Below are 72,089 nucleotides of genomic sequence, written 5' to 3'. Positions count from 1 at the left end.
TATATCAGTATAGCATTATGTGTTGCATTAACTATAATAATATTTCATTTTTAATGGTAATAATGTCATCAACCATTCTTAAGTTTTGTAGTTCTGAACCCATTATACTCCAGTGTTCTAATTAGAGGAGAGTAGCTAATTTACTTTTTTTTAGCAAACACAATATCTTAATTATGTTAATTGTGTGTGTTATGTTACAAACTGAACTGTTTTGATGTACAAAATAATATTTTGGACTTGGTTTCTATTACAATTTTATTTTATTTTATATTTTTTCTTCACCCTACACAATTGTACTTGATATTATAGCCTATCACTGCCAATATCATCCGAGATTTTGGTAATGTAATTATTATTTTGTGAATATATATAGCAGATAGTTTGGTGTTTCAATCTGATATATAATCGTTACCATCAACAATGCCAGCTGACTTTGACAACAATGCAAATATTGGTGTCCTCTAAATAGGACGCTGGGATGAATTGTAATATAATATAACACTCCTCTGTGCATGACGGCATTCCGTTTGTTACGAACATATGACTACCCAGTATTTAGTGATATCAGATATTATTATTGCTATTCCGTGCAGAGTGGTATCAGAGTGAGTAAGCACTGCTTCCTGCGGCTAATGTACCTTGTGTGATGCTGATTCAGATTCAAAGTCAGACTTCTCATGAAGATGATAAATACTTCATTTCAGCAGTTGGGGATTTTTTTGGGGGGGGGGGAATTTCTGTCTGAATGAAATGATTGTGAAGTACTATTGCCACCACAGTCTGAAACTGTTCATTCGTGGGAAGCCAACCAAATTATGGGCTCTTTGTGGAACCAGTGAGTACGGCTTCAATTTCGACATATATTGTGGAAAGGAAAAAGATGATTTGTTGTTGGGATCGAGAGTGATTCTGAATATGCTCGACTGTGTTGAACACTCAAATAGTTATACTGTTCACTATTTCACAAATCATGATATCCCTATTCATCTTCAAAGTCCAGGATACAGAGCAACAGGAAATGTAAGAGAGAGCCCTATTCAAGAATGTCCACTACGGAACAGCAAGGAATTGAAGAAGCAAGATCGAGGTCGAAGGCATCCTGCCTAGGACTCGCGTTACGGAATGCGCACTGGTTCGAGTCCTCATGGGAAAAGTAATTTTCTCATGAAATTTCGGCCAGGTTATGGGACCGGTGCCCACCCAGCATCGCGATGCACTTGGGGAGCTACGATAGGTAGCGAAAATCCGGTTTCGCAAACCAGCTATAACGGCTGGGGGATCATCGTGCTAAACACACGATACCTCCATTCTGGTTGGATGATCGTCCACCTCTGCTTCGGCATGTGGACGTGAGGCCAGCAGCCAGCTGTAGCGCCATGGATTTTTTTGGATGACCGAAATAGAGAAGTACTTTTCGTCCGGTGAATTGACAACAAGTATGTCACTATTTCCACAATTTATGACGCCATAAATCTCGGCGTACTGAAGAATACAATTCCCACATGGAGGTGTTGATCATCATGATTGGCTAGTAGGAAAATACGTTATTGGTGTCCCAAGAAAGAAGTATTAAAGGCCCATATTTACAACATTGATAGACATGGCATTGGTGAATGCATGCATATGGGGCAAATGCAATGGATCTTCTAAATTTCAGATGTGCAATGGCTATGTCCTATCTCAAAGTTCACACAAGCAGGAAACAACTAGGGCGACCATCTGCTTCACCATGTAAGAGTTGTCCTGATGTCAGGACATTGTCCGAAGAAAGAAAGAGAGAAGATGCGCACAAATTGGCTGTGCAGGAAAACCGAAGTCATACTGTGTGAAATGTAACGTCACACTGTGTATGCAATATTTTACATCATTTCATAAAATATGACTGCATCAGCCAAATTTAGTAATGATTTTTTTGCTATTTCATGAGATATGACTGTATCGGGCAAATTTGGTTCTTATGATTACAGTAGATCCCAGCGTCCTTTTTAGAGGACAGCTATTTTTTCTAAAACTAGGCATCTCAAAATATTATGTATGATAGGTATGTGTTCTTCTGGGCTTTCTTATGTCTTTCCAGTAAATAAAACATCAAAATGTAAAATAATAATAATAATAATAATAATAATTTGGGACTTACTGGCTTAATATCCAATACACAGCTGTACTCGGAAAACTACAGACCAGAGAATCAGACCTGTAAATTATTTTTTTACGTTATTAAAAAATTACACAAATGAAGCTCGAAATATTGGCATTATGATGGGAAAGAATCTGAGCCGTCTGAACTCTATGTCAGCAATCCTGTAGGTCATGTAGATTACAGCTCATAAGAGAAAAAGAAAAATTGTATATTTTATGTATGAAGTTGCAATTTTTGTTTAATATTAAAGCAAATCGATGCTGTTGAACAGCAACCTCGTATGTTCGTATAAGATAAAAATTCAATTTATTCAGGACAGCGAAGAAACATTTACAGTATATCTTGATAAGTAACAAGTGTCTGACATAAGAGGGCATATAAATCTCTTTTTTTGAAGTTAGTATTCATGCCTTGACTTAAGATGTGTTTGCAGAAGATTCGGGAATATTTCTTTAACTGGATTTAATTTAAAAATTATTGTTAGTTAGTGGGGTTTAAAAAGGTCGCGTCAGCACCTATGGCTATTTGCGCCCTTATCTAAAATTCTTTACAGAACAGAGACATAATACAATAATGAGAATGGTTAAAAGAACTAAAAAACGTTGTCAAGATTAAAACGAGGTACACAAATGCAGTTTCAACAGGGTGATGCGTAAAACATTATAAAAATCTCAGACCTTAACTAGTATTTAAAAAGAGACAATAAAATAACACACAAATGCTACCATAAATAAATTATCTGGCGTATTTCTAAAATACTCGGATGTAAAAGGTCCGAATGTCAAGTTTGTTAAAAAACTTATATACTAAATAACAAGTGTAACCTCCGGATGTAAAGGGTCCGGAGGATAATTAAGACTGGCGAATAAAAAAATTAAATCACCCTGTCAAGTCCAGTACTCGATAAAAATCTCAGGACTGCATTTGTACAATTAAAATCATTTCCAAGAGCGTCACGAAGAGTCGGCCGAATTCCATATTGCCGACGGACACGGTCATACTTTCTACAATGCAATAAAAAATTTTCCACCGTAAGTGGAACATGACATAGATCACACTCCGGCTGAAGCTTCGCCACGTAGCAGATGGCCATGTGTCAGGTAACAGTGGCCAATCCTCAACCGGGTGAGTAAAACTTCTTCGTGTCGTGACGCTCTTGTGGACGAATCCCAAACTCGAACAGTATTCTTTATTCTTCGTAATTTGTTTCCCTCTTGTGCAGACCATTCTCCTTCCCATTGCCACCATATTCTATATTTCAAATGATTTTGTAAGTCTTGCCACCTCTTGCGCCAATATACCGGAGTGCCATTCGTGGCACCATCTTTGGCTGCAGCATCCGCAGCCTCATTGCCAGGAATTCCGACATGGCTAGGAATCCACACTGCTCCAATCTCGCAATCAGAGCTTAGGAGTGTGTGGAACAGCTGCTGAGTTCTTAACACAAGGGGATCCTCTGAATAGAGAGACTGCAAAGAATGAATGGCACTTAAAGAGTCGGAGCAGATTAGATATCTGCCCCGAGGTTGCCTAATTAAAAACAATAAAACTCTGTAAAAAGCATATAATTCTGCAGTAAAAACACTGGTATATTCGCTCAGTTCATATTTAAATATCTGTCCATTTGCAACGAAGGAGCAACCAACACAATCATTTACTCGAGATCCGTCAGTAAAAACTAAAGAATAATTTGGAAAACATAATAAAAGTTCGCTAAAAAGAAGTCTATAAACAAAAGCTGGTGTAAAATTCTTAAAACTTTGGCTCAGGCATACATCAAACATGGGGCGTCGCATAATCCACGGTGGAGTGGTGGTGTATTCTAGTGTGCGAACGGATGGTAGATGGACGTCGAGCTCAGAGAGCAGTTCACGGAATCGCACACCTGCTGGACTTACATACGAGGTTGGTGTTCAACACCATCGAAATGTTGCATTATGTAACACTGCGTACTTGTTTGTTGCAGTATCGTAATTATGGGTCTACTCCTAGCGTGCCTGCATCACTGCAAACTTGGTGCATCAAAAGAGGTAAGCTCCTTCTGTGAAGGATTTTATACAGAATTGAGTTGTACCATATTTCCGTTCACAGACCATTTGTTGCCGCTCATTATCTAATAAAGCAACCTTCTCTACTTGTTACCTATTTCAATGAGCTGGATGGCTTTTAAGTTATTAATGGAGAAAATTTCGCTCGAATTATTGCGAATTCCGATTCAGTGAAGTTCGAAATACCGATATTTTGCTGTAAATTCGTCATTTATAGGGCTCGGAAGTTGGATGAGCTAAAAATCATAGAAAGATAACCTATTAGTACATTATGCAACGAGCCTATAATGAAGGTAATTAAGAAGTGAGTATGGATATTTGTGAAACGAGCGCAAGTGAGTTTCATAATTTTCATACGAGCTTCTTAATTACCATTATAGGCGAGTTTCATACAACTTTTTATGCTCGACCATATTTCTAACTTGATATTATTAATTTTTTAGCAATGTCCCGTATGTTGTGAGATGTGCGCAGACGCGAAAGTATTGATTTTTTTCCGAGGAACAGATGTCCACATTGACCTTGCTAGGCCATAAGAACATACAGAGATAACATTGAAATTAAATTAGACATTGAAAAACGAGATGACAAATTGAATTTATTTTAATATTATTTACAATTAACGCTAATTATTATAGTAACAGAACATAACCTTCTGCGACAGTATTGGATTTCCAGCCTCCGTGACTTTTCGCTAATTCTCTTTCGATTGCATATCCGAGAATAATCGATACTTGCGGTTTTATAACGGTAGAAAGCTGACCTGTCATTGGCTGAACAGTTGTAACCTGAGTCGTCATTGGCTGAAAGACCTGACCTTTAATGAGTAGGTGTACTTTAATGACATGCATTAAAGGTCTGCTACCAGGTGTATAATTAGTACATTTCGGCATGGTCGAGCATAAAAAATTACCTTAAATTTCTGAAAATGTGACACTGAAATTAAAAACATGACCAAGATTTTTATAATAATAATAATAATAATAATAATAATAATAATAATAATAATAATAATAATAATAATAATAATAATAATAATAACAATAATATCTCGTTATTGCTTCAACTGACGTCATTGGCACATAGGCCTACTTTAAACGATCAAGGTCTGGTGAAAAATCTTCATCAAAAGCCATGAAGTCAAAATTTTCATTTTACAGAGCTTTCTCCACTTTACACATGGACTGGTGCCCAATGTTGTTTTCCAATATCTTCCTCATTTTCTGTCTAACTTCTTGTCCAATTTTTCCTACATGTTTTCGCAAGTTATTAACTCACAATAGTTCACACACTCTATGAAGAGCAAGAGCCATGCGTGAACCATTTTTATGTAAAATGATTTAATTGCCGTGCCCGCTTTCACCATATAATTATCTGGCTGCACCTGCACTTTCTTTAATTTGACACAACTTATAAAATAGTACGGCCTACCTCCGTCTGTGGAAAAAATGTCTCCGAAGTTAGTCACTAACTGCAGAAAAAATCTTTGTCTATTTTAGTTCACTTTCGGCATTTTTGTATGTATGTATGTATGTATGTATGTATGTATGTATGTATGTATGTATGTATGTATGTATGTATGCATTTATTTATTCACACTGCAATGGGTATGTACCCGGTGGCAGTGGTAACTAATACACTCAATAATGACAATAATAAACTTATTGATTAAAAATACAATTAATAATATTAATAATTTATACTAACAATAATAATAATAATAATAATAATAATAATAATAATAATAATAATAATAATAACAGGAATATCCTAAATTAAATGAAACGATCCCTTAAAGTAACATTTGAAATAAGTCTAATTTGTATCTTAAAACTAAGATCGAACTAAAACCCACGAGTATGATATGTTCATATCTGCACAAGTATCTTTCAACATTACACTCATTTCGCTGTCAACTCACTCACTGCACTGGAACTACGACACATTTCACTGATTCTATCCTGATTTCACTAACACTTCAAAAACATTTCACTGTTCAAATACTTTGCACTGCCACTATAAACTATAAAGCTTCACTGACAGGAACACGTTTCACTTACACAACACACTTCACTGACACAACACACTTCACTGACACAACATAATTCTTCACTGATACAACACTTCAATAACAACATATCATTAACACCCTTTAAATGCTGTGTATAATTACCGTCTATTAGTAAGGTTCTTAAGCCTATTTTTAAGTACATTTTTGGTTGTTGGTAAAGCCTTAGTAATTCTGCAGGTAAAGCATTCCAGTCCCTGATAGTACGATTGAGAAAAGAAAACTTTCCAGTGTCCGTCCTCTGTCTTCTTTCCCTAAATTTATATGAATGGTCGTTCCTTGTCCAATTGTGAGGTAGAATAAAATGCTGACTGCGGGCACTGCGGCTGCAGTATTTGTTCTGTTGCGTTGAATGAGGGGAAGCACTTAACACAAATGATTAGGAGTCAAGGCTGATGCAACCACAAAGAAAATTTCTGCATGACGCAATCAATTTGCGTAAGCAATCTGCAGTAGGTTCCAGAATATGGACTACAACAACAACGTAAAAAAATCCGTTAAACACAAAAAAGGGCAAAAAATGCAAGGAAAGTACTACATTTCCTTATAAATGACCAATATACAATAAAACAGGGCTGGGCACATTACGTGATGCTGAGAAATGAGCGCCGTGTGCTTTAAAGAGCGGGTCTTGCGAGCGCTCTGACGTATGCATACTGTACGTCATTCAGTGTCGGTGCAGTGGTGACTCTGCAGCATGAAGGCGAACTTTGAAGACGGAGCTTCCGCTCATACACTAAAGCGTCCCGCTACTCCCAATGCTTTTAATGTATCATGGGAGGAGGAGTTCTTTTTGGTAGAGAGCAGTGGATTAGCAAAGTGTTTAATTTGGCATAAAACACTCCACCTGATTAAGAAGTTCAATATCCAACAATATGACAAATATGTTGGTAATGAACGCCATAAATTAATACAACTTAAAAAAAAATGTTTCTCAGGTACATTATATTAGAGTAGCTATTTGATATTTACATTGCATTATAGGTTATTATGCATTTAGTAATGTATAATTTTAAATTACACAAGTATTATGATATATCATAGTATAGTATATATCATATATCATATTATACTGTGTATCATGAACTGTAATATACTATACTATCATATATCATAATATTTGTATAATTTAAAATTATAGATTACTAAATGTACTATAATAACTTATAATGCAATATAAATATCGAATAAAGACTCTAATATAATGTACCTGAGAAACATTTTCTTTAAGTTGTATTACTTTATGGTTATATCATATCATATATCATACCATATATCACATCATATATCATATGAATCCTATAGATTATTATTATTATTTTTATTATTATTATTGTTATCTAAATATTGAAACCCTATTTTACCTTTGGTATATTAGGGTTGTAGTTTGTTACATGTGAAATACATTATGTAGTGATAATACACAATTTTAAAGAATTAATAGTAGGTGTGAATCATAGTTACAATATAAATACACTAATTAAGATACAGTAAACAATACTAACTACGTTATGCAATAATTACTTTCAGTTAAAACAAAATTAAATAAAATTAGAAATTATAATCGAAGGTGTAGAGAAATTGCAAGATTATTACATTAATTTGTGATCTTATACATAATTTTAAGCAATATTAATGAGATAATGCACAGAATTGGCGTAGTTACAAATAAAACACCTATTATCTAGTTGGTTTGCGATAGTAAAAAAAAAATAAAAACAAAATTACTTATGGTTACAAACTATATATCTGTCATCAAATACTCAACAATAGTAAAATCTACAATACAAACATAGTTATTGTTATTACTATTATTATGTCCCAAAGATAGACACCTTGTTTTACATAGTGCATTAGGATTTTATAACATCATTAATTTATATACAATTAACAGCTACAGTCTTGCGTGGATGTGGTGTATAAACTCTGTGAATTGTTTGTAACAACATTTTTTTCTAAGAAAATGGTAAAGGGGTGTGCAGTAATTTAAATTGCAGTCCGAGATATGATATCTTAAAAAGTGTCTTTTCCTTTCAAACACTGGACAGTGAAAAATCAAATGTTCAACAGTCTGATTCTCTTTGCATATGCACAGAGATTCTTCTGCACTTTTGATCCTAAATCTTTCAAAGTAGGAACCGAATTTTCCATGGCCGGTCATAAATTGAGTGTAAAAGAAGTCGGTTGAGAACTGACTGCAACATAGTCTGTCTTGTACATTGGGAAAGAATAATTTCTTGGTCACAGAGCCTTTAACACTAGAGTTCCAGTATGTATTCCACTTGAGTGTAGTTGTGTGCTTGATGTACGAAATAGGACAGGTGGAATATTTATATTCTGAGTTGGTTGAGGCTGATGTATCCGCTCTTTCGTTTCCTTCAGTACCTGTGTGGCCGCGCACCCACATTAAGCAAATACGACCTTCAAATTTAAGTATTAGGGATCTAATTTCGACGGCTATGGAATGCAAGTTGTATTTATCATCAATGGTTTGTAAGGCAGATTGAGAGTCGCTGTGAATACATGAGTCAATCCCGTTGGTAATGCTCCATTTCACTGCTTGCAAGATGGCAAAGAGTTCTGCTTGGAACACGGAGCACATGGGCGCCAGGCGGAACGTGGCAGAGTGGACTTCAGTAGTGTTGTAGTAGGTAACAAAAGCATAGCCCGCCGAGCTGACGTCGTTCTCCTTTTGCAACCGAGAGCCGTCAGTATAGATGTTGTATTCATGTCGATCTGTACATGTATTTGATGCACGGTGAAAAACTTTCGGATGACCAGTTAATTGAAAATGTGATCTTTTTTCCACCTCAAGATATGATTCTTGTTCTATAAATATCCCACATCTTTTCACGTTAGAGATTTCAGCTTTAGCCAAGGCTGTTAAAAACAATGGTGGTATACCCGCGATCACTAGGGCTGCGTCTGTCGATGTGGTTCTGTAAGCCTTCGTGATTCGTAAAATGAATCCACGCTGGATTTGTATTAATTTATTTTGAACCCATATATCCTATAGATTCAAAACCCCCTAAAGACCATTTTGTTCATAATTGATTTGTGCCCACATATTGCTTGCTAAGAATGAATTCTAATAATTTGTATAGTTTGAAATCAAAAAGCCACTAAATTTAAAGCAAAAGGTTTGTTAAAAGTCACTCTTAGGTCGAAGAATCCCTCTATTTGGAACCAGTTACTGTCAAAATCCTTCAATTTGTGAAAGTGGATATAGGGGATTTTGAATCTATAGGTTTCATATATCGTATCATATATTATATTATATTGTATTATATGGTATATTATATTATATTATATTATATTATATTATATTATATTATATTATATTATATTATATTATATTATATTATATTATGTATTAACAGAATGACAATAATGCACTTATCGGCTATGAGAATTAGCTACAAAAATTTGCCACGAAATTGCAAAGGAATTGAAAATATTCCACGAAGGTGAATTCATCAAGCGATGTTTAATTATATTGGCAGATGAACTCTGTCCACAGCAAGTAGGGGAAGTGGAAGCCATATGCCTGTCTCGTAGAACCGTGGTCAGTAGATTGCAGTATGTGCGTATGGGTTATGTAAATAAGCCTAATGATTTGTGTGTGTGCATAGAGCGAAGTTTATTTCATTAAATTAATAAGTGTGTTATAAAGTCTGTACTGTACAATGGATTGATGTAATATCCTTATAAACTGTTATGTACTGACAGACTGAATGACTAGAACAACCGTGGCTCTTGTTACATTAATGCAGGGAAGGTAGCTGTAATGCGAGTCCGCCACTGCCTGAGCGTTCTGCTCCGGCTTGGAATTGAAGTGCCTTGCGGAGCGAGAGCAGCTCTGGCCGACTAAATGGAGCCGCTATCATGCCCGGCCCTGCAATAAAAGATTGAAATATGCAGAAAAATGCAAAATAAAATTAGACTGAATTGGTTCGTGATGAAGTGAAAAGAGTTTGTATTGCATCGTGCATTGTCTGTGATGTCTTACAAAAAAGATTATATTTCATCAACTCCGAGCCCAAGTTATTTATAAGCTTATTATTATGGAAGTATAGCCAGTTTATTACCACACTCTGCTATATACAGTCACGAAGCTTGAGGTGATTTTTTGCAAATGTCGTGATAAAGCGCTTCAAGCGGTTAGAAACTAGAAACAATAGACTGTCCATGGTCGACTTTGGACTGTGTCGTATTTCCATCGAGTGCTAGCTCGTTGCGTATTTCACATTGATGCTTGTGAAATGTTCGTTATTGGTTGTAATGAAAATGTTAATGGCTAAAATACAATAATTGGCGTAATAATATTTTACTAGAGACGTAGAAAAATTAACTTTGTTTTAATGAAATTTATTGATCACGTTTTATTTTCAATTCTGGTGGGATTATTATTGCTTAGGCCTATTTATTTTAAAAGGATATGTTTTTAATTATAACTGTTAATTTTGTTATTATTTTTATTTGTTACTTTACTACAGACGTAGAAAAAGTCTGTTACAATAAAATTTATTGATCACGTTTTATTTCCAATTCTGGTGTGATTATTATTGCTTAACCTCATCCCACTTTGTTAACTACGTAAGCCTACACTACAAGTACCGGTACACGTAAGTTACTCCATTAATTCATATTTCCATTATTATTGTTGTAAAGGGAAATGAAAATTAATATTTATTGGTTTCATAGTTAATTATCGCTGTGATCTTGAATGAGTGAAACGATTATAGTAAATTTCAGTTCGTTTTGCACAAACAAAAATAATATTAACCTATTTCTTGCAGGTATCTTAGAGTTTATGGTGGAATTTAATATACTTCATTAAAATAATAAATTAACTTTATGCATTTAATATTTCAATAATGGAAGGAAGGTGTTAATTTTTCCAAAAGAACACAACGAAAGTGTAACATATTTTGTCGTCTACTATATAGGAGAGAGATCTGCGATGATGAGGCGATAGTAGCGATCCTAGTGGTGGGCAACTACCCATGTTTGCATTTTCTACATATTGAGCTTCGCGACTGTATATAGTAGACTGTGTTATTATTGTGAGTTAAGAGGCACAGAAACTACTTAGGTAGTTGTGCAAAGTTAATAATGCAAGCGAGATGCTTTCCGTTTTATTTTGCTGCCTCTATTCATTGCGAGAGTCTACTATTAATAAAAACCGGTGTGTGAAGGACACTATTGGTGTTAGTGTTAGATATCGTATCAGGTCCTTCTAGATTTACAGACATTACGCAGTAACATCTCGGTTACAACATTACAAGACTGTTGTTAGCTTGTCTTTGAAAACATGAGTACGGTCAGGATAAACGCCGGGATTGTCCCCTTCATCGTAACTGTTCAGATCGAACGGGCAAACTGTTGCCTCCTTGAAAAATCTCCACTGGTCTACAGAGTCGTTGTTCAATACTTGTATATCCTTCGGAGAACTTCTGCATCCAATATTGTATAGAGCAGTGATGTCAAAGCAAGCGCATTTTTCTGACCTTGACGTCTTGCGCGGGCAGCAAGCGCTATGTATGGAAAGAGGAAGGGTTGTGTATAGGAATAAGCAACCTGTTGGATTAAGAAAACAGTGGTGCACAAACTTCAAACGGAACGTGAAATTTTATGTCGTTGTTTTTATATGGCTTCTTTCTGTTTAATATTATCTATATTGTCTGTAAAACAAAAGTACTAACACTGATTTCTTAATATTGCACTTGTGTTTTAAATCTTAATAACATAATAGAGAGTTAAGAAGGAATATTCACTTAAATTCCATAGTAGTATAATATTATACTGTATTAAGTGGATGAAACACATCATTCATAAAGAAAGTGATATTCCAAAGAAAGAGACTGAGTATGACATGATACGTTGGAATTTGTTTTGATGGTATCTTTAGCCTTACAAAAGTAATCAATAAACTAATCAAAAGAATATTACAGTACAAAGCAAAGTTACCTAGGTACTGTATCTGTTTTAAGTGTAACTAATATTACATAACAAAACACTTATCGCATTATGCTTTTAAGGTGATATTTGTGAGCAACTTCCTATCATCAGAATATTAAATTATTTTCTCGAAAACTGCTGAAGCTATAGAGCTGACATTTTTACAACACATGTGAACGTATCTTTTGCTTATGATGTAACAGTAGTTGCTTTTTTAATTCATTTCCTTACAAACAATTTCCATGCGAATATTTTCAAAATTTTCAGTACACTATCTTCAGTAATACGTATATAGGGTATATTAGATTTACGAAAACATTCTGTAAGGCTACTAAATAAATAGGCCTATACGTGAAAATTTCACTTTTCTATACGAAAAGTTAAGAAAATATTTCTTTTGAATAAAAAAATCAAACTTGTGAAAAATGAGCATTAAAATTAAAACTTATATTCGAATAATGTACTTATACTTCTCAGGCAAATCTAAAAATTAAAATGGATACAGTTTTAATAAGTTCTCTTCCCTTTATCTCTTGAATCAGTGCTGGCCATCCCTGAATATAGCTCGATCAAGCGGCATATACCACCTCTTTCGTCTGTCTCTTTCCTTTCCTCTGTAAAGCGCTCAAATTCTCCTGGGCTCTAAAGCGCGCTTGCTCTTGTGGGCATCAATTGACATGCCTGGTATAGAGGATTCCGCTGTAAGAGAATAGCATTGCACATACATAGGCTGTTCCATCAACTATTTGTAAGTAAGTTTCTTGAGAACTGGGAATTATTTAGTTTCATTTAATTCATAGAACATAATTTCATTGAGAACTAGGTCGATTTCGTGTGCTAAAATTGTGTTACACCTCTAAAGTTAACATACATTTAATTTACGATTGACGGGGTAACAGCTAAATTGATGGAATAGTCTTCCGCTCTCTTGCCAACATCTCAGCTGAGAAACTTAACAGACAATTAGGGGTGGTACAGTAAAGGCTAAGATTTTTCACTGTTAAAACACGTACCACAACATTCTCTGAGCTTATTTGAAGAAGTACACAAAATTTAAATGTCAGCAAAACAACAAAGACATTAGGTATATATCTTAGGTTCTTGTTTGATTATACCGTGAAGTTAATAATGGAAAAAATGTGCTGTATATAATCCTAAATTTGTACTATAAGCACTTCTTAACAGCAGCACATAATATTAATTTTCTATTTTAAGCGCCCCGTAACATTTAATAACGGAAAATATGTGTTGCACATAATCTTAAGTCTGTATTATAAACACTATTTCACCCAATAAAATAACGGTTTTATTATTATTATTATCACTATTATTATTATTATTATTATCATTATTATTCAAATACTTGGGGTGTACTACAAGCGGTAACATGAGCTCCTGTCAAGAAGTCAAAAGGAGAATGGCAATGTTAAAAGAAACTCTTAATAGAAAAAGGACCTCTGGAGAAAGGCCTAAGGAAGAGACTAGTGAAGTGCTCTGTGTGGATTAAAGCATTGTATGGGGCAGAAACATGGACATTATGACGAAGTGAAGAGAAGCGAATAGAAGAATTGGAAATGTGGATATGGAGAAGGATGGAGTGTGTGAAATGGACAGAGTAAGAAACGAAGCTCTGTTGGAAAAAGTGGGTCAAGAAAGAATGATGCTGAAACTGATCAGAAAGAGGAAAAGGAATTGGCTGAGTCACAGGTTGAGAAGAAACTGCCTACTGAAGGATACACTGGAAGGAATGGCGAACTGGAGAAGAGTTCGGGCAGAAGAACATCCCAGATGATAGACAACATTAAGATATATGGATCATATGTGGAGACTAAGAGGAAGGCAGAAAATAGGAAAGACTGGAGAATGCTGGATTTGCAGTGAAATACTTGCCCTTGGGTAAAACACTATGAATGAATTATTATTATTATTATTATTATTATTATTATTATTATTATTATTATTAGTAATTGCAATAACGTTTTAGGTCCCTGAAACTGTATTTTAATACCTACTTTCGTTCATTATGGAGCCTAGTTGAGATGTCTAAAAGTTGGTTAATGGCCTAAATATCCGAAGTCTAGTTATAATGTATATATAATATATAATGTATGTTTTTGTAGGCATCATTATGGCATTAATAGTTTTTTTTATTATTTCAACGGACTCAACGTACGTATCTTGTGCGATAAACTTTCTAGAACGTTGTACCAAAGTCTAGTATATACAGACGCGAAGCTTGGGGTGATTTTTTGCATTTCTCGCGATAGTTGCTAGCCGCTTGGAGCGCTGTGTGTACTAGGAACAATAGACTGTGCCACTGCCTTCGTGATCTAATACAGGCCGTAAGGCAGACCATGTGACTCCCTTAACCCGATCACGAAGGGCGGCGTTTCAACCATATAAATTAGTTGGAATGCATAAAGAGTAACATATACTTCTCTAAGATGTAGTGTAATTGCATTAATAAAATTTAAAACAATGATTAGGAGAGACTTCAGACACAATTCCTTGCGAGTTAAGGTGTAATATTATTTTTGGTGTGAAAATTACGTTGTTCGTATGAGTAATAGGCCTACCTGCCTTTATTTCGATTAAATATTGCGAAATTATTGTACATTCATTTATGCACGATTCAATAATTTTCAGTTGCACCGCACGAATATTGAGATATGTTGAAATTATAGGTAATGTTTACCGTCCCAGTTGCCCCTTTCTGTCTAATTTTAGTGGTCTCCAATGCCTTGCCATTCATATGGAAATATTATAGGTTATGTTTACTATATCTTATATTCCTAAATTCGCAATTATGCATTATAATTAAGCATAATGTGATGTATGATACTCCGCACATTCAATTTGTCTGTATTTTAATACTAAAATTGACTATTGGATTATTGTATTTATCTACTACCTAAGACACGAAGTAACAATGGTACGTACACTAATTTTATACGAGTGGTATGGTAAATTTTCTGTCTTTATCAAGGAAGGTATGTTTGCTATATTAAAATCACAATACAAATTCTTTTTTATTAAATCTGAAAATAGCTTACATTCTAAACTTAAAATGTTGATGCGAAAAGATTATGTTAACATGTAAAATTCTCTTTACATTAAAATAACACAGTTTTGTAATTATTTCTGCAACATATTATGCAACAAGAAGTAAACGGAACTTATGGACACATTACACTAAATAAAACTTAGCAATGATACGCAATAAAGTTATAATATAATAATTCACTGAGCTCCATACACTGAAACAGAAAACCCGAACATACATTACAGCGGTCTAGATCGAAAAGGCATTGACTGTGCCGTATTTCGCATTGTTGTGAATAGTTGTGTAAACTGTGAAATGTTCGTTATCGGCTGTAATAACTGTAAATGGCTAAAATGCAATAATTTGAGTAATAATATGGGACAAGGAGGCGTTTGTTGTACTATAAATTCTAAGAAAAAGAGGTCAGAGTTATTCTTCTTCCGAAAGATCCAGGAAGGTGAGTTTATAAAATATAATATATACTGTATGAAAATAATATATAAACCTTACGTATTTCTTATTTCAGTAGTGGAAGGAAGGCGTTAATTCATTTAAAAAGAACACGATATCAAAAGTACAACACATTTTATCGTCTGCTAGGGAAAGAGTCTCTGATGAGGCGATAGTAGCGATCCTGGTGGCTAGCAACTATCTATGGATGCATATTTCAACTGTCTGTGTTTGCATATTTAGTAAGTATTGAGCTTCGCAACTGTATATACTGAACTGTGGTTGTACGTATTAGGAAGAGAGTGAGATATAGATACTATACCTCACTCGTTCTACTAACGGAGGCATCAGTGTTCTAGCCATGACTCGTAAGACCAATGCTTTTTTCTTAAGGTGGAATGTTCTATAGATAGCTCGATGCGACAGGCAATAATCAACATACTAAGGTAGCATTTCTTTACAAAACATCCTTTTCTCTCGGATATTTCACACAGAAAAGCGCAACAACATTCTGCACATGTTCCTCCATTTTGAATCTGCTGCTCTTTGCTTCGCTTGTGCCGCTTGTGAGTAAATCTACCACTCTAACGTAATCTCCATGTAGCGGTGCTAGCTTCGGACTCCTCCTCATTAAAGAATGTAAGCCGGTACTTTGATTTGCAGTTCGTCGCTACGGAGTAACGATTAGCAAATCTTACCGTGAACTAGAGGGTCCGGGTTCAAATCCTAGTAGGGACAAATTACCCGATTGAGGTGTTTTCAACGATTTTTTCTTGATCCATTAAAAGCAAATGCTGGGTAACTTTCGGCGCTTGACCCTGGACTCCTCTCGCTAGCATTATCATCTTCATATCCTTCAGACGCTCGGAAACCATAAAAGTTGATAAAGCGTCGTAAAATAACCAACTAAAGAAACTTAATTAAATATTCAAAAGGTCAAAATACAACAGTGTTCATAAGTGAAGATTAAAATAATGGAGATAATTATTACAGTTTTCTGAACACTATTTATTGATAAAATAAATAAAATAATAAAACTGGTTAGAAACCATACATGTTTCGGGGGCTATGCTCCCCCATCTTCAGTGGTTGTACCACGACTGCAACAAGAGAATGGAATGTATAAAGATCTTGAATATGCTACAAAATTATAAAATTTATAAAATACTAAGTCTGAGACAATATCGTTTAAAAGTAAAATAATCTAATGTATTGAATTGAAATTTCATTATGAACTTAATAAAAAATAAACTTGAGAATAGTTATTAAATATTGTTAAATGATATCTTATAGAAGAAATATATATAATACAATTCTGATGATACAATATATAAATCTTGAGTAATACTAATGGTGACCCAAGAATAATGTTAAAATGTCATATTATTATAGAATGTCAATGACAAGATGTGAATGTTATTCATTCCAAAATATTTGGAATTAAAAATTAACCATCAATGATGTTAAAAACTGATGTTAAGAATTTTAAAAAGTTTCGAAAATAGAACTTTTGTTCTTATACTATAAGTACAATCAAAAATACTTTGGAAGAATGGACACTACTACAATTTAGATGCTGAACTCACCTACGGTGCAGATGTTCTATCGCGTGTCGTACCTTAAAGAGGACTGACTATGCTAAAGAGCAAGACAAAGAATACGTAACCAATACTAAGTTGATCTTTTTTTGTTCGAATCGGAAGTGATGTAGAGGTCAAATAGGATATTATTATCAATTTAATTTAATTTAATTTCTTCCTGTAACCACTACAGGTTGCCGTCGACAAAGAGTACCATAATACAATAGAGTAAAAGCCTTGAGGCTTAGCGATAAATTATTGTTAGAGTGAAAAAGAAAGAATTTGAATTATATTGAAACACATGATGTTAAACGAAGTGACGTCAAGGAGGTGCGAATTAGTCATGGTCCATATGTATGATGCCTGAAAATAGCTATTGAGCCTTTGAGTGCTGCAATTGTTAGATCTCTTAAAATACTTTTATGCAGGCCAAAAGATTTACAGAAGTCGACTAGGAACCGGGGTATGGTCCCACGGGCTCCTATCATTAGTCCCGCAATGACGATGGATTCCAGATGGTATTTGTCCTTATAAAAACTGATGGAAGGTTCATATATATTCCTTTTTTCCTCGTGTACTTCTTCTGGCTGGTGTTCGTGCGATTCGAATCTCACAGTAGGGTCTATGATGCAACCTCCAAGAGAGGGAGGTTTAAATGCAATTATGTCAATTCTTCGATTACTGCCCTCACTGGATATGCCGTGTACTTCTTCATATACTGAATAACCTTTGTTCCTTAAGGCAGTTGCTATTATAGATCTTACTGTATGATGCCGCGTATTTCGTAGAAGTTCACCGTGTGGACAGGCCCCCAGGACATGGGCAAGGGTTTCAACCTCCCTGTCGCAACGTCGACAGAGGTTACTGCCCGAAGACCTGCCAGGTACACTACGCACAGCTGACACGTTCGCATTCATCTTGATTGCTTCCCTCCACTCACTACAGGAAAGACCCTTGTGATTCCGGATCCACTTATTGGCCGGGGTATATTGTTGGTATAAGAGCACGCCTTTGCCTTTATGTTTTTTCTGGCTCCAGTTCTCAAACGCATTTTCTCTTAATACTTGCCGTACCTTTCGCGTATCTACAGCTTTGTCGTTCAAATTATGAAGGTTAATAAGCTTATCTTTATAAATTTCTATTGATTCCAATATATTTAATAATTTGCCTTTTCTCTTGGTGTATAGAACTTCCATATCGGAATTAATGTTGGTGAAAAAATGTTGACTGTTAAAAATATGTTATATGAAACTTATATTTGTAACTTTGGTCTACTGACGAACCTATGTACGTATTTCGGTCTTTATGCAGAATATTACTTTTCGTATTATTGCATCATAAAATCAGCAACCGCTTACAATATTTCTGTTGGCTGTACTGACAATCATCACAGATCAAGGCGATACAGTTGATTATATCTATTTGTACAATTTCTCAACACTGTTATGAAGTACGTAGTTCATTGCATGGTTAAAGCAAATAGAGACAGAACTAAGGAGAACGTATACTGGTGGCCATAATTCTGGAAACTTTTTGTTTTTGTACTGAATTATTATAACATCTGCATTGATTCACAGATTTGTAAATTTAAAATGTTACTCGTAACTGATTCGTTAATTATGGGGTTATAATAAAAGTATTATATTAAATCCTGAATATTTTAGCAATAAATAATTATTACTATGTGGGAAATTATGTTCTTGTCGTTTAAGATCTAAATATTAATTTCACACTTCATTATAATTTCCCACTATTTACTGTAATAAAAACTGGCCCAATGTTGATTTTAAGATTATTTTTGATCAGTAGAAGCATTGTTGAGCACTGTTAGCATTAAATATGGACATTATTAGTGTGTTTCTATCATTTGTCTGACTTAAGATTTCGTTAGGTTAACATCTGATTGCTTTACAACAAACTTTATAGATAATTTTATCATAATGGATCCAAGAAAGGATTGAACACCTTCTAGGGCAGTCACACTTCGAGAAGAAGGCTACACATTCAAGGGAAGTGCAAGAAAACTTGGTAATGTTGCTACAGTGTCTGGCATCCAGAACGTATGGCAGAAGTGCAAATCCACAAAATCTTGTAAAACAACACCTAGGACTGTTAGAAAACCTAAAGTAAATCCAAGAGATGTGAAGCAGATTTGTCGATTAGCATTGAAAGATCGAAGGAAATCTTCTAAAGAGATACAGGAAGTTCTACACAGCAATTGACTTAGTATTTCTGCAAGGAATGTTCGAAGGAAGTCATTTGACAACAGACTGAAAGCAAGAGCACCCAGAAAAAAGCCATTTCTCAACAAAGGGCAACCAGAAAATCGTGTAAATTGGTGCAAAAGTAATCAATCATGGACCAATGAGAGCTGTGCGAAAGTGATGAAACAGGAATTTCTATATTTCAGAGTGATGGAGTCAAATACGTTCGTCGCCGAAATAGAGAAGCTTTGAATCCTGAGTGCCTAATTGAACAGTCCTCGCAGAAATACTAAGTCCACTTCGTCGTAATTGAAATGCGGCAAGAAGGATGTACCGCCAACATTTTCCGGAATGAAGGTTGCCTAATCGGCGAACGTTTGTAGCAGTACAACGATTATTAGAAACTGGGAGTCTTTTACTCCGTTTCGAAAATCACACAATCAGAAAATTCTTTAAATATGATACTGCTTTATGGAAGCGGGAAAGATTAAAATTTTACATTAGAGAAACAGTTCGTGTGATTTTTTGCAGTAAACTACAGGGTGATCCGTTTGGTTATGGATTAAATAAAGAACACCGTAAAACATTTACTACTGAACTTTATTTGTTGAAACTTTGTGCATACAACACTAAAAGGTGGGAGATTCCTCAGAGCTCAACATGACCCCCATTGCGCACCCTGCACAACTCATAACGGTGATGCAATTCAGCCCATGTCCGTTGTAACATAAGAGGGGTGATTTCTTGAAAAGCTTGAGTAGACAAATCTCGCAGTCCAACTATAACGATATACATCTATCAGAGTCTACTATATACAATCGCGAAGCTTGAGGTGATTTTTTGCAAATCTCGTGATAAAGCGCTCCAAGCGGTTAGCAACTAGACACAATAGATTGTCCACGGTCGACTTTGGACTGTGTCGTACTTCCATCGAGTGCTAGCTCGTTGCGTATTTCACATTGATGCTTGTGAAATGTTCGTTATTGGTTGTAATGAAAATGTTAATGGCTAAAATACAATAATTGGCGTAATAATATTTTACTAGAGACGTAGAAAAATTAAGTTTGTTTTAATGAAATTTATTGATCACGTTTTATTTTCAATTCTGGTGGGATTATTATTGCTTAGGCCTATTTATTTTAAAAGGATATGTTTTTAATTATAGCTGTTAATTTTGTTGTTATTTTTATTTGTTACTTTACTACAGACGTAGAAAAAGTATGTTACAATAAAATTTATTGATCACGATTTATTTCCAGTTCTGGTGTGATTATTATTGCTTAACCTCATCCCACTTTGTTAACTACGTAAGCCTACACTACAAGTACCGGTACACGTAAGTTACTCCATTAATTCATATTTCCATTATTATTGTTGTAAAGGGAAATGAAAATTAATATTTATTGGTTTCATATTTAATTATCGCTATAATCTTGAATGAGTGAAGCGATTATAGTAAATTTCAGTTCGTTTTGCACAAACAAAAATAATATTAACCTATTTCTTGCAGGTATCTTCGAGTTTATGGTGGAATTTAATATACTTCATTAAAATAATAAATTAACTTTATGCATTTAATATTTCAATAATGGAAGGAAGGTGTTATTTTTTCCAAAAGAACACAACGAAAGTGTAACATATTTTGTCGTCTACTATATAGGAGAGAGATCTGCGATGATGAGGCGATAGTAGCGATCCTAGTGGTGGGCAACTACCCATGTTTGCATTTTTACTACATATTGAGCTTCATGACTGTATATAGTAGACTGTACTTCTATATTATGCGCGGTTGAGTTTGCCTGCACATGTATAAACATTAATAACACTTACAGGCAAACTAGCAATATAAATAATGCGGCTCCGTGCATTCTAGTTAGTAGTCCCGATCAGATCTCGCTCTCTATTGTTTAGACCAGTTGTCGTCAGCACTCGCTGAAATGTGCAATGGGTAAGCGGTGCCGTCCCGTGTGCACAGTCGTGCAACAGGGAGAGATAGAGAGCATACCCGCTAGCAGCTACGAGAGCACTATAGTGCACTGCGTTTTCCGCGGGGAAGAGAGGCTAGCGTCAGCGTGCTCTGTGCTGACGACCCCTGGATTAGGCTCGTTACACACTTGAAGGGTTTTCGCTAGCGAGAAAAAATGTGTCGCGAGAAAGAGGCGAAGAGCCTTCCTCCACACACTTGGCGATTTCTCGCTATCATAGATCACACCTCGCTATGATCATCTATGCACTGCCTTCACGCAAAGAGCATTTTTCTGATTATAGTAATCACTCGTTGGGGGAAATATTATAGGTTATGTATTTACATATATTGTCGAGTACTTAAGTATATAACCTGTAACGGTCTTACTAATGAAAACTGTATATACTGACTTTTAACTGTCTTATACTTATACAGGGACATCACTTTATTTTTACCAACATTTTTAACATTAACCTGGCTATACTCGGAAACACTGTTGCACCCCTTCCATTACAGGAGTTTGATATTACTAGTGCAATATGTAAACAAATCATTTTACTAGGTATAGGAGGAGAGAAAAGTAGTGTATCCATTTATGTTGTAGGGAAATACGATATTACGATTTTCAGTTTGATCATCACTCTTACGGAATTTATCAAAATACAGTAGAGTAGTAACATTTTTTTTTCAAAAACTCAACTTTTTAAGGCGGCTATGTTCGTTATGTAATGTCTACTTGATTTAGCATATTAATTATTGATGTTATTATACAATATAGAAAGTGCATTAAATTGAGGGGGTCATAAGTAAAGGGCTGTAAGTGCATTTAAGTTACTTTTGAGAAAATGGTGTTTAAATATTTAAGCTTTTGTAAAATCGGTGAAATTTTTTATTTAAATTTTAATGTGTGATGCGATTAAAATATCCCTTTGCCACTAAAATTTTAGATACTTTAGCTTACACTGGATGCACTTAACTCATGTTATTACAAATGTCACTAGCATTCCTTTGCTTCTAGCCACCTCAATTCAAAATAAGCTAATATGAATTTTTAAAATAGTTGCTGAAAATGGTTGCCGTTCATTACAATGCAGGCTTCAATTCAGTACGTATATTATTAAAAACATTTTGAAGCATATTCTCTAAAATTGAATTTATCGTTTCTTGAATGTAATTTTTTAGTACGATATTATTAATATAGGTTCTTTCTTCTATAGAAAACGCAACCATATTTCTGAAACACACTATACACTGCAGTGTTTACTTCACTGCTTGAAGACTTCGAATGCAACAGCGGCCGTAAGTTTGTGTGTCTGACGTGAGCAAGGACATTAGTGAAGGGGTGAGAGTGAAGTACATTCAGAAATGCAGGTACAATAAAAATGCAAGTAAAAATAAAATGATGTCCCTGTACAATGAGTAGCTCGTTTATAAGTCGTGTGTAAATTCCTTACTAATAATCAATACATACATCGTGTATAACAGTATAACTGTTACACAGCTACGTCATAGTTTCGTCATTACTTCGTTACGAAAGATAATAGAATATCTGAGGTTCTCTACTTGATCCGGTAGAGCGCTCTAGTGTGGCGTGTTAAATATCGATAGTACAACTGGCTCTAATCGATTACCACACTACATTTTGGTCAAAGAGTACAAGCTAAAGCAATATTATTCTAATAATTCTATGATCATTGGTTTGTTCTTCTGTGGTTACGAGGTAACCATCATCATAAAATGACAGTCGATACGAACAGCTGTTAGAGGGGCGGCCATTTTTTCCCTATACACAACGCTTAAACAAGGGGTTTCGTGTATATAACTACTGCAAAGCAATTCCCATGTATAGTTACAGCCTGTTTATACGTCCATAGCTTATTCACGGTTTATTAATAACGTTTTCTGTCTCAACTCCGCATAAGTCTCGTATAAAAACTATACACGGTTTATTAGTAAGACTGTTAGTATATTGTCGTACTCTACAAATTACGTACGTACGAACGCTATGTTGAATCTGAGTATTCAGATGATGAGGAAATGGAGTTACATGAACATATTTTGTTAAAGAAAAGAAAAAGTAGGCCTAAAATTAAAGCCAGAAATATCTGAAAATCACATTGTAAGTTAAATGTTATGTTTTATTTAACGACGCTCGCAACTGCAGAGGTTATATCGGCGTCGCCGGATGTGCCGGAATTTTGTCTCGCAGGAGTTCTTTTGCATGCCAGTAAATCTACTGACATGAGCCTGTCGTATTTAAGCACACTTAAATGCCATCCCCCTGTCCCGGGATCGAACCCGCAACCTTGGGCATTGAAGGCCAGCGCTATACCAACTCGCCAACCAGGTCGACCACATTGTAACTTATCTTACGAAAATAAGTGCGAGTTTTTGACACTGGTTTCGATTTGAATGATGATACGTTTAGGCGTTATTTCAGGTTGAATGGACCACAGTTTTTTTTGCAATGCATGATAAGATAGAGGATTCTTTGCTATGTGTTGATTAAAATTATGTAAACTGTTAAGACATACAGATATATTATTTCAAATGTTTAATTAATACTATTAAATCTCATCAAAATAAAATATAGTCCTATTTATTTTCAGATAATCTGATATTTGTCTCCAGATTTCTTCTTTAAGTTTCGTGTTTTTTTATAGTTTTCATCCTGTGTATCATATAAATAGGCCTACGGGTGACATCGTACAAGTTCGATAAGTTTCTGACTGCAATCACCAGCCATCTTTCCTCATTTTCAAATAAAAATAATACAATTCATAGCCACCTGTGATAGCTTTTTCTACATTCAATCGTCATAAAGAGTAGTCTATAAATGTCTAACATCTTTGATAAATGTGTCAAGAAAATTCGCTGAGCTACCGATTCCAGCGACAAACTCGCCTCGAACGAGAATCTCTTCCTGTGTGTGGACGTCCATTTGAATCCATGTTATCAATCTTTGAATTATCTCGCAACACATTTCTCGCTAGCGAAAACTCTTCAAGTGTGTTACGGGCCTTAGACACTTCCATCTGAACTCACCTTTTACCATTTTACTGTATTAAGTTTTGGAACATCCTTAAAAGAAGTAAATCACTACTTGTGGTACAGAACACCAGCCTAACTCCACGTATGATACATAACCAGCCAGTTGACACGAATACGGTTTCGAAAGGAAGATGTGACCATAAGGCTCTAATGCAATTATTACATAGGCTAATATAATAAACAAAATATACTTCTATTATCATTTGCAGAAAGAGTTAACTCATTTAGTTATCCGTGAATGTTACAATTAACTGTTAACTTGAATTTAGTCAACAGTGAGCTCCTTGAAGGAGCCGTTAAAGCCGAAGAGGTCGTCAGAGTTTAAGGCACCTCCTTGCCTTTTGCTCTCGTCAGACTTGAAGTTCTCGTGTCGCTTAAACCAGTCACGGTAACTGTCTATTTTCTTAAGCCACAGATCTGAAACAGCCCAGCATGATGTACAAATAATTTAGATAGAAAGTGGATCCAATGTAAGACACATTTTGTTAGTTATGTTGTTTCAATGTAATAAAGACGTTTGAATGGAAAGATATGTTATGACTAGACCGCGGATTTGTAGGTAATAAAAAATGTGTTCTAGATACCTAAAACAAACTCTTTCAGTACCTCATTTAGGCGTCATAAAACATAAAATAGTCTCTAATAGTAAGGGAAGAGAAAAAAACTATAGATATTTAAAGAAGTATTACATTATTATTAACAAATTAGAAATGTATGAACAAGACCAAAATGAGCAACATCAGACCCATACAGTAGAGTTGTATACTATAGGAAATTGTACTTGATTATGCAAAATGTGTATATCTAATGATTAAACTTTGTCAAATGTATCGGTACTATCTGTAGTAATGTCACGAGAGGTCTGAGATCTCCCGATAAATCCACGAGCGAAGCGAGTGGATTTATCTGGGAAATCTCAGACCTCGAGTGACGTTTATTAGGACTATTTCGTGAATAAAATAAAAATTTAAATACTATATTCCTAAAATTCGATCACAAAATGTTAAGAATTGTATATTAACGAATACTTAACCTATTCAGACATTGTGAAGTTGAAATACTCGTAGATGAATATCGATTATTGCAATAAAGAAATTCGATGTTATTATTAAGTAATACGAATTGCGAAAAGCAAAATACAGGTTTAACAATGTTAATTACATGTACTGCACTTTTCTCTTACTATTATTACAAATACATTTTCATTATCTGCTGAAATCATAATTTAATTTAACAGTAACAGTGGGGACAGCTATATACCAATGCTTTTATATTCACAGCGAGACATGTTGCTACACAGTGAAGCCATCTCTGTATAGATAGGCCTAATTAAAACACGAATTTTATTACGCCATACGGAAGGCAGTTTGATCAAAGACATTATTACTGTGCAAGATCTTTGAGTTTGACATGCGGTGATGTTACATAAATTTGAACGTCTATTAATTGTTTAATTTCAATACAAATGTTATATGCTACAATTTTATAGGTTACGTTACCTGTGGAAGCAGGACCAATGTCTGCTGTGCCTTGTTTCGACCGTTATTTACAATGAGTGCTACACGAAAGCATTTTTTATAGCTCGACAAACGCATTCTCGCTATAGTGTGTAACGGAACTAAAGCTGCATCTACACAGTTCAATATTCCAATCGCGTATGCGTGCAATCTGGGAAGAATATTGAAAGAATCAAATTTAAACGGTACGTTCAATTAAGATGCATGAAGATTTTGTGTCTACATGGTGTGCTGTTTTGAACGTGGTCTGCACTGCGTAAATATATTAATTAATATTAAATATCAATCTTGCATTCCTTGCTTTAAAGTCGAAAGAAAAGTTTAACCATGTAGTTGCATCTTAATGTATGTATGTATCAATTTACGGGGAAACAGTTGGCGACAACGACTAAACAAAAGGACGACCATGCGATAAATTGATAGCGATAAATCTAGCTGCAAAAATTATCGCAAAGTCTGACTGTGATTGGTTGGAATTCAAAATTTCATTACACTTCATTGGTCGAAAATGGAATGACGTCATATAAACGAAATAGTCACTTTAAATTATATGTATACTCCTAAATGCATTCAAAACTGCAAAAAAAATAGAGACAGGGCAATCAAAAACTCCCTAATTCCAATAAACCAAATTTTACAGGAGAGAGAAAAAACTTATCTGTCTTACTGACTTTGAGGGAAGACTCCACTGAAAATCATGAAAATTTTTCCAAAGCTTTTAGCTATTTCACTTATTCAGAATTTATATTTTCATAGCCCAAATGGATTCAGCTCAATTCTGATTACAAATACTCGTATGTTTACACTTTTTAAATTAAGGCTGGAAGGGGGCGTGGAATTTAAAGAGCTGTCAAAATTGTTTTTCATCGAAGGATTCTTTTTTAAAATTTCTGATTACAAATCTAGTAACTTTTTGTTGGCTCCCAGAAGTTACTAGATGAATGTAGCGGAGGAGAATATTAATTTACATAAATATTCATTTTATTTTCAAATATATTTTTCTGTGTTCTTTTTTGTTGATTCAACACCAACTTTCTTATGCCAAATATTAATCAATCTGGATGAAATTTTTACTACAAGTATTTATGAGGTAGCTGCATGTTTCTGTGCATTTATTATGTGAGAAATGCTGCTAGTCAATTTATTAACATTTTTCTTAAGAAAAATATTAATAAAATAAACCACACGCATTAAGAGAAATATTAATAAAATAAACTAGCAGAATTAAGAAAAATATTAATAAAGTAAACTAGCAGCATATCTCAAAAAATAAATGCATAGAAACATGCAGCTACCTCATAAATACTTGCAGTAAAAATTTCATCCAGATTGATTAATATTTGGCATAAGAAAGTTGGTGTTGAATCAACAAAAATGAACACAGAAAAATAGATTTCAAAATAAAATGAATATTTATGTGAATTAATATTCTCCTCCACTACATTCATCTAGTAACTTCAGGAAGCCAACAAAAATTACTAGGTTTGTAATCAGAAATTTTAAAAAAGAATTCTTCAATGAAAAACAATTTTGACAGCTCTTTAAATTCCACAATCCCCTTCCAGGCTTAATTTAAAAAGTGTAAACATACGAGTATTTGTAATCAGAATTGAGCTGAATCCATTTGGGGTATGAAAATATAAATTCTGAATAAGTGAAATAGCTAAAAAAAATTGTATAAATTTTCATGATTTTCAGTGGAGTCTTTCCTTAAATATTATACATTTACCTATTAATATTTTGTAAAATTACATTCTTTATGAATTAAATACTTCAAAACCTAAATTTTTACATTATCTTACGCTACAATTTGAAATAAACACTGCTGGAGTTGGGGTTTTTTGACTTCCACAGTGTATGAATTAAGTAAACTGAAGATATATGAGCCACGTGAAGAAAAAAGATAAGTATATCATAATTCCCTTGTGAAACATTGAAATATACGAGAAAATGGAAGTTTATTATTAAGATTAACATTGCTACTTTTTTTTTAAATTTCAAATATATGAGACAGAAAATCACAAATTCCCATAAAGCACATCAAAGTACAGAAATAGAACCACAAAAAATATTAAAATGTTAACACAGTCTGATTCATGTTACATATTCTGTCTTTTTTTTTTCACTCTCATGTTCTCTCTGTTCAAAATCAGAGTTTGATAATACATCCTGCTTTCCTCAGCAATAAACCTTAAATTTTGCAAGTCCTTTCGCTTTCTTCTTTCAATGGCAATGCTGAATTGTACCTTAGCTGACAGGGGAATGCTGCATCTGTATTGGGTATCTGGAAGTTAAATCAACTCCATATTGTGCCTTACATAGTCTTACATGGATTTCATGGATTTTGTGTGAGATTCTCGTACCGTATCACTTTACTCAGCTGGTGGATTCATAATATTTCCATGTCATTCGAACTTCGCAGGATAACCATCTACATTCATGTAACACCTCTCAGTTTCAAAATTGCTTAGTACTCCGAGGATTTTGTGACTGTAGAATACTTACCCCAATTGTCTTGCAATGAACCTCCTGTTCCACCCAGATCATCGGGAAGGCACATTCTCGGTAGTTGTTTACGGAAGTTTGTGAGATCTTTTCCATGAACAAATATCTGGAAATTGAAAGAGCGTTATATCCTTTTAGTAATAAGCGCAATCAATTGTTTTAAAGATAAGGTGGTTAAGAAGTTACAGCCAAGACAAAGGACAATTAATTCGTCAAACTATACCAATTAAATTATCAATTAAAGATAAATATATCAAGATCGGGAAGAAGGGCTTTAACTTCATATAAATAGCCCTGAGACTAAGAAGTTAATTTTAATTCAAGAGAGGAGTGAAATGCAAGTAATTACCTTGGTTGTTGAAAAACCATCAATGAAGATCTAACACAGACATTAAGACATCCTTCCGTAACAATATAGACTACAGGATTACATGTAACGAAGTGAAAATAATTTTGTGCGAGATCGTGCGTATTTGCTTGCTTTCCGCACAAAACCAATACGCGGTAAGTGTGAAATACCACATTCAGTATTCCCAACGTAACACACATAACAATTTCCCTCTTCTTACCGCTTAAGAGCCATATTCATTTTACTGCTTTAGGCTTTTAACATATTATTTTTAGAGACGTTTAACATAGTAATAATTATAAATTGGAAACTTACCACTGCAATTTCACCTAAATTGCATTGTTAATTATCGTTTTTAATATTTGCAAAAATTAAGTAAACTCTACAACACACAAAAGTTACTGCATTTGTAATGCAAGTAACATTAAGGAAGCCGTGAAAAAATCAACAAGATTCCAGATGCCGATGTTATTCCTGCAATATGTTATATAAATAATATTGTTAAAATATTAAAATGAAAAATAAATCATTACATAACCTTACCGTTTGTTTTAAGTTCGCATTTATAGACTGGGAAAAAAAAGACAGACGTATATCACGGCCTGGCATTGTATTGCATTGTATTGTATTGTATTGTATTGTATTGTATTTATTAACATTCCATGGTATTCATACATGCTTACAGCTAGAATATGGAACAAGTCAAAAAACTTAATACTATTATAAAATCTTAATTTATAGTCACAGTCTAGATGAAATATATACAGACGATATTTACAATATAGTTTACTAGTACAACACATAGTTTTAGTATCAATTTCATGAAGTGTTATTGAATGTCATGAATTCACCTACAGAATAGAAGGCGTGAGAAAACAGGTACTTCTTTAATTTGGCCCTAAATAGTTTTATGTTTTGAGTTTCATTTTTTATATCGATAGGGAGGCTATTAAAAATTTTTACTGCCATATAACGCACTCCTTTTTGATAGCACGATAGACTTGCCGATGGAGTATGAAAGTCATTTTTTTGACGTGTATTTATGCTATGAACTGTTGAATTAGTTACAAAGTTTTCACGATTACATAGGAGGAAGACTATTAATGAAAAGATATACTGACAAGTCATGGGCATTATTTGTAGTCCTACGCGACTCCCTAGATTTCGCACCTATTATTATTCTGATTACTCTTTTTTGTAATAGAAATATATTGTTACTATCTGTGAAATTTCCTCACAATATTATTCCAAAACTCATTACCGAATGGAGGTATGCAAAGTATATTGTTTTTAAGGTATTGATATTTACTATCTTTTGCATAGATCTAATAGCAAAACAAGCTGAATTTAGTTTGAGGATAATTTTTTAATATGATTTTTCCAATTTAACACATTATCGATTTTTAAGCCAAGAAATTTGGTTGTTGTTGTTTCTAATAAGGATCTATTGTTAATTATAACGCTAGAAATTTGCGACGTTGAATTTGGACAGGATTTAAATTGAATTATATTAGTTTTGTTACAATTTAATACTAATTTATTCACTGAGAACCAGTCACATATTTTGAAGAGAATTTCCTCTGTTGAAGATTGGAATGTGTTGGAGTTATTGGCTGTAATTACTACACTTGTGTCATCTGCAAATAATATGGGATGACCTACATCTTTTATTAGGGGAGCAAGATCATTTATAAACACTAGACATAGTAGAAGACCTAATATTGATCCTTGAGGAATTCCATTATTAATAGTTCCCCATGTCGATGCAGATTTCATAGTTATATTGATTTCAACTTTCTGTTTCCTATCTATGAGATATGAGTGAAACCATTGGTGTACAACACCTTTAATTCCATAATAATCTAATTTATCTAGCAGCATTTTATGATTTATACAGTCAAATGCTTTGGATAAATCACAGAAAATCCCTCCAACTTGTAATTTTTTATTTACTGCCTCCAGAATTTTGTCAGTTAAACTAAATGTTGCATTTTCTGTGCCTTTATTTTTCCTAAATCGAAATTGTTCTGGGACTAAAATGTTGTATTTTTCTAGATGATGATATAATTTTTTATACATTACTTTTTCAAAGATTTTGGAGAAGACTGGTAGAAGTGATATGGGTCTGTAATTTTCTGTAGACGTTGTTTCTCCCTTTTTGAAGATAGGAATAACCACTGAATATTTTAATCTCTCGGGAAATATACCATTGAACATTGAATAGTTACATAAATAACTTAATGGCCCAGCTATAATATGTGAACTCGCTTTTAATATTTTGCTTGTTATTTCATCATACCCTGAGGAGTTTTTTGACTTTAGATTTTTAATAATTGCAATTATTTCTTGTTTGTTTGTTGGATATATTTGAATATTTGGGAATTTTGTCGGAAAATATTGTGTTAAAAAATCTAAACTGTTAGTAACATTATCTTAGGGGATGTTGAGGTTATCAGTTGTTGTAAGAAAATAGTAGTTAAATATGTTTGCAATTTCATTTGGGTCTGACGTTTTTGTATTGTTAGATATAAGGGTATAGTTTGTTACTTTACTTTTTGATCGTCCACTTTCTTTTTTAATTATGTTCCAAGTTGTTTTGATTTTATTATCAGAGTTTTGTATTATTGTAATATAGTGTAACTCTTTAGCTTTTTGAATTACTTTGTGTAATATTTTTGAATAATTTTTATAGTGTTGTTTTAAGTTTGTATCATTACTATTTCTGCTCTGTATGTATAATGATCTCTTACTTTTGCATGAGATTTTAATACCTTGTGTAATCCATCTATTGTTACATATTGTTTCATTTTTATACTTTACAGGAAAACTGGATTCAAAAATATTTAGAAATGCTTTATGAAACTCGTTGAATTTACTGTTCATATCACTTTGACTGTATACTGATTCCCTTGTTTCAGTTTTAAGATTTATTTCAGAATCATTTAATGATTCCCTGTTTATATTTCTGAATCTCACTTTAGTTGGTTTTTTTGATGATGTGTTAATATTTATACTTAGGAGTTGAGCATCGTGATTCGAAAGACCATTAATTATTGGGGTTGTTTGAGATATACCAATTTTTTCTTTTCCGATGAATATGTTGTCTATTGCAGTAGCTGAATCCCCTTGTATTCTGGTCGGAAAGTTTACTGTGTAAATTAAATTGAAAGATGCTAGCAATGAATTTAGTTGTTCTCTCCTATTGCTATATATTGGAATAGAGTAAATACAGAAAACATTTTATAGCAACAATGTTGAAGATAGATATTTTAGTTTTTAAAAGTTGCCGTCATTGAACAGAAACCAAGATGGAGATTTCATTGCACCTAATTAGAAATTCCTATTTCAGGTATGTAATAAACGATCTTCGCACAAAATAACTGCGTTTCGCTTTTTCAATCTTTTCCTCGAACATGAAAACATCAACATACCGCTCTTGTAACGCATATTACTATTGTGCGAGATCATGCGTATTTGTTTGGTTTCCGCACAAAACCAATACACGGAAGGTCTAAAATTCCACACTCAGTATTCCCAACCTAACGCAAATAACAATTTCCCTCTTCTTACCCCTTAAGTGACATATTGATTTTACTGCTTTAGGCTTTTAACATATTATTTTTAGAGACTTTCAATATAGCAGTAATTATGAATTGGAAACTTACCACTGCAATTTCACCTAAATTGCACTGTTAATTTTTTTTTTTTTAATATTTGTAAAAATTAAATAAACTCTACAACTCCACTAAAATTACTGTATTCGTGATGCAAGTAACATTAAGGAAGCCGTGAAAATATCAACAAGATTCCAGACTCATCATAGACTAGGGGGAAGAAAAGACAGACGTATACCACAGCCTGCTGGAGTATAGTAAACAAAGAAAACATTTTAAAGCAACAATGTTGAAGATTGGTAGTTTTGTTTTGCAAATGTGCCGTCATTGAACAGAAACCAAGATGGAGATTTCATTGCAACTAATTAGAATTTCCTCTATTCAGGTATGTAAATAACGATCTTCGGACAAAATAATGTACGATACACGAGCGGTATGTTTTCTTTCAATTCTCGGAAATTAAAAAAGGTCAACTACGTTTCGCTTTTTCAAACTTTTCCTCGAACATGAAAACTTCAACATACCGCTTTTGTAATGCATATTAGTATTCTGTGTTATACGAGTACCCTCCTCATTTTTTTAAGATAGAATCAGCAGGACGAGGTAGGAATTAATTAAAATGTACAATCAGTGGTACTGAGGTTTCTGAGAAAAAGGGATGGATATCAACAACGATAAAAAAAAAAACACTTTATAAATGCCTGCTTTAACTACAGGTGGCCGTTCCAATAATCGCTAATATGAAAGCTGTTAGTTTTAGTTTTCTTAAATAGATTACCAAAGCATTCTTAAAACGTTCTAGCATTTATTTTCATAATATTCATCAGTAGAGAAGTAAAAGTAAGTATCGGGCAAGTGAATTGAACCTGGGTCTCCACAAAACTTATCGGTCAGATGTTTTACAAGTTAATATATATATATATATATATATATATATATATCTTTTTTTCCAACATACGTCTCTGCATTGTGGTTCTCCGACTAAGATTCGCATATTATGTAGCAGATAAATGACGAGTATAGAAGAGCGCAAAAATTAATGTGTAATTAAAAGAGAAGGTGTGTGTATAGCCTATGTGTGAATTGTGGGTCTCTATTACCACGGCATGGTTCGTCCTCAGATAGCGCCATGGCGGATAAAGGGGCTGGCTTCCGATATGGAGGGTAGCTGCGAATTTATTGAATAAGTAGTCCGCACAGCCGGTGAGGTGCGATCCTACAGCTTGGAGTTTCGGCGAAGGGCTGACAACACATCACCGTAAGAAAAGGAGGTTGTCACGAAATCCCAAGTGAAAAATCCATGGTAGCTCAGTTGGTAGAGCATTGGTGCGCTAAGCCAAATGTTCCGGTATCGATACCCGGCCACGGAAGAACTTTTCCCTTGAATTTATTCAAGTCTACTTCACACAAAGCGTTACCTGAGAGCTAGATTTGCATAATACGTGCGTTACTGGCTCGCAAAACTTTTGTCCGATATACTGTAGAGTTTTCCTTGTTCTTAAGTTGGTATTTGTACTCACCCCAGTCGGCAGGTGTCCTCCTTGCAGGTAACCAACCATGACCCACCCCTCCTCACAACAAGAAGGTTGACGACACGTAAGCTAGTTGATTCTAAAGTGAAAGAGAATCCTAGTGTCATATTTGAATAAACATGACATATTGTCGATCCTCCTCTAGCCACAGTTCTTTACGTTATAATGCACGTATAGTTTATTTTCTTTGACTGTTTTCATAGAAATAACACTACGTTAATTAAAGCTGGCACTAACAATCGACAGATTAATATTCTAAAAAAATGGTCTAAATAATTATATTAAGACAATTTTTTTTGGGACTGTCTATAATTTAAACCTTAATTGTCAATTGTATCCCGTGGGATATGCAGTTTAATTTACATTTTTCACACAAAAAAATAGGTATGCAGATTAACTCTCATATAGTAACGGAACGAAAATGTGGATGTAACGAACAAAAAATAAACAAATCATATAGAAAGAAGCAAATGTCTGTGCTTTCAACACCAAACATGATATTAGCTGACTGCTGATTTAGAACATGCAAAACATTTCTCCATCTATATTATTTTAATGTACAGAAGTACATATGATATTTCCATGCAGATATTCTGCGTCATCATACGATGAAAGACTAATGGAAAGGAGAAAAATTCTCTCCGGCGCCGGGATTTGAACCCGGGTTTTCAGCTCTACGTGCTGATGCTTTTATCCACTAAGCCACACCGGATACAACTCCGACGCCGGTTAGAATCGTCTCAGATTAAGCTCCAACTCTTGGGTTCCCTCTAGTGGCCGCCCTCTGCACTACGTCATAGATGTCTCCCGGCGCCGGAGAGAATTTTCTCCGTTCCATTACTCTTTCATCGTATGATGATGCGGAATATCTGCATGGAAATATCATATGTACTTCGGTACATTAAAATAACATATATGATATGCGTAAATCACTTCGTGATTTAAGACGGCGCTTATTCCGTCGGATCCCGGCCAACTAGTCACTCATATCGAGTGCACCTCAGCACATGTGTGGACTTCGGTCCTGCGTTCATAGACATCTATGACGTAGTGCAGAGGGCGGCCACTAGAGGGAACCCAAGAGTTGGAGCTTAATCTGAGACGATTCTAACCGGCGTCGGAGTTGTATCCGGTGTGGCTTAGTGGATAAAAGCATCAGGACGTAGAGCTGAAAACCCGGGTTCAAATCCCGGCGCCGGAGAGAATGTTTCTCCGTTCCATTACTCTTTCATCGTATTTCTCCATCTGTATATTTTTATAAATAATAGAACGGAGAGGAAATTAGTGAAAGTGTTTAATTTCAAGTAAAATCAAATTATAGTATGCCAGAGATAAACTTCTTCATTATTTCGTTTCTTTGCACTCCAGCTGGGTTTATGACATTTATTTGAAAACTGAATTTTCATCAATTTAAGTGTTAATGAAGAAACATTTTTGTAATGAAGAATGGTAGCTAATAAATGAAATACAACTTTCCTTTTTAATTTGTTATGATTAATATAATCAATAGCCACTCCAGTTACCATCATATCGTATAATGTTGTCTGTTCTTCTCATGGAAGTTACCAGCCCATTTATATAGCATTCAGACGTAAATACATCATCCCGAGCATCTTGTAGTATTTCCCATAACTGTTGTGACGTTTGGGATCCTGTGTTATCCAGGGTATCATTCACCTTGCGCTGAACTTCGGCCCAAACATTTTCCAGTGGATTGAGATCACGACTGTTTGGAACCCAAGGGACGAGTGAAAGATCCATTATTACAAACTGATGTTATATTGTATTTATACGTGCAGGAAAGATGAAAAATTGTCCTGGAATGTTCTATAATACTCAAGATAAATAAACAACATGTTTTAAACATTTCGCTGCAAAATTGACTTAATATTTCCATTTATGTAGGTTACATATACCGTTATTGCTCTAAAATGTTTTGGGTTCGATTAGCTCGGTATACCTGGGACTCAGAATTCGAATATCTCCCTCCCCAGAACATATGGAGTGGGGTATGTAGGTATATTGCCAACATAACGTCTCCCAGAGTTCACTTCCACGTTATTTCATAGGACAAAAGTTTTGCGAGCCAGTGTACGTTAACAGAAATCAGGAATTTCAAGTTATACAGAGTGTGTTTACACTCGATGTGGATTTCTGTCGTCTTCTCGGACCAGTCGAGTTATGTGAATAAAAAGAGAAACATTGAGACATTGTCGGATGAAGTTCCTGGGTAGCTCAGTCGGTAGGGTGTTGCTGCGGTAAGCCAAAAATCCCGTGATCGACACCCGGCTACGGAATAATTTTTCCCCTGAATTTATACAAGCCTGCTTCCCAGAGATCTTTTTATTTTAGTTGGTTATTTAACGACGCTGTATCAACTACGAGGTTATTTAGCGTCGATGAGATTGGTGATAGCGAGATGGTATTTGGCGAGATGGGGCCGAGGATTCGCCATAGATTACCTGGCATTCACCTTACGGTTGGGGAAAACCTCGGAAAAACCCAACCAGGTAATCAGCCCAAGCGGGGAACGAACCCGCGCCCGAGCGCAACTTCAGACCGGCAGGCAAGCGCCTTAACCGACTGAGCCACGCCGGTGGCCACAGAGATCTTTACCTGAAAGCTATATTAGGATAATTTACACTATTTATAAATTTCTTATATTCATTCGTTAATTAAAATGTAATGTTGATTTAGATAGAGGCAAAATATTATGACTCAATTATTTGAATTTATAAAGAGCAAGATTTACGTACCCTGCTATACATTCCAAGCTACTCTCACTTCTATTATGAAAAGTATAGAATTCAATGATTTACATGATTAATTGTTTGGTAATTTAATGTAAATTGGGCTTTTATTGGATCTTAGGCGATATATTTATTAGGGAATCATAATTATATCACGTTTAGGAAGAAAATACGTACCCTTGAAGTGACTTTTGGGTTTAAAACAGCTTTTATTATCCATATGAGAACTTCAGCATAGGAAGGCGCATTTATGATGTGAAATGCTTTTAATCGAGTGTTAAGCGCATCCTGAAAAAAAAACTCATTAATAAAATCAAGTTTTTTGTATTTGTTCGTTAGCAAACAGACGATATACTAGTAACTACACATGAGCATTTTAGGAACCATATTCAACTACACAGAGAAAATTCCGTCTGGATAACGCCTATATAGAACATCATTTGTGGTTCGGGGTTCTGAAGGCAAAAATATGGAAACATTTTGGGGTCAACTATACTTTGAAAATTGAAAAATAAATAAATCAATAAATAAATAAATAAATAAATAAATAAACAATAAAAAATAAAAAATAAAAAAATAAATACATACATACATAAACAAACAAACAAACAAATAAATAAAAAATAAATAAATAAATAAATAAATAAATAAATAAATAAATAAATAAATAAGGGTAAATAAGCAATACCTCGTCTCTGGAATTGGTTACCTAGTGATGTCAGGGACTGCCGGACTTTATCACTGTTCAAATTTAAATTGGAAAATTTTGTCTTGTTTAATGCTTTTTAGGTATTGCTAGAAGTGTTAATTTGTGTTTTTTACTCTAGATTAAAATCGCAAGTTTCTTGTTTATTTTACTTAGGCTAATTAGGATACAATTAATTATACTTAATCACTCATTTAAAGTTTGTGTGACTCCAACCTGTGTATATTTTTGTGTGACTTTACTTTGTTTATAGTATTTTTTTCCCTTTTTATTTCTGTTATTGTATTTGTATTTCTGGTGGTGTGGAAGAGAAGGACTCATGGCCTTAACTACACCAGAATAAATAAATAAATAAATAAATAAACTAAAAATAAAAACTAAATAAATACATACATACATAAACAAATAAAGAAACAAATAAATAAATAAGGATATATAAGCAATTACAAAAATAGTAAGTAAGTAAATAAGTAAAAAGTAAATAAATAAATAAGTAAATGTGTAAATAAATAAATAAATAAATTAATTAATTAATTAATAAGTAATTAAGTAAATAAGAAAATAAGTAAACAAACAAACAAATTATACACGTACTTCAGTTTAAAGAGAACTGGAACTTGACAAAATATAAACCCGAGAAGGAATAATACGTCCAAATGAAATGGGAATATGAATATTTATGAAATGAGGTATGCGTTATGTATTGAATAATTATTTGGTAAATTGACTGTTCTGTTTGCCAACAGTACTCAAACGTGCGAAATATTGCCAAAATCAGATGGTAGGTAAAAATTCCGAGAAGAGAGAAAGTACATATCTTACCATCAGACAGGTTACGCCTTTCTTGGTAGTAGTAAACGTTATTCTAGAAGCATGTCCAAGTGTATAATTTTCCAAGTCAAATACATATATATCTGAGAAGCAGTATTCTTCGCACATTCTGGCTTCATTTGACATTAAAACTACCTTAGCTATATCATCATGCGTATAATTAATTGCATCCTTTGTTAGATATTTTATCATAGTAACTCTGTCCCCTTCAGGTGTTAGTTGTGGCTTTGGACAGAAACAACTGTAACAACAGAAATTACATGTTTAGTACTAGATAATTATTTCTCCATGGTCACAATCAACAATAACAGGTTATTCACCGCTGTAGATATCATATAGATCAACACCAACGTCATCATAAACATCAATATTGCCATCCTTACTACCATAGAGCTCACATTAACAACCTGTAACATTACCAATACCACTACAGTTACCAGTATACCCATGTCAGCACAATGATCGTTCCTGTTTGGTATCACATTATTAAACTAACCGCCATCATGTTCAAGACTACAAGTCAGCCTTGAGTAGTATTAGCTCTGTCCCAATAACTTCCAGTAGGCATAAAATATTCATTATACCACCCACATAACCACGAATACCACCACCATCGCTATTCCTACCTACAGTGTGAAGTTCAACGCTAACACCTTAACATAAATATTTATTTATTATGACTATTACACTTTTACTACGTCATACAACTTTTGACCAATAAAACGGTACGAAAGGACCTCTTTCAAACAATCATGGCTGCTTATCGCACAATTTTATCGCGTCCCTAGCATTTGTTTAATTTTATCACTACCCTAGCATTTGTTTCTTTGTTTGCCAACATTTCAAACTGCATTGGTCTGGACGTCAAAAAAACAAAAAAAAAAAAAAAAAAAACAGATAATTACAAACTACTCCAGTAGATGTACAGCACTTTCAAATATGACTCGCATTGGAATTCAACAACAAAAATTAATAAAGATCACTGGTCATAGCTATGCATTTTCCCTGAAAAACTATTTACAAATAAATTAAGAGCACCACAGGCACTCAAAAGGTGAACTAATATTAAAAATGTATATAATGAATTTATAAATTATATTTTATCTACCCTTGCTGTGTTGCACCTCTCTTTTGGAGAGAGACATTTAAGCTAAATGATTTAGATATTATAAGATCACATAAGAATATTACATTTACATTATTTTAAAAATCTGTCAATATATAATTGACTTGAAAATTAAATAGAAAACTTCAACTAGAAAAAAGAATTTATATTCACAATGTATGAGCGGTGTCCTGGAACCGTTTACTTCTAGGATCCCAGTCGCACATCAAATCTGGAGTCAGAGACCTGAGTGTGTAGTACAAGTCTATGGACTGCTTGGTTCTCTCCATGCTGTTCTTGCAGCGTATCAACCAGCGTTCTAATCGGGCCTCGTGTAAACTGCCTGGTGAAGAAACAAAACAAACTACAGGTTTCCTAATTTGGTTATTTAGATACAGTGTGGGAGCTAGTGGATCAGTGAAAAAGGAGGAAGAAAATACCTCGGGAACGTTGGGAAACAACGCAATGACTCCATAATATTATTTTAAATTCATGAAGATTATGAAATGTCTTGGTGTCTGCTTCAAACCCATGAAATTTTGACCGAAAAAAAATGTGATCACCATTCTATCAAAAAAAGATACAGACAGAGAATATTATTATACATATAGTTATAGATGAAGTAAGGAAGAAAAAGGTGAGACTCAACAAATTAACACACAGACACACACTCACACATATATATGTATAACCCCAAAACGTTTCACTTTCATATCATCAATATAGCATTAATATGTATAATTATTAATGAAAAATAGCCATATCATTGCATTAACTACAATAATATTTCATTTCTAATGGTAATAATGTCATCAAACCACCTCAAGTTTTGTAGTTTTTAATATCCAATACACAGCTGTACCCAGAAAATTACACACCAAAGAAACGAACCTGTAAATTATTTCTAGTAAGTTAAATTTTTAATTACCTCCTTTTTGGTGCAAGAGGAACATTATTTCAATTCACGAAATTCACTCATCTTGTCCCCAACTTCACATGTGAAGTTGTAGAAATAATTGTATGGTGATACTGATGGATGCGTTATCTACACTGCACAATAATTTATATATATGTAAATTACTTTCACACAATAATTTTGGCATTATTTTGCAGATTATTTCATCTTTTGCTTCGAATTGTTAGTTGAAAAGTTTCATATGTTTATTATGTAGGCCTATGATGGAATCATGGGGTCAGCCGAAGTTTTCATTCAAATGTTCCTTATTTTGGACATTTTTTTCACTTATAACTCAATAAATTTGGAGTTTTTTATATAGTCTATCGAGGCTTGAATTTAGACGCGTAGAATTGTGAAGACTTGGCATAAATTTAACCCAGGTGTGTTCGGCGAGGGCATTTCTACCCTTTAAACGAGGAGCAACAGTGACGTAGAATTTCATTTAAGCGTGTGCCTGCATGCGATTCTGATATTCTACCTCGTTTAGGGACTAGAAACGGCCGCGCTAACATACCTGACTTAATAGATATAAAATAGTGTATTTTAACTAAACAAACGTATTGATTAACGTGAAACACATAGGTGTATATTGGTTACGTACCAGATTCTTCAGGCAGATGGGGCTCCATGGCTAGCCATTTCTTCAGAGCTTCTACTGCTTCCTTAACTCTTTGTTCATTTAGTCCAAATTCTTGCCAAATTTTTTGTACTACGTCTTTACCCGGGGCTCGGAATTCTTTCGCCATTATAATTCCCAGTCTGGTACTAAAAACAAATAAACATAAGTTTGTTTAATGAATGTGTATTGCTTATATTTAATGTTGTAACTTTAACAAGTGGAAATGATAATTCATTCTGAATCATTAGCTGTGCGTTACATATAATTGATTACGTAATAAAATTGAGAAGTGATGAATCAAAAAACGTTCAGCTCATCCGGAGACGAACGTTTTCCGTTACGAGGTGTTTGTGGGTGAAACTTCTATCATTAAGGATACCCAGCAATCATAAATGTAATTATTTTCTGGCATGCGCAAACATCAGAGTAAAATATGAAATATCTCTGCCAGCTTTGTCTTTAAAGTACCGAAGTATATATCTCCACATTTTTTCACACCTACAGTATATGCGAACTATATTCATCCCAGACATAACGTTCACAGGAATTAATTTTTAAAATTATAGACATTAAATTTCACTATGTTTAATTTCGGTTTTTAATAGAAGTCTGATTATATTTCGGCCAGTGTATGGGACCGGTGCTAACCAAGCATAGTGATGCACTTGGAGAGCTACTATAGGTAGCAAAATCCGGTTGCGAATGCCAGCTATAACGGCTGGGAGGATCATCGTGTTAACCACACGATATCTCCATTCTGGTTGGATGATCGTCCACCTCTGCTTCGGCATGTAGGCGTGAGGCCAGCAGCCGGCTGGTCGGTCTAGGCCCTTCACGGGCTGTAGCGCCATGGATTATTAAAAGAAGACTGATGCATCACCTTTGAGCATTTGCACCACTGCTTGTAAACTGTAAACTGAAATAACTCCGTCTTCCGCATTTTGTATCTCCCGTCGAGTCAGTATGGGATGCAAGAATTCTTTTTCAATCAAGTTTTAATTGTATTTCTCTTTCATTCGGTTCGTTTCTTTTTCTCGTTATTAACGTATTGAGTACAGAGATCGCACTGATATTTTTCGGTATGACAAAATATTTGTTAAATTCAGTAGTAAACTAACGCAAAACAAAGTCTAGTACTCAAACTCGACATTCTTTTCTACATAATAGGCCACGTAATCTTCATAAATTTCTGAATTGTTCTTACTACCATCAAAGAAATATCTTGAAGTATTTGCTAGCTTGTAATGCCTTTTGTGCGAGATCGTGCGTATTTGCTTGGTTTCCTCACAAAACCAATCCCTGGAAAGTCTAAAATTCCACATTCTATATTCCCAACCTAACACAAATAACAATTTCCCTCTTCTTACCGCTTAAGTGACATATTGATTTTACTGCTTTAGGCTTTTAACATATTATTTTTAGAGACGTTCAATATAGCAATAATTATAAATTGGAAACTTACCACTGCAATTTCACCTAAATTGCACTCTTAATTATTTTTTTCAAATATTTGCAAAAATTAAGTAAACTCTACAACTCCACTAAAGTTACTGCATTCGTGATGCAAGTAATATTAAGGAAGCCGTGAAAAAATCAACAAGATTCCAGACTCATCACAGACTGGGGTAAAAAAAAGACAGACGTATATCACGGCCTGCTGGAGTATAGTAAACACAGAAAATATTTTAAAGCAACAATGTTGAAGATAGATATCTTTGTTTTGCAAATTTGCCGTCATTGTACAGAAACCAAGATGGACATTTCATTGCAACTAATTAGAAGTTCCTCTTTCAGGTATGTAATAAACGATCTACGCACAAAATAATGTACGATACACAAGCGGTATGTTTTTTTTTTTTTCAATTCTCGGAAATTAAAAAAAGCTCAACTACGTTTCGCTTTTTCAAAATTTTCCTCGAACTTGAAAACTTCAACATACTGCTCTTGTAACGCATATTACTATTTCAGTATAGATTCAGTGAACTGTCTAATACCTTCTATGATATTCTCATCGCTTTTTGGCTGCTTACAATGCTTCCCTCTTTTATCCCTTCCATAAGAACATTCACTGCCTCTTCTTGTTTCTCCAGAACCTACTGTGTGTAAAGGACGACTATTAACATATAAAGATTTCATTAAGAAAAACGTCGAGTCTCGAACACTCTTTTGGTTACTGCGTTAGAAATAGAAGGCAGTGGATGGTCTACTGCCACCAGCACACACGAAAATTCCATTCCAGGACTATTTTCATTCAGCATTTGCTCTCTTAGGCTTTTCAGGATTAGACTCAAACGGTGAAACTACGAAAATATATAATCAAAAATCTGTGTCTGTCTTATGTTGAAATAATGACATATAAATTGCTAAAATAACGTTATAAATCCAAATATATTGCAAAATACTCTTGCATGTCCATAATTTATTTTCAGCAAGAGTGTATAAGTAATTTTAATTTTAAATTGATTCTTTCAAAGTGACTTCAAGATTAATTGGAATAACAACATAAGTAGGAATAGTAATTATTACAGGATATTATAGGCTACTTCTCGAAGACCGTCGTATTTCGAAATATGACTTTCTGGGCTTATAATAATTTTCATCCATAAAGTCATGTTTACAAATGTAACTCTTGAATTCATATTATGGCAATCTGGCTATGCTTACGTTTTCATAATTAACGTCACATTCTAAAATAATACTCTCTGGATACAAAAAAAAAAAAAAACGCCAGATGTAGCTTTCTTCGTGCAAAACGTGTAGTGATAACAAGGCAAGGTCTAAAGCACTATTGAAATATGCATTGTTGCTATTAAACTAATTACAAAAGTCTATGAGCACTATGACATCCTAACTGTCCTCTAGCGGGTAATTTTGGAAGCTGAGTTATGACAAGTTACCTGTTAAAAGTGCATCTCAAAATGATTCCTTCTATAACAGTAATTCAGAACTGCTCAATTTTGAGTTTTAACATCCAGCTCTCTTCTTATTTAATACATCATAAAGAACAATAATACAACACCTACCAACTACTCAGCTAGTTCGCTGAAGCTGACGACTCTGGTTAAATTTTACTCCGACGAATAACAACATCGGTTATAAAGTACATAATTTGATGGAGGTTTATTTTTCGAGATAATGCCATTAATTCACCACTTTCTTTTAGTTCCTTTCCTTCCATAACATCCACTTGTACATCAATTTCGAAATACTTCATAAAGTCAGAATGAAACAAAAAATGTGAGGATTTGAACTGAATTAGTTGTATGGAAGACCTAATAAAATTAATACATGTGCTTCGAAATACCGCTAAATTCTGCAATTAGGTTGTACTTCATTAAGAAGAATAGAAAGCAACTGACTGTTGAACTAACAGTGACGACCCTATATGACGTCATGTGATATAAAATCGTACTTAGCTAGTTCCGGCCCAACTCTCAGATTTGCAGACGTCCGTCACTCCGTGGTTCCCAACTCTCACTGACTTGTTACTTGCAGATTGTGTTATAATATGAAATCGGTGGACCATGTTTGTATAATATGTCTCAAAATTGAATATACGCCAATTTTTTTATCGCATGTTATTTTAAAGGACGATAGTGGACATATACAGGGTGATTCACGAGAATTTACCGTCCCTTGCGAAGCTTGGTTCCGAAGACATTCTGAACCAGTGGCGTATACTAGTTTAAGGGCCTGGGCTACCACTGACCGTATTATTACACAAAATATATTTTAAAATCCCTATAATAAAATTCCTTACCTATTTATATGTGAATTCCAGACGTCTTGATTGGGACGAAAATACTTTGATGACTTCTTCATTGAAATTACAGCTGGGCCGCTTGCGAAGTTTCTTTAGAAATGACTTTTCAGTGGACATCAGTGCCAAGCCGGATAAACGTTCTTGTGTATGAGTTGGTCTACAGTAGGATTTTATTCTCTTCAACGCAGAAAATGTTCTTTCTACCGATGCTGACGTAGCTGGTATTGTCACAATTAATGTTGCCAATTTAAGGACTTCAGGAATAACTTAGGTTCAGCTGGTTTTCATATATGGCAGATAATATTTCATGGATAGGTTTGTTCGAAAAATCAAAGACTTCTGCTGAATATATTACACTTAATTCATTTTTCAAACGTAGTTGATCAAAGTGACTGTTATAGGACTGAAATAATTTGTTTAGTGCCTCATTCGGGAAGTTTTCTCTATAAGCAGAAAATGTTTGAGAATCTAGAAGGTGTGTGAACTGAAGCTTTCCACAATCAGTAAATCTGTCAGTAATTTCCATGTGCATAAGATCTAGTAAGCTGTAGTACAGCTGCCTTTATTTCAATTCATCATCTCCTTTTCTTCGCTTTAATGGTGGTTCCATTGTATTGTCTGAAGAATTTTCATTTTCCATATTACTCCATATGGACGGAAACCCACTACGTCTGAACTCGGATATAGTATTTTTTAACTTTGATACCTCTTGCAAGCAGTATGCTATGTCTACACTTTTTGTCTGAAGAATATTTTAGAGCACATCTGTATGTGCGAACACTCTAGCATAGACTTCAAGAAGAAATATATTCTGAAACTGTGTGAAAGAATACAAATATCCTTGAGCCTGCACAATTACATCATCATCCCAGTTTTCTTCAGAGTCATTACAAATGATATTTTTAAAGAAAGCAGTCAGTTGTTCTCTGTATTCCTTTACTGTATTTACAAGCCGAGATGTAAAATTCCATCTAGTTGGTGCTACTTTTGGGAATTTCTTTTTCATAAATTCCTTGAGTTTTTCTGAACTTTTAGGAGATGATGAGAAAAATGCAGCTAAACCCGACAGTGTTTTGAAAAAAAAATGCGGCATTCTGGAATGGTTGAAGTAGTTTGTTGCAAAACTAAATTAAGAATATGGCTGTAACAATGGACAAATAATGCTTGAGGATACTTTTCTTGAACTTTTGTTTTTAAGCCATTAATATTTCCCGCCATAACTGAAGCACCATCGTATGTCTGTGCAATTAACTTATTGCCGACATTGTATTCTGCTATAACACCTTCCACATGCTGAAACAAAGCAGCAGCAGTTTTGCCCGAACTGACATTTGTGAATCCTATAAACCGTTCTTGAACATTGGCAGTACTGTCGACGTATCTTAAAACAGTGGACAGTTGACTCTGATTAGAGCAATCACTTGTTTCATCAACAACAATGGCAACAAAAGGTGCTTCTTCTATTTCAGATTTTATGTTCTTTATCATAATCCCACTTATAGCAAATATTAAGTCATTCTGAATTGCGGGAGAAATACCACGGAATACTGTTGAACTCTCAAGATGATTGGCCAGTAAATGGTCAAATTCACTTAAGGAACTTAAATATTCAATATAATTTCCTCTATTGTCTGATTACACACTCTCATTATGACCCCGAAAGCCAATTCTTTTTTTCCTAGAAAGCAGACTGCGTTAATAAGACGCAGTAAAATCTCCCGATTTTTTTTCACAAGAGCATTGTGTTGGTTGATGTGTAGAGCTTTTTGCTTATCTAGCTGTAAATCAATTCTTGTCTTCCAAAAGTTTGCAAAGTTCATGCTACTATAAATATGAGCTTTTGATTTGTCGTGTTTTAGGATTGCCGTTCGAAGGGAGTTCATATTAGAAAACCCCTCTTTTGACCACATATTAGTTTCGCGGCTAAATAACAAACATGGCCAGCAAAATAGTTTAGATAGTTTAGAACTACCACACAACCAATTCCACTTACCATATGATGTTGAAGTGAAATGGCGTGTTGAGTGTAAGAGAAGGCCATACATCTTTAACTCTGCCAGGTTAAATAAAGACATTATTATTATTATTATTATTATTATTATTATTATTATTATTATTATTATTATTATTATTATTATTATCATTATTATTATTATTATTATTATTGTTATTATAATAATAATAATAATAATAATAATAATAATAATAATAATTATTATTATTATTATTATTATTATTATTATTATTATTATTATTATTATTATTATTGAAAAGCGTTTTAGAGACGACTTCATATTAGTGTAACTCTGAAAATATTGATCTAAGGATCCATGTATATATGGCATTTTTGTTTTCTCAAAAATGCCTTCGAAATCAAGCTCCGTAAGTGGGGTTAATTCCTTCTGAATCATGCTGTACAATGTTAACTCTTAAACACCTTACAAATGTGCTGTGGGGTGCAGCTGACTATGAAGACCAAGGACTTGTCTTTATTTCAGACATCGCGTCACCTCAATCCTGGACTCCAGAGGAATATCTCAAGGGCCGGAGAGGCTCGCATAAACAAGTCTGCCGACCCGTGCAGTAAAGGCTATCTTCCCTCTCTATTAATATCTGCATACAGACCACTGCAATGCTGGAAGTGTTCTGTGACATTGAAAAATCCCCTTGCAGAACGAAAGGTTATATTTGATCGTATCAAGTTCTGCACATTTAAAGGACAAACTTAAAATTATGTCTGTCATCTATTATCATAACACACCGCTCTCCTAAACAGACTAAGCATATTGGGAATTCAGTCAATGGCTTTTTCAAAACACGCTAAGAAATATTTCATTCAATCATCCATTAATTCATTCATTCATTGTCCTCCCCGAGGTCAGACCTTTCACTGCAAACCCAGGTTTCTCAACTCTTCCCTATTTTCTGTCTTCCTCTTTGTCTCCACATATGATCGAAAATATATCTTAACCTTGTCTATCATCTGATATCTTCTTCTGCCCCGAACTCTTCTCCCGTTCACCATTTCTTCCAGTGCATCATTCAGTAGGCAGTTTCTTCTCAGCCAGTGACCCAACTAATTCCTTTTCCTCTTCCTGATCAGTTTCAGCATCATTCTTTCTTCACCCACACTTTCCAACGCAGCTTCATTTCTTATTCTGTCCGTCCACTTCACAAGTTGCATTCTTCCCCATATCCACATTACAAATGCTTCTATTCGCTTCTCTTCACGTCGTCGTAATGTCTATGTTTCTACCCCGTAAATGCCACACTCCATAGAATACACTTCACTAGTGTCTTCTTTAGTTCTTATTTCAGAGGTACGCAGAAGACGCGCCTTTTTCTATTAAAAGCTCCTTTGCCATTACTACCCTCCTTTTGTCTTCCTGGCAGCAACTCATGTTACTGCCCAAGTATCTGAAGCTGACCACTTGCTCTACTGCTTCATTTAGAATTCGAAATTTTACCTTCTTTATTTTTCTTCCTGTAACCATGGTCTTCGTCTTGTTTGCATGTATCTTCATCCCATACTGCTCACAGCTGTCATTTAGCTCCAGTAGCATATTCTTTAGTATCTTTTTCTCTTCTGCTAATAACGTTATATCAGCAGCAAATCTCACGCACTTTATTTTTTCCTCCAACTATGAGACAAATTTTATCTCGAGAAGGAAGCGAAAACAAACAAAATTGTGTTAAGGTTTTTTGTTTGAAATATCTCAAAGAGTCACCCTTTAAAATTAACGATATTTTATTGCGGTTCAATCTACTTATTACTGGTGATATTTATTAAAAAGTCTACACCTGAAGATGTAACGGTTAGCGCGTCTGGCCGCGAAATCAGGTGGCCCGGTTTCGAATCCAGGTCGGAAGAAATTACCTTGATTGAGGTTATTCCGGGGGTATTCCTCAACGCAATATGAGGAAATGTTGGATAACTATCGGTGCTGCACCCCGGACTCATTTCAGCGGCATTATCACCTTCATCTCATTCAGACGATAAATAATCTAAGATGTTTGATAAAGCGTCGTAAAATAACCTACTAAAATTAAAAATTTACTCGTGATTAATTTATGAACGTCGAAACATTTTTAAACATGGTCGTAGTTAATACTTGAAATAAAAGTAATGTTGAAGTAAATATACTTCATAATAGAGGAAAACGAAGAGCAAGTTGTGTGTGATGAAACAACATTCGCCCACTTGTGCTGTTTGTTTTTAAGATGTCACATAGTGCTCAGATATGTGAGGATGAGTGATCACTAGAGCGGTGCAGACGGAGCACATGACAGACAGAATGGCGTCATAGCGAGGGTTCCGACGTTACCCGGCGTGTTCCCTGTGTACAAGCGACGGTCATGTACACGATGTGTTGACGTACAGACGGCACAATAGAAATGACACAGTTCCCTAACGTTTCTACAATTAATTTCCTGCAGATACTTTAATAAGATATCAAAATTGAAAAACTAATTAACCATTTCATCCTAAACAAATAATATATACTTTACATGTATGATTTCATACAAAACGCAAACAAAATCACTGTTTATTTGTAACGGGTTCATGATAGTCTATTCCCATAAGAACTTGAACTATTGTATTTTGTCTTTTTCTTTTCTTTGCAATGAGTGTGAGTTATTAATGCACATGTTATACGTTATCACTTTTCTTCCAAATATTGTTACAGTGCACAACAAATGACATTTGTAAGTTATTAACAGAAAACGATTATCGTCTATCTGATAGCATGGCCTTATACACCGTGTTCCGCTTATAAGTATAACAAAAGAAATAGCTATAACTTCTGAATTAATACAAGTATATAGTTGAAACCAACTGCTACAAAGAATGAAAACTGGGAATTTTTGTTACCTTATGTTCCATAAACCTCAACATGGCTTCCATTGGTGGCACGGGAAATATCCAACCGGTATTCAACCTCGACCCAAGTGTTATGAAGCATCTGTGGTGTAACATTGTTGACAGCAGCGTAAATTCTTTCTTGTAAGTCTGCCAAATCACGTACTGGCGTCCTGTAGACCTGGTCCTTAACAAACCCCCACAGGAAAAAATCAGGTGGTGTTAGATCTGGTGATCTGGCAGGCCATGTGATGTACGGTGATCCTCTTCCGATCCATCTTGCAGGGAATTGTTCGTCTAAGAATGTGCGAACCATGTTGGCAAAGTGTGGTGGAGCCCCATCTTGCTGGAAAATTGCTCCATCTGGGAGTTGTGGCACAGCATACAGTTGCAACATATCCAGGTACGTGTTTGCAGTGACTGTCTTTTCAGCAAAGAAATAGGGACCAATGATTCTGTCACGCATGATCCCACACCAAACATTCCATTTAGGGGAATCCCGTTGGTGTTCAATTACGACACTTGGATTTTCCGACCCCCAGATGCGACAATTGTGTCGGTTTATTTTTCCACTGACGTGGAAGGTTGCCTCATCTGAGAAACAGACTCGAGTTAGAAATGTGTCGTCATCGTCCACTTTATCCAACATTGTTTCTGCAAAGCGTTTTCGTTCCAGTTTATCATTCGGCGTAATCATCTGATGAAGTTGCAGCTTGTACGCTCGCAAACGCAATCTTTTATGGAGCACTGTATGCACTGTTGTTGGTGGGATGTTCAACTGCACACTAGCCTGTCGAATGGATTTCCGCGGGCTTCTCTGAAATGCCTCGCGAATGCGTTCGACATTTTCGTCAGACACTTTACGCTTGGAATGTTTACTTGCATTAGACAACAAACTTCCTGTTTCTCTGAGCTGCCTATCCCATTTCATTATTGAGACGTACGTCGGTACAGCTTCCCTCGGTCTAAGATTGTACTGACGGCGAAACAAGCGCTGTACACGAATTATGGATCTATGTTCTGCTAATGACAGCACACAAAAGGCTTTCTGCTGTGGCGTCCACATGCTGACTGACTAAAGATACGATACGAATTCTCTTATTTAATGATCTGCGCATGCGTGAGTCTTCTAAAAATAAGTAACAACAATGGATTAAAACTTCCCAATTTCCTCTTTACAATGGTACCAATCTTAACCCATTTGCATGCATTGTTATGAAATTATAACTATTTCTTTTATTATACTTATAAGCGGAACACGGTGTATGTGGAGAAGCTTCTTTCTACTTCTGTTGAGACAACTGGGGCATACGTAAAATCCTGTGCAACATCTTTTTAAACTTCTATTAGTTCTTCAAAGGAATCCTTATCTCCAGGAATACTGTCACTAATCTTGCAAAGTTTATAATATCCACCATTTTTTCAACATATTTGTTATTTTCGCAGATATTATTTTAGCAATTTTATCGTCTACTTGAGTCACTTTCTTCCAGATATTTCGCAATAGGAAAAACTGATCAACCAGTTTTGTACCAGACTTTTCTAAAGCTCTTATGCAATCACGAATAAACCCTTAATTGGATTCAATGTATTCCAATTGTTGTTTTATGCTTGAATCAACCAACAGACGTTGGGCTAGTGGTATTGCAAATGCATCTTTCACATCAAATGATTGAATAACATTCTGGACATGGTCGAAATATTTACAGTAATAAATGCAGGCCTTCAATCAGGAATCCCATCGAGTAAGTATAGGAGAAGGAGGAAGAGATACACCAGGACACATCTTCTTGAATGCTTAACAAAACGCATCACACATTTCTTCATGGAACACGGATGAAGAACTATGACCCTGCTCACATTTTTCGCCTTTTTTTTTCAACTTCATGAGGGCACGTTTGTGTACATCCCTATTTACATGTCTTAGAATATTACATGCTCTATTTACTGAAACTGATATTTTACACAATTTGCAGAATAGTTTATCTTCTCTGCAACAAAAAATATCACCATATTCGGAAATAAGTCTCTTAAACTTCGCCGAACGAATTTTCTCCCCCTCAGGCATCGTAACACTAGAACCGAACTGTTCTTATGTTTCTTCAGTACTGACGTTTGCTTTACCAAGCTGTACCTACTGCTTGCAGCTATCCTGTGTACAGCAGTCAGACCTCTGCGGGTACACAAGGTGAATTTACAACCCTTGCCCTGATGCCGGTGTGTCGAAAAACTGCTCCCTTTGCACTGCTGTAGTGATCACTGTTTCGAGGTTGTATTAAAATGATTTGTGCTTGAAGCGTGTGTTAATACAGACTTGCAGACTGACAACCCCTTGTGCAGTGCATACAAACATGTTACGTCGTTAGCAAAGCCGGCGTGTATCGCAGCTTGCGTCACACCAGCACAACCCTTGAGTGCACGGCCATTATCGAGTATGCAGGCCAACTATGTGTTGTGGTTCAACATATCGTGACCTCCACATCATAGCTGGTCACATGTCTGTCAAAAGTACGATCAGATTGTTTTAGTGTAATTTATTTGTGCAACTGTTTAGAGATACGAGTTTATTGACGGGAAGTAAGTTAGCAAGTTGAAAAACATTGTTCTATTGCAGTGAGAAAAACTTTGCCAAAGTCTGATTCTCAATATGATGCGACTGACTGGTCTGGGGTTAAAATTTCAAATGTACGTGGACGAAAAAAAAAAAAAAAAGACTTCTCCCATTTTTTTACCGATTGATATTAGATAGGCCTATACACGGATTGTAAAGAAAATGGTGGCAACAATACTGGAAATGTGTCATGGTTTCCTGCAACTCGGTATGAAATATTTCGTATGAAACAATTATGTCCAAAGGGAAGCAAAAACGGATAAAATTGTATTAAGTTCTTTTGTTTGAAATATGTCAAATAATAACCCCAGGAATTATTACGACATTACTTTCTGTTTGACTTGTTTGCTGGAAACGGAGAAAAGACATAACGTATCTTAAATTCTTATTGCAGGACGCAACACAGTTTTATTTTCTTCTTATTTATTTATTTAATTATATACTCTTCATTATGTCTTACAACGCACTATTAATATTACTGCTAGTCTGTACACCGACATTAATGCCTTGTTTAATATTTCCATCATAAACAGTTATTCTTTCTCTACTGTTAATCCGTATTAATTGCGACGGTAATATAATTAATATATAAATTAGGAGTAAGCACAAAATATTTAGTTTTAGCAACTTTCATCCTAAAACTAGATTCTTCTACTGCTTTCAATAATAATATTCACCATTTTACTAAATTTGAAATGTTCCTCGAAAATGTCCGAGGCCTTCTTTTTTAATTCTTTAGTTGAGAGTCGGGTAGTATCGGTCATCGGGTAATATCGGTCAGTGAGTTTCTTTCATCTACCACACGATGATAGTACCTGATTGACATGGTTACGTTTCTGTGATGTCGCATAGAGAAACGTAACCATGTCAATCAGGTACTACCATATGGTGGTAGATGAAAGAAACGCACTGTCCGATATTACCCGATGTCCGATACTACCCGACTCTCCCCTAAATTTCACATAACAGCGTTTCCTCTTTAAAATTTTTAGTAATGACTTCTTACATCAAAGAACATAGAAGGAATGTTTTAAATTATCGATTTAGACATTGAACTTCCACATTTATGTCGGACTGGGTAGGGTAGTCGATATAGCGCTAGCCTTCTGATGCTCGAGGTTGCGTGTTAGGTCCCGGCCCAGGTCGAAGACATTTAAGTGAGCTTAAATGCGACAGGCTCATGTCAGTAGAATCTATGTGTACAGAGCACACTCGTTATTGATTGCTGATGTGTAGCAGGGTAGCAGAACGCTCCGCTAGCTCCACTATACTTTTTCACTGGTGGTTCTACAGGCCTGCATAAATATAACGATGTGATAAAGGCGGTTGTTGGAAAATTCTAATCAAAAGGTATTAATTTTCCTTTGCAAATATTCCATTAACAAAATCACCAACAATCCACAAATAAGTCGCAATTGCGGTAAATCAGTGAACAGTCCGTCTCTGCAGGTCCCTCCTGCACGCTGTAGAAAAACACGTTTGTCATCTTGCAGTCCATAATAGCAGTACAATAACGCTGGACGTTCCATATTATGTGCGGTTGAATTTGCAGTAACAGCAATAAACATTAATAAAAACACAAAACTTAAAGATAAACTAGAAATGTACAATAATGCCCTGCATAAATTCTAGTTGTTAGTCTGGATCAGATCTCGTTCTCTATTTTTAGGCACTTCCTTCTAAACTCACCATTTTCCATTTTACTGTATTACGTTTTGGAACAACTTAAAAGAAGTAAAGCACCTACTTGTGGTACAGAACATCAGCCTAAGTCCACGTATGTCTCATAACCAGACAGTTGAGACGAATACAGGGTCGAAAGAAAGATGTCACCTTAAAGCTTTAATGCATTTATTACATAGGCTAATATAATAAACAAAATAGACGTCTATTATCATTTGCATATAGAGTTAACTCATTTACTTGTCCGTGAATGTTACAAAATTTAACTTGAATTTAGTCAACATTGAGCTCCTTGAAGGAACCCTCAAATCCGAAGAGATCATCAGAGTTTAAGGCACCTCCTTGCCTTTTGCTCTCGTCAGACTTGAAGTTTTCTTGTAGCTTAAACCAGTCACGGTAACTGTCTACTTTCTTAAGCCACAGATCTGAAACAGTCCCAGCAAGATGTTAGACAGCAGCAAAACAAGATGTAGAAGAAAATTAGATAGAAATTGGGACCAATGTAAGACACATTGTATTACCTTTGTTGTTTTAATGTAGTAAAGCCTTTTTAATTGAAAGTCATTAATGTGTTAAAACAAACTCTTTCAGTACCTCAAGTAGGATTTTTAACATATCAAATAGTCTCTAAGTAAAGGAAGAAATAACTCTATAGTTATTTAAAGATGTAATACAGAGACATCATTTTATTTTTACTAAAATGTTTAATATCAACCTTTAGAGAACCGGAAACACCGCTTGCTCCCCCCTCCAAGACTGGAGTTCGATGATACTGGCGTAAAATACAAATCACTCTACTAGGTATAGGAAGGAAGAAAAGTAGTTCATCCATTTACGTAAACTAGGAAATATCGCGATTTTGAGTTTGATAATTTTCATTAGGTTTTTCTTTAATCAAAGTACAGTACTGTATTAAGAATAAGTGTTTTTACTCACGAACTGAGGTATCCATGCGAACGTATTCATTATGCAGTGTATACTGTCTACAGCACATTAGCGTACAATATAGAGAAAGATGTTAAACTGAAAAATAATCATAATATGAATATTTAAACACAATTTTGAAAATCGTGGCCGTTCATTTCGATACAGGCTTCAGTTCTTTTATGCATATTATCGCACTATAGACTATTGCATCTAATTCCAATTGCCAGTTTCGTCCTTCGTACTAGTAACTCATGTTGAAATAATTCAATCTTCACTTCTGCCCGACCCGAAAATATAAAATTATTCAGACATGCTATCTACTGTCCGTCCAAGTGGTTATGCCGCAGGATTGTAGAAAGGGAGGAAATCACGTGACAGTTAATTACTTAACGAGGCCCTTTTATTTAAGTTAAATTAAACAGCTGTATATTATTACGTAAACGTCCAATTCCTAAGAGAAATTAATGTTTTCAGAAAAGAGCTAAGACAACCCAGCTTTTACAGAGGGGCGAGCAGAAGCAGGTGGGGGAAATCGGGATGCGCCGTAGACAAACGGACAGTACCTGTGCGAAAATATGATTCAATATTGAAAGCTCTTTCGTCACTGGAAAACGCGAACATATTTCTGGAACGTACTATACTCAGTAACTCAGTACTGCTTACTATCTGCGGTCTTGGTTCTGTGTGGAGTTGGAACTTCCTTAGTAGAAGGGGCAGGAGTGAAGTACATTCAAAACTCAGGTACAATAAAACTTGAAGTAAAAATAAAATGATGTCCCTGTACAATAGTAACAAATTAGAAATTTATGGACAAATTCAAAAAAGCAACATCAGACCCACACAAAAGTGTTGTAGACTATAGCAATTTGTACTTGATTGTCCAAAGTGTGTGTATGTAAATAATAAACTTTGTCAAATGTACCGGTAGAGAAGTGTCACAAATATACACCTAAATGCAATTTAAAAATTCCACAAAAATTGTTTTGTTTAGTTGAGGGGTTTGGACTTCTTCCATTGCTAGTTGTCTCAATCAAAAATTGAGACACAACCATTCGAAGGGTGGTTCTCCCTTTGTTTTCAGGTGGAAGGAAGGGGAGAAAGGAAGAAACCTACTGTTGGGATCGTTACGTACAGCAATTCTGTATGGATCATAATATTTCCATGTCATCCGAACGTCTCAGTATAACCTATCTACATTCATGTTACAGCTCTCAGTTTCAAAACTGCTTAGTACTCCGAGGATTTTGTGACTGTAGAATACTTACCCCAGTTCTCTTGCAATGAACCTCCTGTTCCACCCAGATCATCGGGAAGGCACATTTGCGGTACTTCTTTACGGAAGTTTGTGAGATCTTTTCCATGAACAAATATCTGGAAATTGAAAGAGCCTTTTAGTAACATTCGCAATCAATTTTTTTAATCAGGTGGTTAAGAAGTTACAGCCAAGACAAAGGACAATTAATTCGTCAAACTACACCAATTAAATTATCAATTAAAGCTAAATATATCAAGATCGGGAAGAAGGGCTTTAACTTCATATAAATAGCCCTGAGACTAAGAAGTTAATTTTAATTCAAGAGAGGAGTGAAATGCAAGTAATTATCTTGGTTGTTGAAAAACCATCAATGAAGATCTAACACAGACATTAAGACCTCCTTCCCTAACAACATAGACTACAGGATTACATGTAAGAAAGTGAAAATAATTTTGTGCGAGATCGTGCGTATTTGCTTGCTTTCCGCACAAAACTAATACGCGGTAATTGTGAAATACCACATTCAGTTTTCCCAAAGTAACACACATAGCAATTTCCCTCTTCTTACCGCTGAAACGCCATATTCATTTTACTGCTTTAGGCTTGTAAAATGTTACTTTTAGAGACGTTTAACATAGTAATAATTATAAATTGCAAACTTACCACTGCAATTGCACATAATTTGCGCTGTTAATTATCGTTTTTAAATATTTGCAAAAATTAAGTAAACTCTACAACACCACAAAAGTTACTGCATTTGTAATGCAAGTAACGTTAAGGAAGCCGTGAAAAAATCAAAAGATTCCTGATGCCGATGTTATTACTGCAATACGTTATATAAATAATATTGTTAAAATATTAAAATGAAAAATAAATCATTACTTAACCTTACTCATTGTTTTAAGTTCGCATTTATAGACTGGGGGGGGGGGGAAGACAGACGTATATGACGGCCTGCTGGAATATAGGCAACTCAGAAAAAATTTTATAGCAACAATGTTGAAGATAGATATTTTAGTTTTTAAAAGTTGCCTTCATTGAACAGAAACCAAGATGGAGATTTCATTGCAACTAATTAGAAATTCCTCTTTTAGGTATGTATTAAACGATCTTCGCACAAAATAATATACGATACACGAGCGGTATGTTTCTTTTCATGTTCTCGGACATTAAAAAAGCTCAACTGCGTTTCGCTTTTTCAATCTTTTCCTCGAACATGTAAACATCAACATACCGCTCTCGTGACGCATATTACTGTTGTGCGAGGTCGTGCGTATTTGCTTGGTTTCCGCACAAAACCAATACGCGGAAGGTCTAAAATTCCACATTCACTATCCCAACCTAACACTCTTAAAGATTTCCCTCTACTTACCCCTTGAGTGATATATTGATTTTACTGCTTTAGGCTTTTAACATATTATTTTTAGAGACGTTCAATATAGCAGTAATTATGAATTGGAAACTTACCACTGGAATTTCACCTAAATTGCACTGTTAATTATTGTTTTTAAACATTTGCAAAAATTAAGTAAACTCTACAACTCCACTAAAATTACTGCATTCGTGATGCAAGTAACATTAGGGAAGCCGTGATAACATCCACAAGAATCAAGACTCATCACAGACTCGGGGGGGGGGGAGACAAACGTATATCACGGCCTGCTGGAGTATAGTAAACACAGAAAACATTTTAAAGCAACAATGTTGAAGATAAATATGTATGTTTTGCAAATTTGCCGTCATTGAACAGAAACCAAGATGGAGATTTCATTGCAGCTAATTAGAAATTCCTCTTTCAGGTATGTAATAAACGACCTTCGCACAAAATAACGTACGATACACGAGCGGTATGTTTTCTTTCAATTCTCGGGAAATTAAAAAAGGTCAACTACGTTTCGTCAAACTTTTTCTCGAACATGAAAACTTCAACATACCGCTTTTGTAAGCATATTACTATTCTGTGTTATACGAGTACCCTCCTCATTTTTTGTAAGATAGAATCAGCAGGACGAAGTAGGAATTATTAAAATGTACAATCAGTGGTACTGAGGATTCAGAGAAAAAGGGATGGATATAAAAAACGATAAAAAAAACACTTTATAAATGCCTGCATTAACTACAGGTGGCCGTTTCAACAATCGCTAATATGAAAGCTGTCCGTTTTAGTTTTCTTAAATAGAATACCAAAGCAATCTTAAATTGTTCTAGCATTTGTTTTCATAATATTCATCAGTAGAGAAGTAAAAGTAAGTATCGGGCAAGTGAATTGAACCTGGGTCTCCACAAAACTTATCGGTCAGATGTTTTACAAGTTAATATCTCTCTCTCTCTCTCTCTTTTTTTCCAACATACGTCTCTGCATTGTGGTTCTCCGACTAAGATTCACATATTATGTAGGAGATAAATTACGAGTACAGAAGAGCGCAAAATTTTATGTTTAATTAAAAGAGAAGGTGGGTGTATAGCCTATGTATGAATTGTGGTCCCTATTACCACGGCATGGGTCGTCCTCACATAGCGCCATGGCGGATAAAGGAGCTGGCTTCCGATATGGTGCGTAACTGCGAATTTATTGAATAAGCGGTCGCATACAGCCAATAAAGTGTGATCCTACCAAATACCTTTTATTATAATTAGCAGCATTGGCGTGAGTGCGAAATATCGCGGACCTGACATCTAGCGGAGAGGGATGGAATTACGTCCACATATACAAATATTAACATAGCGAGATTCGGGTTATTGTTTGAAACGTGAGTTAGTAATGTTTAATTATATATGGAACACTTAAGAAATGATGAATAACATTTAATGTAAAATTATTATCTTATATCAAAGCTGCATATTATGAGAAATAATGCATACTTCATATTACTTTCCGTAATTAATTGTTATACATTTTTTCTTTGGTTTACCGAGACAAAATCAATCTGATATTAGGAATGAATTTACAATAATGCTTTATATACGCATTGCTGACAACTGCAAAGATAAAATTTATAGTAATCTGATGCTTGTAATAATTAGTAAAGGCATGTGGACAACAATAAAACTTAATTTGATAAAACCTTAAAATCCAATACATTTTAACTTCTATTCATTTATTAGGTGTAAATAAAAAAAATAATTTGTATTTTTCTATCACCACAAAGACGAAGGAATTAGGCCTACTAAATAAAGTTGTTGACACACGTTTTATGAATTGTCGGAAATCGAAAGTATGATTTGGAGCAATTTGTAATGCTGCAATTGTCACAATTATAAACAACACACATACACCCTGACATTTTAACACAGCACTAATTAATAAAACTATTAACTAGCCCAGCAGCAATATACATTGCAGTTGATTACAGCTTGTTTCGCAAGTATCTCCACACCGGCCGGTAGGTAGCAGCACCAGCGTCGTTCGCACGCAATACTGCTAGCTGTCCGATATTATAGTAAGGTATTTGATCCTACAGCTTGGAGTTTGGACGAAGGGCTAACAACCCATCGCCACAAAATAGGAGATTGTTACGAAATTCCAAGTGAAAATCCATGGTAGCTCAGTTAGTAGAGCATTGGTGCGCTAAGCCAAATGTTCCGGTGTCCATACCCGGCCATGGAAGAAATTTTTCCTTGAATTTAGTCAAGTCTGCTACACAGGAAACTTTACCTGTAAGCTAGATTTGCATAATACGAACGTTACTGTAGGTACGTTAACAGAAATCAGGAATTTCAAGTCAGAGTTTCTGTGCACTCGATGTGGATTTCTGGCTTCTTGTCAGTCCAGTCGAGTTATGTGAATAAAACGGAAAAAATTGAGAGTTTTTCGGATGAAGTTCCTGGGTAGCTCAATCGGTAGAGTGTTGCTCCGGTAAGCCAAAAATCCCGTGATCGATACTCGGCTCCGGAATAACTTTTCCCCTGAATTAATACAAGTCTGTTCCAAAGAGAGCTAGATTAGGATAATTTACACTATTTCGACATTTCTTACATTCATTTGTTAATTGAAATGTAATGTTGATTTAGATAGAGGAAAGAATACTATGTACTTAATTATGTGAATTTATAAAGAGCAATCATTTTTTTTTTCAATATTATTAAGATTTACGTACCTTGCTATACATTCCAAGATTCTCTGACTTCTATTATGAAAAGTAGAGAATTAAAGTGATTTATATGATTAATTGTTTGGTAATTTTAGTAAATTTGTCTATTATTGGATCTTAGGCGATATATTTATTAAGGAATCATAATTATAACACCTACGTTTAGTATGAAAATACGTACCCTTGAAATGACTTTGGGGTTTAAAACAGCTTTTATCATCCATATGAGGACTTCAGCATAGGAAGGCGCATTTATGATGTGAAATGCTTTTAATCGAGTGTTAAGCGCATCCTGAAAAAAAAAAAACTCATTAATAAAATCAAGCTGTTTGTATTTGTTCCGTAAGAAAGCAGCCCCTATACTAATGACTTCATATGAGCATTTTAAGAAACATCTACAACTACACAAAGAAAATTCCGTCTGCATATAACGCCTATATAGAATATCATTTCTGTTTCGGGGTTCTGAAGGCAAAAATATGGAAACAGTTTGGGGTCAACCCTTCTTTGAAAATGGAAAAATAAATAAATGAATAAATAAATAAATGAATGAATGAATAAGTAACTAAGTAAATAAGTAACTAAGTAAATAAGTAACTAAGTAAATAAGTAAATAAAAAATAAGTACATGAATACATAAATACATTCACAAATAAACAAACAAATAAGCAAAGAAATAAATACATAATTAAACAAATAAATAAATCAATCAATAATAAGTGAATAAGTAAAAAGTAAATAAATAAATAGTAGATAGATGGATTTATTGAGTAATATTATACATAAAAATTTTATATTATCATAATTTTCTCTAATCCAATGCACGGGTCTTCTGACCGTACGTGCTTTGTACCAGAAACAAGTCCTCCTTTGTAGGTCCCCCACCTATGATTACATCCAACTACTCTCTACAAGAGAACACATGTTAAAATGGAAATGGCACAATAAAACACATTATATAATATATCCTAACCTAAAAGACCTAAACGTGTACAGTTGGGTGTATACTATTATCCCTTCCTCAGTTCGTGTCGCAAACTTCGACAGCTGCAGCTCTAATCTTTCTCGCTTTCAAGAGGAACAATCCAGTATTTTGTTCCCATTCTCTATTCCCCATGAGGTCAAGACATGCAAGTGAACTCCTATTCTGACTTAGCATCAAGGGTGGTAAATATTTTTTCCGTACAATTTCCAATTCAACACACAGTAATAAAATATGCATATAAGAATCCTTTTCTTTGCAAAGCGGACAAAGACGCTCCCCTTCTTCGTGGACAAATTTATTACCCTTCCATGCCCCCAATCTTAGCCACGCTAAACAAATAAGTAAATGTGTAAATAAGTAAATAAATAAATTAATTAATTAGTAATTAAGTAAGTAAATAAATAAGAAAATAAGTAAACAAACAAACAAATAATACGCGTACTGCTGTTTAAAGAGAACTGCAACATGACAAAATCTAAACCCGTGAAGAAATAGCACGTCCAAAGGAAATGGGAATATGAATATATATGAAATGAGGAATGCCTTATCTCTTGAATAATGATTTTGTTAACTGATTGTTCTGTTTGCCAACAGTAGTCAAACGTGAGAAATATGGCCAAAATCAGATGGTAGGTAAGAATTCCGAGAAGAGAGAAAGTACATATCTTACCATCAGACAGACTATGCCTTTCTTCGTAGTAGTAAACGTTAGTCTAGAAGCGTGCCCAAGTGTATAATTTTCCAAATCATACACATATATATCTGAGAAGCAGTATTCTTCGCACATTCTGGCTTCATTTGCCATTAAAACTAACTTAGCTATATCTTCATGCGTATAATTAATTGCATCCTTTGTTAGAAATTTAATCACAATAACTCGGTCTCCTTCAGGTGTTAGTTCTGGCATTGGAAACCAACAACTGTAACAAGAGAAATTATATGTTTATTATTGGATAATTATTTCTCCATGATCACAATCAACAATAACAGGATATTCACCGGTGCAAATATCATATAGATCAACACCACCATCACCATGAACATCAATATTTTCCATCCTTATCAACATAGACGTCACATTAACCAAATGTAACATTACCAGTACCACCTCAGTAACCAGTATGACCATGTCAGCACAATGATCTTTCCTGTTTGGCATCACATTATTAAACTAACCGCCATCATGTTCAGTACTACAATTCAGCCTTGAGTAGTAATAGCTCTTTCCGAATAACTTCCAGTATGCTTGCATTATTCATTATACCACACTAATTACCACCAATGCCACCACCATCGCAATTCCTACCTACAGTGTGAAGTTCAACGCTAACACCTTAACAAAAAACTTAATTTATTATGAATATTACACTTTTACTACGTCATACTACTTTTGAACAATAAAACGGAACGAAAGAACGTCTTTCATCCAATCATGGCTGCTTATCGCACAATTTTATCGCGTTCCTAGCATTTGTTTAATTTTATCCCTCCCTAGCAATTGTTCATTTTTATCACTACCCTAGCATTTGTTTCTTTGTTTGCCAACATTTCAAACTGCATTGGTCTGGACGTCAAAAAAAAAAAAATTACAAACCTCTCCAGTCGATGCACAGCACTTTCAAATACGACTCGCATTGGCATTCAAGAACAAGAATTAATAAAGATAACTGGTCATAGCTATGCATTTTCCCTGAAACCCTATTTACAAATAAATTAAGAGCACCACAGGCACTCAAAAGGTGAACTAATATTAAAAATGTACAAATGAATTTATAAATTATATTTTATCTACCCTTGCTGTGTTGCACCTCTCTTTTGGAGAGAGAGATTTAAGCTAAATGAAGCAGATAATATATCAATTAAGAATATTACATTTATATTGTTTTAAAATCTGCCAAAAATAATTAACTTGAAAATTAAATAGAAAACTTTAACTAGAAAAATAATTTATATTCACAATGTTTGAGCGGTGTCCTGGAACCGTTTACTTCTAGGATCCCAGTCGCACATGATTTCTGGAGACAGTGACTTGAGTGTGTAATACAAGTCTATGGACTGCTTGGTTCTCTCCATGCTGTTCTTGCAGCGTATCAACCATCTTTCTATTCGGGCCTCGTGTAAACTGCCTGGTGAAGAAACAAAACAAACTACAGGTTTCCTAATTTGGTTATTTAGATACAGTGTGGTAGCAAGTGCATCAGTGAAAAAGGAGGAAGAGAGTACCTGGGGAATGTTGGAAAACATCGCAAGGAATCCACAATAAGGTTTTAAATTCATGAAGATTATGAAATATCTTGGTGTCTGCCTGAAACCCACGAAATTAAGACCGAAAAAAAATTTGATCACCATTCTATAAAAAAAATGGAGAGAGAATATTATTATACATATAGTTATGGATGAAGTAAGGAAGAAAAAGGTGAGACTCAACAAATTAACACACAGACAGGCACTGACACATATATACAGGATGTTTAAAAAATACGGTGCATAATCAAGTATGTATTTCCCACATGTAGACAATCAAAATAGTTCATTACAACATGTGTCCGAAAATGCTTCATTTACGAGTTATGGCCTTCACAACATTGAAATTCTCCGGAACGTTTTTCTTTCCGCAGGCCGTTGTCATTATAAAAGGTGTTCAAAATGTCCACCTCCTGCTTGAATACAGACCTCACATCGAGTCTCATTGCCCTGCGAACACGATCCCAAACTCCAGGAGTATTGCGTATGTCCTCAGAACATGCAACAATTCGATTCCCAAGGGACTCCAAATCAGGCACCGGAGACGAATAAACCAATGATTTTAAGTGGCCCCACAAGTAGAAATCGAGAGGGTTGAAATCAGGTGAGCGTGGAGGCCAAGCAATTGGCCTACGTCTACCTATCCATCGATCAGGAAACCTTCGATTCAAGTACCGGCGCACAGTGGTCCGGATCGCTTAAAAGCTGGTCAAAAATCAATTTTTCAACTTCGATACAGAATCTTTAAATCACATTCCAATAATTCTACAATAATTAGCCTTCAAAAATCACAGGTTATTTATCAATAATAGCATACAGGTTTCACGATATATTTGTTCAAAAGTGACATAAATCTAACTTGTGTAATTTTATCTTAGTGATGTGATATTAAAAGAGCCCTGATCAAGTTTTAAAATGCATAAAAATAATAGTAAATATTTTTATTATATAATGTTATATGTATTTTACATTATACACACTAACACGTAAATTAATATTATGTTTTAATATTAATTAGAATTTTTTAATGTCAAGTATTATTTTTAAAAAGATACTTATATATAGAGAGAGTTTTAAAAAAATGTATAAATATGTACACTGTGAAACTTACACAGCTGTTACGGGAAGCCTTCGTTTAGGGAATGTTGAAGGTTTCATCTCCAAGGTTATCCAAGGGTAACCTCTACGTGCCCAAGACTACCCCTGAGCGCTGTTTCCTCAATCCTCATGTGCCATAACTGTGACAGCTCATAGTCATAACTCGCTTTCTGTTTACTTTCCATTTAAAAGGGGGTTCTTTCCAAGCTGACTGCAACACTAATTGTATTCAGTCATCTTGATACGTTCAGTGGTTTAGGGTGTGTTTATTGTGCAAGTGCAAAATGAATTTTTCTGTGAGTCGCCGTGAACTTCACCATAAAATTAGACAACGGAGAAACGAATCACGTAAGCAACAAGAAAACTATATCACGTCATATTTGACTAATAAATTTGAAATTAGTACTGATTGTATAACTTTTTTGCAGCACTACAATGTCATTAGACTACATTTTTTTCTTCCGTATTATCAGCGATGGGTGAAGTGTGGTTATAGTGAAACAAATTTTTCAAACAGATATTCTCGTTGGTTAGATCATGACATAACATTGCCTATTGAAAATATTTCATCTGTATCAACGCCGAATAAACATACCGACATTCCAAGCACATCGGGAAAGCTGGGTCGCGGTCGTCCTACAAAAGTATTTGGGGAATTAAGTGAAAGAAGTAAACGAAGAAAAGCGAAAGAAACGAGAGAAAATGTGTGTTCTGAAGAGCTCTCTTATGCTACAGTAATGAGTTTAAGGTCAGAAGGTGATGAAGCGGCAGCCAAATTGTTAAAAGAAGTAACAACCACAACACCAAGCAGAGGCAAAAGAATTCGTGATTATTGGAGGAAAGAAAAAAAGGAAAGTACTAGACTCACAAATGAAGAAGCTCTTTCATTAATAATAGATTCAAATCTGTCCAGACATCAATATAAAACAATTAGAAAAATGGCTGTTGCACATAATCATGATCTCTGCCCCAGTTATCAATCCGTTTTAGAAGCTAAAAAATAAACTTACCCTCAAGGCATACAAGTGACCGAAAATAAATGTGAGGTCAAATTACAGTCTCTGTTACATCATACAGCCTATAGAATCTTGAATATTTCACCTCTAAGTAACACAGAGAAAAACTACATGTTGCATTGTAAATGGGGTTTTGACGGCAGCTCTGGTCATTCGCAATATAAACAGATATGGCATCAAAAAGAGAAAAGTGATGAAAGTTTATTCCTTACGTCATTGGTTCCCCTGCGCTTGGTTGATACTGAAAGTGGAGATGTTGCATGGAAGAATCCCCGTCCTTCATCAACTCGATTCTGCAGACCTATTCGCCTTCAGTAGGTACACGAGACAACGGAAATAGCCCAAGCAGAGAGAGAATATGTAGAAAATCAGATACAGGACTTGCAACCATTTACGTTAGGTAACATCACAGTTCAGTTTACACTACTTTTAACCATGATAGACGGGAAAATATGCAATGCATTAGCTAGGTCATCTAGTATGAAGTGCTACATCTGTGGTGCAAAAATTTCACAAATGAATAATCTTGAATTTTTACAACAGTCAGAAGATACCTCCAATTTTGTCTTTGGATTATCAATTCTGCATGCACATATAAGGTTTTTTGAATGCATACTACATATATCTTACCGGCTTGAATTTAAAAAATGGAAGGCAAATGTACGAGATGGAAGTCGAGAAATTATGAAGAAAAGAAAGAAAACTATTCAAGATGCATTTCGAAATAGATTAGGACTTATTATAGATACACCGAAGCCTGAATATGGGACCACAAATGATGGGAACACGGCAAGAAGATTTTTCGGAAATACTAAAGAAGCATCTGAAATAACTGGAGTTGATTATGATTTAATTTCACGATTCAGTGTGATTCTTACTACAATTTCGTGTTTTCAAAATATAAGTGAATCGCGATTCAATATATACTGCAGAAAGACCGCAGAGCTGTTCGTCAAATTATACCCATGGTATTATATGCCACCAACAGTGCACAAAATTCTTATTCATGGAGCATCTATTGTAAAATCAGCTTTATTACCAATAGGAGAATTATCCGAGGAAGCAATGGAATCATTCAACAAAACTGTTAGAACATTTCGACAAGATCACACCAGAAAGACGTCAAGAATTACTACAAACTTTGACTTATTCCATAGACTGTTTCTTGCATCAGACCCTTTAATTTCCAACCTAAGAGAACTCCCCAAGAAGAAGAGAACACAGTTACCACTGCAAGTGCTACAGTTGCTCTCTACACCTGAAGGGCCCAACAGCGAGGACTCGGGAGATTCTGATTCTGAAGACGAGTGATGGAGGAGGGATCTGGTATAGATGTAAGTCGCTAAAATTCATTATATTTCTCAATTTAAACAATTATTTGTTGATTGGGCATGGCATAATGTAGATTGTAAGTAGGGAGATATTTTTGACCATGTTTTTTAATATTCGGACCACTGTGCGGCGAGCCGTACGACTGAAGTGTGCAGGAGCGCCATCATGCAAGAAGTGAATGTGTTGACGATTGATCAGTGGAGTATCTTCTGAAACATGAGGTATGGTGTTTTCCAGGAAGTTTGTGTACACCTGCCCCGAAAGTCTGTTTACGAATACATGTGGTTCAACTAATCGATCACAAATGATACCGGCCCACATGTTGAGGGAGAACCGCACCTATTGATGAGATGGAACAGTTGCACGTGGGTTTTCATACGCCCATTCATGCTGATTGTGGAAATTTGTTATGCCATTTCGTGTGAACTATGCTTCATCTGTAAATAATACATACTACGGCAGGAAAGTTCTAATTTACACCACACTGCTGCAAGAACCACTGACAGAACCTAACTCGTGCAGGGTAATCTGCTGGTGACAGGGCCTGTACACGTTGCAAATGATAAGGATACAATTGATACTCTCTCAACAGTCTCCAGACAGTCGTATGAGGAACATTGACTTGCAACGCTACCCTTCGTGTGCTGATAGAAGGAGTCATGTTCACAGCCTCCAGAATCTCCTCCTGTACTTCTGGAGTTGTAGATCTTGGTCGTCCCCTTCCCAAACCAGGAGAGTTAAATTTTCCATACTCGCACAGACGGTAATGGAGACGTACAAATGTCTTCCGATCTGGACATTGTCGCTGTGGGTACCTCTCCTGGTACAAACGACGAGCCAGCGCAGCATTGCCGTCCGCCTTACCGTACATGAAGTGTATCTCTGCCAGCTCTTGATTTGAATACATGTCGCACAGTCTAACGCCAACACAACACTGAATGTAACCTTCGCCTCGGAATGAACTGTCAGAGTGCTCTCTTAATGTCTTGTTTGACGGCAACGACCTGCGGAAAGAAAAACGTTCAGGTGAATTTCAATGTTGTGAAGGCCTTAACTCGGAAATAAGGCATTTCCGGACATATGTTGTAATGAACTATTTTGATTGTCTACATGTGAGAAATACATACCTGAAATTAAACACTCTGTATAACCCCAAAACGTTTCACTTTCATATCAATATAGCATTTATATGTATAATTAATGAAAAATAGTCACATGATTGGATTAACTACAATAATATTTCATTTCTAATGGTAATAATATCATCAAACCACCTCAAGTATTGTAGTTTTTAATATCCAATACACAGCTCTACCCAGAAAATTACACACCACAGAATCGAACCTGTATATTATTCTTAGTAAGTAAAGTTTTTTAATACCAGTTTAATTTGAGGTCTAAATATGTCTGCATTGTTGCAGATCATGGCCTTCGCGTAATATTATTTATTGTAGTATGTGTTTTGTTTTATTCTGAAATGCAACACGGCCGACTTGATGCTAGCTTCACTTCTGCTTTACAAAAAAAATCGAAGGGAATTTCAAGTCGGCCGTGAATGCTATTAGCTAGTTCTCAAAACTGACGAGAAATGGATTTTGGAAAAGAGGAAATTTATGTTTAAAAATTGACATTTCACTGAAAACTACTATTTTTCCGAAAAAATTGAGTTCCAAGCTTGAAAATGAGGGGTCATTTATTAAAATCCGTCCAGCCGTTTTCCCGTAATTTCCATTACCAGTTCAAATTATATATGTAGATATTTTCATTCTCGAGATTGCAAAACAATAAGCTCTTCACAGTTTAAGTTTCCCATGCAGCGATGAAAACCATTCTCTGACAGGACGATGTTTAAAGTGATGAAATGTGGAGAAGTTCATTTGAAGAGTGATGTCTCACACAAAATGGGAAAGGGTTGTAACGTAGAAAGAAGATCGGAAATCTGACTCTTGGATCAGCACAGAAAAGAATCATCCTCCTCGGAGTGGGCTAATACCATGAAGATGTCGACTAACATATCCGTTCCTGGTCGTTTCTTGGTAGACCAAATATTTCGCTAGCCGGGTTTCCAGAAATTCGAATTTCTTAGTCATGATTTGTACCAAAAGAGGCATTATTGCGGAATACACGTTGCAGCTTTCTAAATGTTATTGCACCAGTATCAATAAAAACAGAAGATTAGAGGATGAGGCAACAAGAGGAACTGACATTGTGGTAATCGATCGATCCAATCAAGGTACTCTTATTTTAGATCCGAAGATACGTTTGGAAAAAATCAGCAAGAAATCATTCAAATAAATGACGGAATGAGTCCAAACGCTTCCTCACTTATGTGAGAGGTACAACATTACAAGCACTGCATGGGATTACCTCCTTCTTGGTGCAAGAGGAACATTATTTCATCACGATATCCACTTATCTTGTCCCCAACTTCACATGTGAAGATGTGAAAATAATGTATGATGATACTGAGGAATTCGGTATCCATTTTGCATAGTAATTTATATATGTGCCTAAATTACTTTAACATTATAATTTTGGCAATATATTGTAGGCTATTTCGTTTTTTCCTTCAAATTATTAGTTGAAATTTTGCATTTGTTTATTATGTATTCTGGAATCTTGGGGTCAGCCCAAATTTTCGTTCAAATGTTCCTTGTTTTGGAAATTTTTTGTACCGGTACCTGTAACTCATTAAATTTAGGAGTTATTAATACAAGCCTATCTAGGCTTGGATTTAGACGAGTAGAATTGTGAAGACTTGGCATAAATGTAACCGAGGTGTGTTCGGCGAGGACATTTCTACCCTTTAAACGAGGAGCAACAGTGACGTTGAATATCTTTTAAGCGTGTGCCTGCATGAGATTCTGACATTCTACCTCGTTTACGGACTAGAAACGGCCGCGCTAACATACCTGACTTAATAGATACAAAATAGTTTAATGTAACTAAACAAACGTATTAATTAACGTGCAACGCATAGGTGTATATTTGTTACGTACCAGATTCTTCAGGCAGATGGGGCTCCATGGCTAGCCATTTCTTCAGAGCTTCTACTGCTTCCTTCACTCTTTGTTCATTTAGTCCAAATTCTTGCCAAATTTTTTGTACCACGTCTTTACTCGGGGCTCGGAATTCCTTCGCCATTATAATTCCCAGTCTGGAAATAAAAACAAATAAACATAAGTTTGTTTAATGAATGTGTATTGCTTATATTTAATGTTGTAACTTTAACAAGTGGAAATGATAATTCATTCTGAATCATTAGCTGTGCGTTACATATAATTGATTACGTAATAAAATTGAGAAGTGATTAATCAAAAAGCGCTCAGCTCATCCGGAGACGAACGTTTTTCGTTACGATGTGTTTGTGGGTGAAACTTCTATCATTAAGGATACCGACTGCGCAGAGATACCCAGCAATCATAAATGTAATTATTTTCTGGCATGCGCAAATATCAGAGTAAAATATGAAATATCTCTGCCAGCTTTCTCTTTCAAGTAACGAAGTATACATCTTCGTATTTCGTTCACATCTATATGCGAACTATATTCATCCTAGACATAACGTTCATAGGAACTAATTTGTAAAAATTATAGACATTAAATTTCATTATGTTTAATTTCGATTTTTAATAGAAGACTGATGAAATTTCGGCCAGTGTATTACATACTACTCTTGCATGTCCATAATTTATTGTCAGCAAGAGTGTCATAAGTCAGTTTAATTTTAAATTGATTATTTCAAAATTACTTCAAGATTAATTGGAATAACGACACAAGTAGAAATAGTAAATCTAGGGGTTGGATAATATAGGCTACTTCTCGAAGACCGACGTAATTCGAAATGTGACTTTCTGGGCTTATAATAATTTTCATCCAAAAAGTCATGTTTCTAAATTTAACTCTTGAATTTATATTATGGCAATCTGGCTACGCTTACTTTTTCACAATTAACGTCACATTATAAAACAATACCCTCTTGATACAAACAAAACGAATCTTAGTTCTTTCTTCTCGCCAGATGTAGCGTTCTTCGTGCAAAACGTGTAGTGATGACAAGGCAAGATCTAAAGCACAATTGAAATATACCATTGTTTCTATTAAACTAAGTACGAAAGTCTGTCAGCGCAACGACATCCTAACTATCCCCTAGCGGGTAATTTTGGAAGATGAGTTATGACAAGTTACCTGTTAAACGTCCAGCTCAAAACGATTCCTTCTAAATCGGTAATTAAGAACTGCTTAATTTTGAGTTGTAACATCCTTCTTCCAAATAAGCGACATGGAAATAAATATTGTCTGTGAAATTGCCGCACTTCAGCATTACATTCTTGTTTTATAAAGACGAGAAGCCAAAGCTTCTGTTCTTATTCAATACGTCAGAAAGAGCAACGATACACAACCTACCAACTACTGAGGTAGTTCACTGAAGCCGACGACTCTGGTTAAATTATACTCCGGCGAATAACAACATCGGTTACAAAGTACATAGGTGCTGATGGTTTATATTTCGAGATAATGCCATTTATTCACCATTTCCATTTAGATCCTTTCCTTCCATAACATTCACTTGTACATCAATTTCGAAATATTCAACAAGTCAGAATGAAACTAAAAACGTGAGGATTGGAACTGAAATAGTAGTATAGAAGACCTAATAAAATTAATACATGTGCTTCGAAATACCGCTAAATTCTGGAATTAGGTTGTACTTCATTAAAAAGAAGACAAAGCAGCTGTCCGTTGAACTAACAGTGACGAGCCTATATGACGTCATGTGATAAATTCGTACTTAGCTAATTCCGGCTCAACTCACAGATTTGCAGACGTCCGTCACTCCGTGGTTCCCAGCTCTACTGACTTGTTCCCTTGCAGATTGTGTTATAATATTAAATCTGTGCAACATGTTTGTACCTTATCTCTTAAAATTGAATATACGCCAATTTTTTTATCGCATGTTATTTTAAAACACGATAGTGGACATATACAGAGTGATTCACGAGGATTTACCGTCCCTTATGGAGCTCACTTCCGAAGACATTCTGAGCAATAAAGTCACATAAAATTTGTCTTAATCTCAATATTTTCAATATTCCACTAATTTTTTTTTACATTGAACTGAAGGAATTTAAGAAAATCAGAATTTTCAATATACCGTTAACATTCTTATAGAGTAAAATTGTACTATTTATTAATCGTCGAGATTTTAAAGTTTTATAATCAAAT

At 34.9% G+C, this 72,089-nt stretch overlaps 1 protein-coding gene across 2 annotated transcripts; it reads right to left on the bottom strand.

Annotated features, from left to right (window-relative positions):
- Positions 1–20,076: 20,076 nt before the first annotated feature.
- LOC138711703 (alpha-tocopherol transfer protein-like) lies at positions 20,077–71,766 on the bottom strand. 2 transcript variants are annotated; one of them, XM_069842850.1, is made up of 7 exons: positions 71,680–71,766; positions 69,863–70,020; positions 63,131–63,299; positions 61,844–62,093; positions 60,370–60,480; positions 56,108–56,213; positions 20,077–24,928 (listed from the first exon to the last, which is right to left on the bottom strand). In XM_069842850.1, exons 2-7 carry the CDS (start codon positions 70,005–70,007, stop codon positions 24,777–24,779), a joined length of 933 nt encoding a protein of 310 aa, XP_069698951.1. In that variant the 5' UTR covers positions 70,008–70,020; positions 71,680–71,766; the 3' UTR covers positions 20,077–24,776. The 2 variants fall into 2 exon arrangements, with proteins under 2 accessions (XP_069698951.1, XP_069698950.1); XM_069842849.1 differs by lacking the exon at positions 20,077–24,928 and adding an exon at positions 54,067–54,340 and having other exon boundaries at positions 71,680–71,765.
- Between the last annotated feature and the right edge of the window lie 323 nt (positions 71,767–72,089).

This window comes from Periplaneta americana, chromosome 13, assembly GCF_040183065.1.
Source record: "Periplaneta americana isolate PAMFEO1 chromosome 13, P.americana_PAMFEO1_priV1, whole genome shotgun sequence".
NCBI classification, from domain to species: domain Eukaryota; kingdom Metazoa; phylum Arthropoda; class Insecta; order Blattodea; family Blattidae; genus Periplaneta; species Periplaneta americana.
Note: the sequence above shows the minus strand (reverse complement) of the source record. Positions and strands in the feature narration are given on the sequence as shown.

Coding starts and splice junctions, on each gene's coding strand:
- LOC138711703 (XM_069842850.1), bottom strand. CDS start 70,007: ATGGCGAAGGAATTCCGAGCCCCGAGTAAAGACGTGGTACAAAAAATT. Junction 62,094..63,130: donor CAGGACACCGCTCAAACATT/GTGAATATAAAT, acceptor CTCTTGTTACAG/TTGTTGGTTTCCAATGCCAG. Junction 56,214..60,369: donor ACCCCAAAGTCATTTCAAGG/GTACGTATTTTC, acceptor TTCAATTTCCAG/ATATTTGTTCATGGAAAAGA.